At 37.8% G+C, this 72,089-nt stretch overlaps 1 protein-coding gene and 1 long non-coding RNA gene across 3 annotated transcripts; one reads left to right on the top strand and one right to left on the bottom strand.

Moving 5' to 3' along the window:
• Window positions 1–42,642: 42,642 nt before the first annotated feature.
• Window positions 42,643–51,831, bottom strand: LOC105535571. The gene is made up of 2 exons (XR_001005455.1): window positions 51,716–51,831; window positions 42,643–42,859 (listed from the first exon to the last, which is right to left on the bottom strand). It is a non-coding gene; the product is annotated as an uncharacterized LOC105535571 (long non-coding RNA).
• On the top strand, window positions 51,606–65,071 carry PDK4 (pyruvate dehydrogenase kinase, isozyme 4). 2 transcript variants are annotated; one of them, XM_011974690.1, is made up of 12 exons: window positions 51,986–52,070; window positions 52,176–52,338; window positions 53,342–53,483; window positions 54,734–54,805; window positions 55,606–55,790; window positions 55,950–56,036; window positions 56,489–56,566; window positions 58,844–58,920; window positions 60,738–60,836; window positions 61,037–61,147; window positions 61,442–61,555; window positions 62,788–65,071. In XM_011974690.1, the coding sequence occupies exons 2-12, from the start codon at window positions 52,209–52,211 to the stop codon at window positions 62,926–62,928; spliced, it is 1,236 nt and encodes a 411-aa protein (XP_011830080.1). In that variant the 5' UTR covers window positions 51,986–52,070; window positions 52,176–52,208; the 3' UTR covers window positions 62,929–65,071. The 2 variants fall into 2 exon arrangements, with proteins under 2 accessions (XP_011830079.1, XP_011830080.1); XM_011974689.1 differs by having other exon boundaries at window positions 51,606–52,338.
• The last annotated feature ends 7,018 nt before the right edge of the window (window positions 65,072–72,089 follow it).

Raw genomic sequence — 72,089 nt, 5'->3', positions numbered from 1 at the left:
AGGAATTTGTGTATGAGTGTTCATAGAAGCTTTGCTTGCATCAGCCAAAACTAGACACTATACAAATGTCCTTCAAAGGGTAGTTAAACAAACTGTGGTATAACTATACCATGGAATACTACCCAGCAGCTACTTGGATGAGCCTTAAAGAAACTTTGCTGAGTGGGGAAAAAAAAGCCAATCTTAAAGGGATACATAGTTCATAATTCCATTAATGTAACATCTGTGAAATAATATAAAGAGGAAGAACACATTAGTGGTTGCCAGGGTTAGGGATGAAGGATGGAGGAGTGGATGTGACTATAAAAGAATAACATGGGGAAATCTTGTAGTACAGTTATGTATCTTGATTGTGGTAGGGGTTACTCAAGGCTATATGTGATAAAATTGCATATAACTGTATATAACACACATAGATGAATGCATGTATAGCTGATTAATGAATTGAAACAATATCCATTTCTTGGCTTTGATATTATACTTTAGATGTATACGGTGTTCACATTGTGGTTGGGAGAGGGGGAGAATACTCAGGGAAGGATCCAAGGGATTTTCCTGAGCATTTCTTTGCAACTCTTTGTGCATTTATAAATATATCAGCATAAAAACTTTATACATTTTTTTAAAGGGATGTGAAAACAAGATAATAGGCAGAAAAAGTAGTCAAGACGTTTGTGTGTGCTCTCACTCCCATGTCCTGCCCTGGGAGTGTTTCATTAATAACCACGTGGACGCTCACTGCTGCTATATAATGTCATTACTCTGGGGCTGGTCCATGAAGTACTTTGGGGCAAAAAGGGACACAGGAAGATTCTGTCTCACCCCCTGGGTTAAATGATGTTCCAGGGTCTCCAAAGCACTGTTGGTTTCTCACTATTTTCCATGGTGTGATGAAACTATTCTTTATCCTATTTCTATGTTCTTAACTAAGCTAAAATATTTTAAATTAAAACATAATACAAGGTGAACTAAAGCCCACCAAAGACTAATAAAAAAATAGAATTTCATGGAGCCATTAGAATAAATGAATGAATCTCAAAATACAATATTGAATAAGAAAAAAATCCATTGTAGATGTTGCGTATTGTAAGGTATGATTCATACAAATTTTAAAACATACAAAACATAAATAGACTCATACAAATGAGATAAAAGTTTAAAAACGTGTAAGTTCAGATTAGTGGTTCCTTCTGGGGCGGAAAATAGCAGCAATGAGGGGCTTTAACTGTATCTATAATGTTTCAGTTCTTAAAAAATGTCTAAATCATGCTAAGCTTTGATACAGTTGGGTGGTGGGTAATGTGTTGGCCACATTTTTATCTTCGCTTCATTGTGTGTTGGAACTATTTTTTTTTTTTAATATTAGGCTTATTTCCCACTAAATGCAACAGCTTGAACACATGCTGTTTTATCTTCTGCCTCCCCAAAGCTGTCTAATAATGACAATAATGAACAAGAAGAGGTATAAACTACTAGGACAAAGAAGCAAGAGACAAGATATTACCAGACAAAACACTCACAAAAAATTTTTTTAAGTGAATGGACAAACGGTGACTGGATTATTAGGCCAAGGAAAGGAGAAAATATAAACCTTAAAGAGAAAGGAAGTGTATTGCTATGGTCTGATTAGTGTCCCCTCAAAATGTATATGTTGAAGCTCTAACACCCAGTACCTCAGAATGTGACAGTATTTGATGACAGGAACTTTAAGGAAGTGATTAAGTAAAAACATCCCACTAGGGTGGGCCGTAATCCAATCTTGCGGGCATCCTTACAAGAGGAAGAATTCTAGACACACACAGACACACCAACATGCGCACACACAGACGACCATGTGGGAACACAGTGAGAAGAGGGGCATCTGCAAACTTAGGAGAGAGGCTTCGGGAGAAATCAAGCCTATCAACACCTCAATCTTGGACTTCTAGTTTCCAGAGCAGTGAGAAATAAATGTCTTGGATAAGCTACGCAATCTGTGGTGTTTTGTTACGGCAGCCCTAGCAAGCGAATCCACCCATCAATAAGAAGCAAGCCATTTTGCATTACAGAATGAATCTCTCCAAAGCTTAGGAACAGGGATACCACAACCTTCATACATCCTGGGCGCGGTGGGCTGAACACCGAAGAACTGGTTGAAGGATTATATAACACAGAGGTGCACACTGGAAGAATAAATAAAGGAAGCATTAAAGAAATATCACTAAGAGAAAAGACAAACCTACCGGGCAGCTGATGTGTTTACCATACTTCAAAAGAGTTTTACAGTTTAGTCAGAGAAAATGTGTGACTGAACAATAGGTGCATAGAAAACTAAGACCCCCAAAGACAATTAGCCTCACAGAAAAAAAAATCGAGAAAATGTAGTGGCTGTTACAATATTTACACATAAAGTATCCTCCCCAGTCATGTTTTTACTTAATCATCGTGTGAAGTCCTACTAGTGACTTCATACAGAACCTCAAATTATCAATCAGCTTTTTAGGACGTTTTTCCTAAATATGTATAAGATCATCTAACATTTGAGATATATCTCTACTTTGAACAATTATACACAAAAACTCTACACTGTACTTCACATCTATACACAAGGACCCAACTATAATTAATACTGTGTTCTGAGTTGATGAGTTCTTTGTCTTGCTGACTTCAAGAATGAAGCTGTGGACCCCCGCAGTGTCACAGTTTTTAAAGGTGGTGTCCAGAGTTTGTTCCTTCAGATGCTCAGATGTGTCTGGAGCTTCTTTCTCCTGGTGGGTTTGTGGTCTCCCTGACAGGAGTGAAGCTGCAGACCTTCCCAGTGAGTGTCACAGCTCATAAACGTGGCATGAACCCAAAGACGCAGCAGCAGCTAAATCAATTGTAAAGAGCAAAGGAATAAAGCCTCCACGCTGCCGAAAGGTACCGAACCATGTTGCCCCTGCTGTCGCTGGCAGCCTGCTTTTATTCCCTTATCTGACCCCACCCACATCCTGCTCATTGGTCCATTTTACAGAGAGCTGATTGGTCCATTTTACAGAGAGCTGATTGGACTGTTTTGACAGGGTGCTAATTGGTGCATTTACAATCCTCTAGCTAGACATAAAAGTTCTCCAAGTCCCCAGTAGACCCAGGAGCCCAGCTGGCTTCACCTAGTGAATTCCACGGGCAGAGCTGCCTGCCGGTCCTGTGCCCTGCATCCACGTTCGTCAGCCCACAAGCAGTTGATGAGACTTAGCGCTGGGGAGCAGGGGACGGTGCTTGTTGGGGAGGCCCAGGCTGCGTGGCAGCCCATGGCGGAGAGGGGGCTCGGATACCGCGGGCTGCAGGTCCCGAGCCCTGCCCCGCGGGGAGGCAGCCGAGGCCCGGCGAGAACTCGAGCACAAAGCCAGAGCACAATGTCATCAGGTGGACACTGCTGGGGGACCCGGTGCACCCACTGCAGCTGCTGGCCCAGGTGCTAAGCCCCTCACTGCCTGGGCCGCAGCATCGGCCGGCCACTCCGAGTGCCGGGCCAGCCGAGCCCCTGCCGCCCCGCGGGAACTCGAGCTGGACTGTGAGCACGCTGGCCCTCTCTCTCCACACCTCCCCGCAAGCAGAGGGAGCCGGCTCTGGCTTTGGCCAGCCCAGAGAGGGGCTGCCACAGTGCAATGGTGAGCTGAAGGGCTCCTCAAGTGCGGACGGAGTGGACGCCGAGGCCGAGGAGGTGCTGAGAGTGAGGGCTGCTAGCACATTGTCACCTCTCAATATGACTAAAGATTTAAGAGAAACTATTAATCCATCAAATAAGAAAAAGATCCTATGAAAAGAAGCACCCAACACATAAAAAAGAAGCCATAGAAAATCCAAAAGAATGAAGAGAAAAAGAAGTTTTAAAAATCTCAATAGGAAACTTGCAGTATAAAGATAAAGATTATCTTTTTTGTTTGTTTTTTGAGAGAGAGTTTCACTCTGTCGCCCAGGCTGGAGTGCAGTGGCACGATCCTGGCACACTGCAACCTCCACCTCCCAGGTTCAAGCCATTCTCCTGCCTCAGTCTCCTGAGTAGCTGGAATTAGAGGTGCCTGCCACCACGCCTGGCTAATTTTTTGTATTTTCAGTAGAGATAGGGTTTGACCATGTTGGGAAGGCTAGTCTCAAACTCCTGACCTCAGGTGATCCGCCCGCCTCGGCCTCCCAAAGCGCTGGGATTACAGGCGTGAGCTACCGCACCTGGTGCAAGATGATTATCTTCTAAGAAGGCAAATTAAAAAGATGAAGAGGTAGTAAATAGAAAAGAGAACTAGGGGATCAATCCATAAGATCCAAACTTCAATTACTACAAATGTCATAATGAGAAAATAGAGAAAAGGGAGAGAGGAAAGACACTATCAAAGAAATAAGAAAATTTCCAAAAGTCAAACTGAAAAGACCTTAAACAATGGATGAAAAATAGATCTATATTCAGGTATACACCTTGAAATGTTAGAACAGGTGGTTAAAGAGAATATTCTCCAAACCGTGAGAGAGAAAAGCAAGAATGAAGAAGAGATAAGATCCAGGGAACAGAAGAATTGCATAGGAGAGAGACGAATGAAAGTTCAGGATGGTATAAAAGAAAGTTTCTGAAGACTTGTGTGGACGGCAAGAGATGCACATTGGAAGAGGAATAAAAGGAGGCTTTAAAGAAGCATCACCAGACCTGGCACAGTGGCTCATGCCTATAATCCCAGCATTTTGGGAGGCTGAGGTGGGTGGATCACCTGAGGTCAGGAGTTCGAGACCAGCCTGACCAACATGGTGAGACCTCATCTCTACTAAATACAAAAAAAATTAGCTGAGCCTGGTGGTGCATGCCTGTAATCCCAGCTACTTGGGAGGATGAGGCAGGAGAATCTCTCATGAACCCAGGAGGCAGAGGTTGCAGTGAGCCAAGATTGCGCCACTGCACTCCGGCCTGGGCAACAGAGCAAGACCCTGTCAAAAAAAAAAAAAAAAAAAAAAAAAAAAAAAGGAAAGAAAAGGAAAGGAAAAAAAAGACAAAGAAACATCACCAAGAAAAAAGATGAACCTAAGGAGCAGTTGATGTGTTTGCTATATTTAAAAGAGTTTTAAAGTTAGAGAAAATGAGATTGAATTAATAATAGGTGCATAGAAAACTAAGCCCCCCAAAAGACAATTATTTACCTCATAGAAAGAAAATAAAGAAAAAGTAATTACATGCTAGCATGTGATTCAGCTGTTACAATATTTACATATACATTAAAATGTAAATATTGAGTAATGTGATCTAACCAAAATTAATATACAACCAAAGTAGGAGGTGGAGAAAGTGAAGAGGGAAGGACAATAACACAGGTAAATTCTCATCTTCCTTTGCAGGAAGGCAGTGTGTAATGTCTAAATTTGAAAAAAATAAAAAGCAACCATATATAAGCATATTTATATAAATACCATCGATTGTAAGTGAATGGCAGAATAAAGTCAGTAACTATGGAAAGGTTTTCTTTCAACAGGAAGAGTAAAGAATGGCTTCATGGAGGAACGGTCTTAGTCAAATTTCTTCTTGTTGCAAGAAACAATTTTACCTTACTTTTTTAAGGAAAAGGGGTTTTTCAATTGCAACAAAACCATAAATTGTCAAATGTGACCTAATTAAAGAGCTTCTGCACAGCAAAACTATCAACAGAATAAACAGACAACCTACAGAAAGGGAGAAGATATTTGCAAGCTATGCATCCAACAAAGATCTAATATCCAGATTCTATAAGGAATTTAAATAAATTGACCAGCAAGAAACAAACTCCATTTAAAAATGAGCAAAGGACATGAATAGGCACTGTTCAAGAAGACATACACATGCCTAGCAAGCATGTGACAAAATGCTTCACATCACTAATCATTAGAGAAATCCAAATTAAAACCACAATGAGCTACCATCTCACACCAGTCAGAATGGCTACTATTAAAAAAGCAAAAAATAACATGCTGTCAAGGTTGTACAGAAAAGGGAACACTTAACACTGCTGGTGAGAATGGAAATTAGTTCAGCCACTGTGGAAAACAATGTAGTGATTTCTCAAAGAACTTAAAACAGAAATAACCATCCAACCCAGGAATCCCATCATTGGTTATATATCCAAAGAAATAGAAATAATTTTATCATAAAGACACATGCATGTGTATGCTCACTGCAGCACTATTAACAATAGCAAAGACATGGGACCAACCTAAATGCCCATCAAATGGATAAAGAAAATGTGGTACATATACAGCCATGAAAAAGAACAAGGTCATGTCCTTTGCAACAACATGGATGGAGCTGGAGGCTATTATCCTAAGTGAACTAACGGGAACAGAAAACCAAATACCCCATGTTCTCACTTATAAATGGGGGGTAAACACTGAGTATACATGGACACAAAGAAAGAAACAACAGACACTGGGGCCTACTTGAAGGTGGAGAAAGGGAGGAGGAAGAGGATTGAAAAACTACCTATTGGGTACTACGCTTACTACCTGGGTGATGAAATAATCTGCACATGAAATCCTTGTGACATGCAATTTACCTGTGTAAAAAACCTACACATGTACCCCTGAACCTAAAATAAAACTTTAAAAAGTGTGTGTGGGGGAGGGAGCTTTTAATTTAAGGTTATCAGGGTAGTTCTGGAAACTGAAATGTGGAAAGTACACCTGAGTCTAATGAGGGACTGGGACCAGGAATCTGGTGCCAAATGGAACAAAGGTTACTATATATAGCCCTTCAGAGTCACAAGATATATGGCCTTTGCTTTTTTATGTGCATCTCCTTTGACTTCTATTTACGCAATGGCTTTCTCAGCTTCTGAGTCCACATGGGCCAAACGTAATTGCTGCAGAATGACATCCTCAACTTCAAAGCCAACATCATCTAGGTCAGAGGGGAACCATCAGAGACTCAACAAATTTCTGAGTCCCAGTTCCAGTTACCAGAAGAGAGGATCTGAGAGTACCAACTTAGGTCAGGTGTCAATTTTGATTAGATTTGCCCTGGTAAGGATAGAGGGTTTGTGTACAACAAGCAAAGCAGCAGAAGTGTTTACTATGAGCAGAGAGCGAAAGGTGGTTCCCACAGAAGGAGGGGCATAGGCTAAGCAAAAATCCTAATAGGTGTCCATTATATATTTTTTAAACAGATATGTTTTGATCAAGGGAGGTATGAGAAAATAATTCCAGGCAGAGGAAATAATTAAAGCAAGCAAGCTCAGGTCTTGCCTGAATACCAATATATGATTCCATTTAGCTAGCAGAGGGGAAGTGGGGGAGTGCAATATACACTAAGGTTAGAGACATAGATTCTATGACCTTCAGACATAATCCCCATCCTTCATTTTTGCCCCTTGGTTTGAAGCAGCCAGGTTTCTTTTGTGCTTTTCTGATGGTTGCTGTGTTTTGTACTGGTAGGTTGCTTAGGATTTGGAAGCCAACCTGTTAAGACCTGTCTGCAAAAGCTTATGGAGGTAATGTACGAACAGGTTTGTATGAGCATCCAATCTCCTAAAACTGTACAAGGGAACATTTAATATCCTAAATCCTCAATTAAACTGGTTTCATAATCATTTTTCCTACTGGAGTTTAACCCAAATTTTTACTTAAGAAATGTTGAAAGTACTTATAAGAGAAAAATTAATATTTCAGTGTCCAGTATGATATCAAATCTTGAATTCCATTGGTTGACAGATGAAATGGTTTTATAAGAAAGTAGAAAAATTTCCTGAAAAATGTCAGAGTAAAAAATATATCAAGACTCTTTGACAGAACTAATAAAATTGACAAACATCTCTGAAGATAAATTTTGAAAACATGTGAAGTCACTAGTAAACAATATTAGGAATTAAAAAATCAATGGTGCTTCAAAGATTAAAATGATAATAAGGTATTATGAACAATTTTATGTGATATATATGAAGACTCATATGAAATAAATAAATCTCTAAAAAAATTTTACTTACCAAAATTTACTTAGGAGGATACAGAAAATGTACAGTCTTATAATCATAAAAGAAATTGAATCTGAAGTTAAAAGTCTTCTCACAGAAAAGCCAGATCTAGTCAGCGTTGCCAGCAATTTACAGCAAATAAGGAAGAAATAAGTCTGCAAATAATCAAGAAAAAATAATTCAAATCTCAAACAAATTCTTTCGGAATGTAGAAAAGTGGGAATATCCCTAGTTTACCTTATTAGGCTGCTTTAACTTTGATACAAAACCCAACAAAATGTGAGAATGGAATCATAAATTGCAGATCAATCTTGCTCATGTACATAGATATGACCATCCTAAGCAGAAATAATAACATAATATAGAAGTGTGTGTGTGTGTGTGTGTGTGTGTGTGTGTGTGTTCAGATAGTGCTTCATTTGCTGATCCCAGGAGAGCAAGTTTGATTTTACATAAGAAATCAATTATTGTATGTCACCCTATTAATAGAAGAAAAGAGAAAATTATATAATCATCTCAATAGATACAGAAAAGGCAATTGATAAAATTCCCCATCTTTTTCTAAATGAAAAGAAAATAAGCTAGAAATAAAACAAAACTTCCCTAAACTGACAAAGAGTACCTACGGAAAACCTATAGCTAACATCGTATTTAATGGTGAAATATTGAAAGTATTCTCTTTGAGGCCGGGGGCAGTGGCTCAGGCCTGTAATCTCAGCACTTTGGGAGGTCGAGGCAGGCGGATCACAAGGTCAGGAGACCGAGACCATCCTGGCTAACATGGTGAAACCCCGTCTCCACTAAAAATACAAAAAAAAAAAAAAAATTAGCTGAGCGTGGTGGCAGGCGCCTGTAGTCCCAGCTACTTAGGAGGCTGAGGCAGGAGAATGGCGTGAACCCAGGCGGTGGAGCTTGCAGCGAGCCAAAATCGCACCACTGCGCTCCAGCCTGGACGACAGAGCAAGAGTCCGTCTCAAAAAAAAAAAAAATAAATAAATACATAAATAAAATGAAAAAATAAAAAAAGAGAAAGTATTCTCTTTGAGATTAGGAACAAAACAAGGCGTCTGCTAGCACCACTTGTATAATATTGTGCTAGAGGTCTTAGCCAATAATGAGAACTGGAAAGAAAGAGAAAAAAACTGACTTTTTTTTGGAGGTAATCTGTGTATTAGAATTCAAAAGACCCTACAAATACATTTCTGAAATTAATCAGATATTTTAGCACAATTCCACGGTATAAAAATCAATATACAAAAATAAGTTTCAACAGAAAAATGCAATTTTTAAAAGATATTTTAAAAACATCAAAATTCTAAAATGTCTATAAATAAATATAAGAAATTTTTTCAAGAACATCATGAAGGAAAGTATACAGCTTTTCTTTATAGGAAAAATAAAACCTTGAAAACAGTTATAATCATCATATATATAGACAAGAAAACTTGACCTCATAGAAGTACTGGTTCTTCTACCATTGATAGGTAATTTCAAAGATATTCCTATTAAAATCTCAGATGGAACTTTGTGGTGCTTGATAAGCTGATTTAAAACATTTATATGGAAAAGCAAACAGCCACGATTAAGAGGAAAAAGGAATACTTTCTTTATCACATACTTAGCAGCATGATAAAGCCATAATAATTAAGAAAGGGGGTGTTTTCAAGTTTCTACTGAAACAGACTGGAAAGCTCAGAAACAGATATACTTATGGGCCTTTGATATATGACAGAAGGTGTGTAGCAAGTCATTAAAGAAAGACTAGACTCTGCAATAAATTATCCTGGCACACTTGAGTATCCACAGGTGAAAAAACAAAAATGTCTCCCTATTATACATCATATATAAAAACCAGTTCCATTAAATTAAAGTCTTAGATGAGAAATGCAGTGATAAAAATATAGCAGAATATGTTTATGATCACCATGTAGGGAGGGATGTCTTGGAATCCACACAGGAAAAGTGAAATTCTATCATTTCATTCAAAAGATATGAAGATAATTAAAAGAAATACACAAATTGGGAAAAGAGAATTTTAACATATAAAACTGATAAACTATGAATATCCAAAATACATACAAAAAAGACTACAAACAAAAACCCTCTCATGCAAATCAATTAGAAAGAAAGAAAACAATCCAATAAAAAGGGCAAAATCTTGAAAAAGAACTTCACAGATGAATAATCATAGGTGGAAACAAACATATGAAAAGATGCTCAGCTTTGTTAGAAATTATGAAGTGTAAATTCAAACTACAGTGAGATAATATCACACTCACAAAACTGATGAAAATTAAAGTCTGGCAACATTGTATGCTGGTGAGGATGTGGGAAAAGAGTGGATTTTTCACTGCTGAAAGGAGTGTCAATAATTGCTGCAACCACTTTAGAACACGGCTTGTCATCTTCTAATAAAATTGAAAATGTGTATCACCATGACCCATATTCCATCCTGGATAGATGTGCACTTATGCACCAAGAGAAATACCCAGGAATGTACATAGTAGCACTGTTTCTTACCTCCACAAATTCTAAACAAACCTAATGCTCATCAACAATAGAATAGATAAATAATTTGTGTTTTACTACAATGGGTTAGTATGCTTAGTAAAATTTAATTAATTTCAGATATACAAAACAAAAAAAAATTGAAAAAATACACACAGTATGATTTCTACAAAGTCAATATGTTCTTTAGAGATTCAAGGAAAAAGTAATGTTACTACAAAATGAAATAAAATTATAAACACAAAATGCTGGCTGGTAGTTATCTGAGAAAGAAAGCGGGAGAGGATAAGACAGCCACACACAGAAACTTCAAAGTTCTTGGTAGTGTTCTGTTTCTTGCCTAGAGTAAGTAAAGGGATATTAGCTGTATTTAGTCTTTACATGTTATATCTATTCCATACATGTTTTCATAATAACTATTTCAGCGTTTTTGAAATTGTTTAAGCATATCAAACACAGTAACCACTTTTCAAGCTTTGACAGTAGCACTGTATGAGGGAGTCTATGCCCAGGTCCAACAATTTAACCAGTAACCAGCCAAGGCCGCTGGCTGCAAAATCCCAAACACAGAGATAGATGTAATGGACCATGTAGCCTGTCAAGCCCAGTCACCTCATCTAATTTCTCTTGTTCCAATTCTTCTTTTGCTAGCCCATCCGCAATTATAAATTTAACATCCCACGTAGACTTTCCCACAGGGAGAGAAGGTACCGATCAGCACACATGAGTCACCAGAGAGCTTGATAGCTCTGTTCCTCATTGTAATTTAAAGCTGGCATTCTGGCTGATATTTCAAGTTCTGTAAGCATCCTCAGGGACAATCTATGCCTGATGAAGAGAAGATGGAAAAATGAATCATTCCAAGGACAAGTGGAGGGGGAAGCCGAGAAGGAGGCAGAACCTCAAAAGGGAAGAAAGTGTCATCCAAAGCCACAGCATTCAGATGCAGTAACAGGAGACCATATTATAGGGGCACTTCAACTGGTTGCAGGCTGAAATGTGAGTGTTTACAAAAGCAAAAATTCAACTTATAATGTAGGAAGTGCTGTAGTGGAAGATAGTGTCGTGTGGTGGAAAGAACAAGGTTTTTGATCTTGACTAAAATATTGGCTTCCTCACTCATCAGATCCCTGAGTCTCAATATATTTACCTGTAAATAAAGATAATAACACTGGGGTGATTAAAGATAATACACTGCAGCTATTCTCAAAGGAAGGCAGTTTGGTGAAGTAGAGGAACCTGGGTTTTGACCCCAGACCAAGCCTAATTCTGGCTCCTCCACCTTCTGGTTATATAGTTGACCCTAGACTCATTTTTATCATTTGTAAAATGGGGTAATTCAATCTACCTTGGAAATGCCATGAGGTTTAGTGATAATTAGCCCGATATTAACACATAGGAAATGCTCCACAAAGGTGAGATAATATTACTATCACTGGATGTTGATTAGCTATTTAAAGATTAAGATCAGAAATGACAAGTACATGGAGTCAGAGAGATGCTGGCTTCGCAGACAGATGCTGGGACAAGGAGAAGGTGTAGTCACAGTGATAAGCCACAGAGACAGCAGTCAATAGCCAGGCAGGGCTAACTGTGGTTAAAGTAAGGGGGAGGCACCAAGTGGGAAAGAAACTGGCCTCAGATTAATCTGGTCATGGGCATCAGCAACTCAGACATGGGGACTTCTGACCAAGGACAGATTTCTATTCACTGAAAAGGAGAGTAGAAAGAAGCTGTACTGCTAGCTTCAGTCCTAGAGAAACTTGGGTGGCAGGTGGATAATCAAGATAAGGACTCACCCAGATGTAGTTGAAAGGCAGATGTCACGGAGACTTAGATGCTGGAGTTTGGCATAAGTCAAAGTATTCATCACATATTCAAAGCAAAAGGCCACAAGATTACAGCTAATTTGATCAGACACAGAGCTGGGTTTGGCTCCTTAAATATTCTTACCAGGCTGAGGTAACCATTTTCTCCTGTGAGAAAGAAACGTTCAGGAGCTCTGAGCTGACCTGGGGTACAATGCCTTAGGAACCCCTGCTGGTAAGGGGATGGAGCGTTGCTTAACCTTGGGCTATAGTACACAGAGCGCACAAAAATGTGACGTGAGATGGCGTGCTGGAGAGAAGCTACACCCTAGCTACTCATACCATGCAGACCAAGGCCAGGCAGAGTCCTAAGCATGAGGATATGAAGCAGATTTAAAACCTGGGGTAATAGCTGTACAAACAAAGGTATCTACAAATGGCATTTTGCAGGGTGTGTGGGAGCTTGATAAATAACATGTGGATGGGAACAAAGTCACAGAATTTGCTTGGCATCACTATACATGCGTCTACAAGTCTCAGTTGCAACAGTGAAGAGGCTTTATCTGCAATAATCCAAGTGGATCTCATCTTCAGAACCGCAGAGTGGCAATAAGGGCCCACAGTAGAGCTGATGCCCGTACATGCTCCAATCCCAAACCCACACCCCTTAGCCGGTGCCAGTTCTCTAGTTCTCAGGAATGGCAAAGCAAAATGCTATTTTCAAAGATGTCTGCCTCTGAGTTTCTGGCTATAGTGAATGCAAGTTTGGTGCATGAAGAATAAAAATCAATTTCCTAAAAAAACTATGCATACAAAGAGTGTGTCATCATTTCTCTGAATAGTTTCATAAGTATGGTCAGCTTGGAAAATAACTTTGAAGGAAATACAATTGCATTTCGTGAATGGAAAACTAATGCAGTTTTAGAATAACTCTTTCAAGATAGTTTTTATTCCAGCTCACCTCACACTGAGGACCTTAGAAGTGTTCAAATACATCGTGGCCAATATGGTGAGACACCGTCTCTACTAAAAATACAAAAATTAGCCTAGCATGGTGGCAGGTGCCTGTAGTCCCAGCTACTGGGGAGGCTGAGGCAGGAGAATAGCTTGAGCCCGGGAGGCGGAGGTTGCAGTGAGCCGACATCACACCACTGAACTCCAGCCTGGGTGACAGAGCAAGACTCCATCTCAAAAAAAAAAAAAAAAAAAAAAAAAAAAAAAAAAAAAAAAAAGTGTTCAAATACGTAAATATTTGCTTGCATTATTTAGTTTACTCTATTGTCCTAATTAATTTCAGTATGTGCATTATGTTTTGGGATACAGTTTGTCACTTGGCTTAAACAAAGAGCACTTAGATTTTACATTTGGTAGGATGGGAGTTTCTTCCTCTATCATGCATAATCTCTCTTATCAATCATCAGCACTGCCTAAATATCACCTGGATGCTCTTGAGCATTAACAACAAAGGACTGTTTTTGTCCAAATATCTTCCACCAATTTAAGAAGAAATAAGTCCCCTCAAATTCTACCTCCTACATCAAGGGTTCCATTCCATTTTAAGTTAGAGTAAGGAGCAAACTCTTAGGGGAAATAACTGGACTCTCTAATCCCAATATAAAAGTTTTAATGTCTTAGTTCATAACTCAAGACTTTCAATTAACAATCTGATTCTGTGGTTATTTTATTCATCCTTTCTTTTACCTGGTTAAATATTCAGTTCTATTTATTCCACTGCATATGGCATCTCTAAGTCATATGCTTCATCATTAAAGTCATCATAATTAGAATTTCTGGTGCTTGATTATCTCCATTACTCTAGGGAAAAAACTTCCTTATGTCCTTCTCCTGTTCTAGCTGAGAGATGAATTTAAATATTTTTCCACAAGCATAGGCTTCTGTAGCCACTTGAAATCCTACTAACATTTCTCTAGAATCTTCCTTAGGCTTCAAACTTAAGCTAGCTCGAAGCCTATTTTGGAGAACTGGACTTTAGTTTATTTATAAGGAAAAAAATTTCCCTTTTTTAAAAAGTAAACACACTGGAGCTATATTCTGAATGAGTGGCAGAATTTATTTGGGAAGGTTTGTTTCTGGGTCTTATTGTTATTCTGTTAAAGAAACAGCCTCTGGGCTAGTCTGGAAGAAAGAGATAGAGAAAAAGCAGATGTTAAATTGTGTTACATAATAAAGGAACAGGGATTCTTGATTTGTCCCCGGGCAACTAGAGGGAAAGGAAGTATTAGAGATCCCAGGAAATATGAAGGAAGTGAAAAGATGTGAAGTTTAAGTCCCCAGAAACCTGAGACATTTGGGGTTGAAAGAAAGATGGCCCCTAACGGATTCCTCTGCATAGGACCTGGCCAAATCCTTCAGGAATAGAAGTAGAAAATGTGGACCTGCCCAAAGCTATATAGCATGAAGAACGTGGCTAAAATTAGATATGTAACTAGAATATTGGAGACTCAGAGATCTATAGATTGTGTATAATATACAGTTCTCTTTTCTTCTTCTTTAAAAAGTATCATTTCACCTTCTAATAATATTTATGTAGAAAATTCTCATTGTCATACTCTTGATGGGTCATTCTTTTCAATTTGAAGAAAACCAAAGCAAAGAATTGGTTATTCTCTGCCAGTCCAAATCATGGCAGAAATTTTTAGATACTGAGAAAAGAATCTTATTCTATTTTATATATCTGAGTGTTATCTAAACACTCCTATGAAAGAGAACATATAGAGTAAGTCATGTTGGTTTCTGGCTACCCCATTAGCCACAGTCCTCCTGTACCTCTCTTCCATCAAAGAGGACACAGGCATGACCCTCTATTATCCAGATCACATAAAATGAGAATGAATTTAAGGAATACCATAACTCGCACCCTCATAAACATTGGGCTCTTTGTTGCTGAGTTCAGCATCACTGGACTGAATTATTCTCAATACTAGACTCCTGGCAGTCACAGCAAGTAATTAGAACTGGGTCGTCAGATGCAGTGGACTCCTCTTGTTTCTGTTTCTCTTCCTCTGAACTCACCTGTCACTACAGACATTGCTGCAGCCAGCTCCTCTGGTCACCTCATGTAAGTTTCACCAATTTTCTCTCACTTTCTGACCTTGGTAGTTTTTCTGCTACCACCTTGAAGGACCCCTTGAGACCCTGCCACACTTCCACACTTGTGTAGCCTGAAAGTGCAAGAGAGTTAATGCCAGAGGGAAAGTCTTCATCAGTGGAGAATGGGAGCCGGTGGATAAATGCCCCCACGCATCCCCTGGATGGTCCACTCAGGCATAGGCAACGCCGATTATCAACGTCTCAGTTGCCCACAGCAGTGACTAACTCAAGAATGCATCCTTGTGCCAGCTTTCTCGCTGTCCCTGCTTCACTTGCCACTGTCCTCCACTTCAATTCCTGGGATCCCTTCCTCAGATGAAGTCTGTAAAAAAGTTTTTGCTTCTTGAGAATACCAGACTATGCAAACCATATTCTAACTGGTGAAACGTGAGTCAATTTTATTTAAACAAGAAATAAACTGACTGTCATTTTGTTATGCTTATTTTACAGTCTCTCCCTCAAGAAATTCATAAAAGACAAACATATGGCATGATAAATTGTCCTTTACATTTCTTCATTGCCTGAAAGAAAATATTGTCATGTAGATTAATTTCATCTCGAATTAATTGGCTTCATGTTTGCATTTTTAAAAATAATCTATAGATGTTCGAATATTTCCACTTGATTTTATTGTTGAAAATTTAAAGTAAACATAACATTCTAACTTATCTTTTAATTAATTTAACTTTATATCTGGCTTTACATTTATTCCTCTTTAATATATTAGCTTGTTTTTATACTTGGGACTTGTTTTTTAAGAATTCTATGAGATGATTTTGATAGAACCTGATGTCAAGCTTCCCAGAATTGTCCTGCCCTCTTGGAAATTCTGGTCATTTATGCATGTCCTGTCCTCGTTATACTTTAAAACAAAAAGGAGGCATCTGAGATGCCTCAGTAAAATCAAGACAGGTTTCCTGTCTGCTGTTGCTTTCTGGTCTCTGGGAGTCCATGGAAATGGGAGTTAGAGTCCATGGAAATAGGTTAGCAATTATGCTATTATTCCTTCAGTGGCCATTTGTGATGAGAGCCTTGCAAATAGGTAACAAATATATATATATATATATATATAATCCCAAAGGTTAGTATTAGAATATTGCTCCTGCCCATCTGACCTGTGAAAACAAGTGTTTCTGTACCTGTTTCATCACTTCACCCTTGTGCACTCCCGCCTTCATCATTCAGCAGCTGTCTCCATTCTCGTCCCATTACTGCACGTAGGATATGTTTTCAATGTGGTGCTAGATATCACCTGCCCAGAGACCTGGCTACCACAATCTTTTACTTAGCCAGGGGTGTCTAGGCAGAAAGACAAAGGGTGTAAAGGGATGGTTTGTTTCGCAGGGCCATGGAAAAGTCACCTTTTGTCACCTACAACCACTTGCTTTTTTCTTTGAAAGAATGTCTTAGTGCCTGGAGAGGACTCTTTAGTGACATGAAGAAAGGCTAGGTCCTCTTGGTTTTTTGTTGTTGTTGTTGTTGTTGTTGTTCTAATAACCCACTCACCTTTTAGAACAGTCTTAAAGTTTCAAGCCTAGTGCTTTATAACTTGCTATCTAATGCTTTTGTAATGGAAAGTAACTTTTACATGATTCCAAAGGAAAAGGAAGAGGCCTCTTTAAGAAGTAAGCTTGTGATAACTTGTGATCCGTTAACCCATTACTTCCTCTAAGTGAGTTAGGAGCATACTTCTAACTGTGATCAAGTGGATGTTACTTGGTTCTGCTTTGATAAAAGCTGTTCACAGTCAAGGAGCAGTGATCATTTAAGATTGAATCAGTGGTAGGCCACAGTGACCTCTAAAATGAAGTAATGAGTCGTTAATGGTCTTAGGAAAATTTTGATAAGGTTACTTATATTCTTTACTTGTGGTAAAGAGTAGAGGACAATCCTTGAACACACTGTGTATATATATATATATGCAAACATACACACACACACACACACACACATTGCAACATTTATTTTCTCCATTCATTTACTTATGGGTGTAAGTTAATGTTTGTGATCTAGTATTGTGAAATGACTACTTCCCACATGACAGAAAATCCTTCTAGGCCTTACGGGAAACACCCTCTGTATAGCCAGGGGCAGATTTCTCCATGCTAATCCAGTAGTGATTTGCCCATGTTTATGTCGTAGCTTTGTCTCTACTCTCACAAGTAACTTCAACCTGTCTTCTAGACAATTAAGGATATTGCAGCAGTTTCTGTTTTTAAAGTTCCTGCAGCAGAGTCCTTTGATGAAGACTTTTCTATTATTTAATCTTAGAGCTGTGTCATCTCTTGGTATGATCCCAAGGGGAATTTGGGGACCAGAGCAAAAAGAGTGGGCATCAAAAAATAGATTGATTGTAAGGCGGCATTTTTCATGATATGCAGTATGGGTTTGAATATCCTTTCTGCCTTTTATTACCTGTGTGACCTGAGATATTTTACTTGTCATTTTTCTCATCTTTAAAATGGAGATAAGAACAGTGTCTTTCTCACTGGGTTAGTGTGACGCAGCAGGGAGAGAAGACATGTAAATATGTTAGCACAATACCTGGCCCATAACCAGAGTTGAATAAACACTAGTTATTATAATAGAAATTCCTCCCTCTGTCATGTCTTGGGAATATACAATTTTGGCCAAGTCTCTTAACTGCTCCAATCTCTCTGATTCTTCTCTAATCTGTAAAATGAAAGAAATAGATTAGTCTAGATGTCCTATAAAATCTTTTTCAGCTCCAATTTTCTACAAATCAAAATCATTCTGTAATTTAACAGCAGAAATAGTCCTCACCAAATACTCTACATACTCTTCTACAGTTTTCAGCATTGTAATTAGGTTGGAACTGCATAACTAGTTCTGGCCAATGGAAATGTAAGTGTGTATGAGGTGCTGCTATGAGTCCAAGGCAGTTGTGAGCCAGTGTGAATTCACTACAATTCTCCTCTCTCTCTCTCTCATTGGTGATATTGGAAGCAAAGAATTTTGAGATACTACTGTTGCAATGTAGAAGCAGCCTGAATCTCTGAGATACCATTGGAGTAAATCTGTCTGGCCTTCATCGGACTGTAATAAGAGCAGGAAATAATTCTTTGTTGTGTTAAGCAAGTGAGATTTTGAAGTTGACTGTCAAAGCAGCCAGCAGTTACTTCTCCTGACTTGTATAGTATTTGAGCTCCTCCCTAATCCATATCTCCATTTTTTATAAAGATCACTTAAAAAAAAAAAAAAAAAACAAAGAACCTGTTTGTTCTTTGTTTTTTAGTGATTCCTAGGGGAATCACTAAAAATCAGGAGGGAGGGTGAACAAAAGAAAATGTAACGGAAGATTAACATGTGGCTTGCAAGGCATGCATGAAAAACACAGAAGAGGCCAAGAAGCCAACCAGGGCATTGTTTTAGTGTAGCTCCAGGCTTTTCTGATACTTTCTTTTTTTATTTTTGTTTCTATTTTTTAATTATACTTTATGTTCTAGGCTTTTCTGATATTTTCTAGTTGCTACCCTCTTTCCCACTACCTTGGTTCCAGGTTTATTTCACGGTACTCTCAAGAAATGTTATATCACTGGGCATTGTAAAATTCTTGAAGCCGAATTAATTTTATTATAGTTACACTAATTATCAGAAGAAAAACATTTCACACCAGGGATAAAATAGAAGGCATGCAATATCTGACTCCCTTACATCATAGGATTGTTGTAAAAACCAAAATAGATACCAGAGATTGAAAACTGTGAAATGCTATGTATTAAGATGAGGTAGATGCTGTGATGATAGAATAAGAAGTATATTGCAAAGGCACTAGAACTCATGAAAGAGTCTGAATATCTGACATAGGCAACCTTTTTTTTTAAAGGGAAGAGACATGAAAATCAAAATACAAAGCATGGTTAGAGATTCACATAGAAACATAGAAACTACAGAGTACTTATTTCCCTAACTATTCTCTTTCTTTAAAAAAAGTTACTAAACTTAATCTATCAAGAAAAGAAACACCTTCTTCAAAATAACTGAAATTATGAGAGCAGTGAGACTGGCCTTTCTAAGCAGCTACATGTTTGTACATCTCTTTATAGCATAGAGAAAGTGGAATTCTCTGAGTTTCCATCTATATTTTCTTACTTAAGAAACTAAGCTTAGTAGGCGTATATTGACAGCATTTTAAAAAAATAATTATTGACTTAAATGTGAATTTCAAAAATAAATGCTAGTGATTCAGCTCTCTGTGTCATTTATAAGATGGATTTGTCTAAATCATTAATGAGTAGGATGAAATGTCAGAAGAGAGACCACTGCAGCATCACAAACAAGATAGATAAAAACCTCAGAGGATGACTATTGACCTAATCCAAACAAATTATCTCCTGGTTCCATTGGTTGTTGCCAAGTCTCAGCAAAGTACTTAGAGTAAACATAGCACAAGAGTGGAAGGGGGTCTGCTTGTCTTTCTGTTTGTGATTGTTCAAGCGAATGAATGATAGAAATGTGAGCTGATCTCTGCTGACTGCACGGAAGTCATCAGATTACTGACGTCAATGCTATAAATGCTCTAGGCCCTTACAAGATAAAAAGAAAAGTAACATTGTGACTCGGAAAGAGAATGAGGCTTTGAGGTAATAGATCAGGTCACTGAGGCAGAACTAAGACTTTACTGCACCAACAGTCACCATTTAATGATGCCTCCTTGGACCTCCAGAGAGTGGGTTTTCTCAATCATATGAGAACTTGATGTATAAGATGAAAAGGCACTTAGCAGTACTGCATCATATCCAAAGAACAATGATCCTCATGTTCTCTGAGCCTTCGAGCTCGGTACATTGTGTAATTTACAGGAGACTTGCTATTCCAAAGTCTGGCCAACAGTTGGCCATTTCATCTCATATTGATATACTGACTAGATGATGCTAGAAATAAAAAAGACAAAACCCATTTTAATAGTTTCCAGTGACTATAGTTTTTGTTTTTGTTTTTTGTTTTTTTTTTTTTTTGAGACAGGGTCTTCCTCTGCTGCCCAGGCTAGAGTGCAGTGGCACTATCATTGCTCATTGCAGGACTCAGGTTAAATGTAACTAACCACCAAGTGGATTCCTCACTATCGATACACTAAATAGCTTTTTGGCTTTTCACCCAGTGTCTAGCAATCAGTGGAGGAATTACTACCAACAGGGATAGAGGACGGGGAAAGGGAGAAGGGAGTGAGACGAGTGAAGTGTAAGAGCTGGAGAATAGAGGGAGAAGGTAAAGAACCAAGGAGCACCAGTACTTGCATTTCAATAATTTGGTTTGCTGACTACAAACTTCCTGAGTGGAGGAGGGAAGGCCTATAGCAAGTCAGATATACCTCTCTCCCCAAACAAACACCAAACACACACACAAACACATGCACACACACACACCACATACACACTCAAAGAACATTTAAAAAGTATCTCAGCTTGGCCAGGCATAGTTGCTCACACCTGTAATCCCAGCACTTTGGGAGGCCGAGGTGGGTTGATTACCTGAGGTCAGGAGTTCAGGACCAGCCTGGCCAACATGGTGAAAGCCCATCTCTACTAAAAATATAAAAATTAGCTGGACATGGTGGTGAGCGCATGTAATCCTAGCTACTCAGGAGGCTGAGACAGGAGAATTGCTTGAACCCGGGAGGCGGAGGTTGCAGTGAGCCTAGATGGCACCATTGCACTTTAGCCTGGGCAACAAGAGTGAAACTCCGTATCCAAAAAAAAAAAAAAAAAAAGAAAAAAGAAAAGAAAAGAAAAAAGAAAAAGAAAAAGAAAAGAAAAGAAAAGAAGAGAAAAAAAGTATCTCAGCTCTATCTGAGTAGGAAACTCAATCTTTTCAAGCCAGAAAAAGATTCTCGTAGATTAAGACCCCAAATCTGTTCAGTATCAAATGTGATCATATTGCTTGGTACTTTGATGTGAAATATAGGATGATTGGATAGGACTCAGTTGTATTTCCACTATACCCAACATACTTACAATTTCTTTGCTTACCATTTTTTGTTAAGTCCATAGTTTTCTTCTGGATTTAATTTCCTTCCTGCTGAATTACATCAATTAGTAGTTCGTAAAGCAATGATCCATGAGTAGTGAAACTTTTTAGATTTCTTTCTTATTTTATTTTTCTTTTTCGAGATAAGCTCTTGCTTTGTCGCCCAGGCTGGAGTGCAGTGGTGCAACCTCTGCCTCCCGGGTTCAAGAGATTCTCCTGCCTCAGCCTTCCGACTATCTGGGATCACAGGCATGTGCCACCATGCCTGGCTAATTTTTGTATTTCTAGTAAACACAGGTTTTCATCATGTTGGCCAGGCTGGTATGGAATTTCTAACCTCAGGTGATCCACCCATCTTGATCTCCCAAAGCACTGGGATTACAGACCTGAGTCACCACACCAGGCCAACTTTTTAGATTTCTGAGTTGTCTTTATTTTAATTCTTCAATGGTAGATTAGATGGATACAGAGTTTGTAGGTAATAGTTTATTTCCCTCAGCACTTTAAAGATGTTTCACTATTTTTGGCATCCATTGTCACTGAACAAAAATTTTTTTGTAGTCCAAATATTCCTTTAAAAGCAACATGATTTTTCTCTCAGCATTTGCAGTGTTTTTTGTTTGTTTGTTTATTTGTTTGTTTTTTGTCTAGTATGTGAGTTCAGTATGAATTCCTTCGGTCTGGGACTTTTGATCTCTCCTAAATTATGGAAAATAATTAGCCATGATCTTTGTAAATACCTTCTTTTTCCCATATGTTATATTCTTCATTTTTGGAACTCCACTAGACACAAGCTAGGGCTTCTCAAACTATATTTCTCTTTCATATTCTCTATCTCTTGGTGTTTCTGTGCTGAATTCAGAGTGATTTTTCTCAGATTAATCTTCCAATTCATTAATTTATTCTTTGATGTATATAGTCTACTGCTGATACACTATTGATCTTTTTGGTAGAAGTTTTATTAAGATGTAATTCATATACCATACATATCTTTCATTTAAATACTATAAGTCAATGGTTTTTAGCATATTCCGAGTTCTGCAAGCATCACCAAAATTTTAGAGCATTTTCATCATGCCATAAAAATCCATATTCTTTTTAGCTATCCTTTCAAATCCTCCCAGCCCTAAGTAACTACCAATCTACTTCTGTTTCTTTGGATTTGACTATTCTGGACATTTCATATGACTGGAATTATACCATATATGGTCATTTGTGACTAGCTTCCTTCATTTAATAAAATGCTTTCAACATTTATCCACATAGTGTGCATGATGTATCAGTACTTCATTCCTTTATATTGCCCAGTAATATTCCACTGTATGGCTATACCTCACAGTTTTTATCCACTCATCAGTTGATGAACATTTGGGTTGTTTTTACTTTTGGCTGTTATAAATAATGCTGCTACAATTATTCATGTACAACCTTTTTGTTTGGATATATGTTCTCATTTCTTATGAATAGGATTGCTGGGTCATAAGATAACTGTATGTTCAAATTTTTGAGGAACTTCAGGATGTTTTCCAAAGTGGTTGTACCATTTTACATTCTACCAGCAGTAATATAATGGTCTTAATTCCTTCACATCCTCACCAACACTTATAATTATCTTTTTATTATAGTCATCCTAATGAATGTAAAGTGGTGTCTTATTGTGTTTTTGACTTACCATTTGTATATCTTCTTTGCAGAAAGGTCTTTTCAGATCCTTTACCATTTTTTAAATTGTACTGTTTTTCTCTTTATTATTGAGTTGTGAGAGTTCTTTACATATTCTGAATACAGTCCCTTATTAGATGTGACTTGCAAATATTTTCTCCCACTAAGTAAGTTATCTTTTCACTTTCTTGATGGTGCCCTCTGCAGCACAAAAGTTTGTTTTGATTAAGTCAATTGTTTTATTTTTTCTTTTGTTATTTGTGCTTTTGGTGACATATTTAAAGTATCATTGCCAAATCCAAGGTAATGAAGATTTATGCCTATATTTTCTTCTAACAGGGTTAGAGGTTTTGCTCTTGATTTTAAGTCTATAATCCACTTTTACTTAATTTTTATATATGATGTGAAGTAGGGGTCCAACTTCAATTTTTGCTGGTGGATAACTAGTTGTACCAGTATTATTTATTGAAAAGACGATTCCTTCCCCTACTTGTTTTAGCAGTTGTCAAGAGTGAATTGACTGCCAGTGTAAGAATTTATTCTTAGACTCTAAATTCCAGTCCATTGATCCACATGTCCACCCTTCTTGCAGTATCACACTGTTTTGATTATTGTAGCTTTGTATGAAGTTTTGAAATTGGAAAGCATTAGTACTCCGAATTTGTTCATTTTCAAGATTATTTTAGTTATTCTGGCTTTCTTCAATTTTTTAAATGAATTTTAAAGTCAGCTTGTCAGTTTTTGCAAAGAAACCAGGTGGAGTATTGAAAGGGACTGTGTTAAATCTATAAGCCAATTTGGGGACTATTGCCATTTTACCAACGTTAAGTCTTCTGATTCATGTACATAGGATATCTTTTCACTTATTTTAGTCTTCATTGTTTTCAACAACATCTTTTCAGGCTTCAGAGTAGCTTAAGTTTTGCTAATTTTGCTCATTTTTTCAGAACCAACTCTTAATTTCATTGATTTTTCTGTATTTTTAAATTCTCTATTTCATTCATTTCTGTCCTAATCTTTACTGTATCCTTTCTTATCCTTGCTTTAGGATTAGTTTGCCCTTTTTTTGCAGTGTCTTAAAGTGGAAGGTGAGGCGATTGATTTGTAATATTTCTTCTTTTTTAGTATATCCTTTAGCTGTAATCTGTAAGTTTTGGTAGGTGGTATCTTCATTTTCATTTATATGTAAGTATTTTCTAATTTTCTCTTTTGTTTCCTATTTAACCCATTGATTTTTTTAGGAGTATGTTGTTTAATTTCCACACATTCATAGATTTCCTCAATTTCTTTCTCTTGCTGGTCTCTAGCTCATTATGGTTGGAGAACATATTCTGTATGATTGCAATTCTTTCTAATTTAATGAGACCTGTCTTATAACTAGCTTATGATCTATCTTTGATAATGTTCTATATGAACTTGAGAAAAGTGTATATTCTGTTGTTGCATAGAATGTTCTACAGATATCTGTTAGGTCTGGTTAGTTTATAGTGTTCAAATCTTATATTGCCTTGTTGATCTTCTACCTATAATTGTGACTGCCAATTCATGAAACTTCTTAAACTTCAAATTATAGCTTTTCCTAAAAGATAGCTTGTGAAGATAGTTGTGAAAAAGATTTTTTTTTCACAACTCAATCTAATGAATGAAAATAAGCCAAACCCCAAACTCATACAATTAGATGGTTGAATATTGATTCAAACCATCCTAGACCTTCAAGGTCAGGCACCTACTGCATATGCTGGATTATGTATATACAAATTCAGAATCCAAAGTCTGAGAGGAGGATTAAAAAATGTCACCCTCTGACAGTGCTCCTCATCAAAATCGTCACATAATGAAATCAGGTAGTCTCCTGCAGAGCTAGCCTTCACTATTTCTCCTTCAAGTGAGTTTGTGAGCCACATCACTAATCAGACTAAGGTGCATCCACATCTAACTAAAGGACTGGATAACTTATTCAAAATATTTTCACCACAAATGTAACTTTTAAAAAAAGTTTACTTCATCTGTGCCTGTCATGTCAGTGGACTCTTCAAATGATTTTGTTTACCAAGCAAAATGCATATGTATTAAGCAATAAACAATTTGTTCTGCCTATATTATCACTATTTTTTGGTCAGTGTTAATCCAGATCACAAATGATTTATTAGCAGCAAAGTTTATGATAGTAGTATTATGAAATCATATAAATGGTTATCAAGATTATAAGGTTACTAATAAACAAGATTAAGTAATAATTTCATCCCTTAGAACATGGAACTCTTGGTTGCTCAGTATTGGCCACCATGGAGGCAGGATTCCACCTGTTAAAGTCAAACACCATAACTCCTTGACTTGTGCTCCAAGAGTTACTTATGGCTCAGTGCTCTTGTCTCAGGAATTCCTATGATATCATCAATGGCCAAATTAAATTATAGCAACCTGGTCTTAGTAAAAGGGGAAAGACACACTGTTTAGAAGCTCTTCTCATCTCCATGGTTCCCAAACTGTGTGCCGAGGCACTCTAGATTACTGCAACAAGTTCATAAGGACAGTACAAGATATTTTAAATTTTCTAGGAAAACATAACAACATCTCTCAGATACCATATAAGCTATTACTATTAAGTCATTTGGATGTAAATATTTAATCAACAGAACTGTTAGGAATGTCTTTGGGCCTAGGAACACCATGAAAAAAATTACTGAATTATTGTGACCTGGGAAAGTTTTACAGTCTCTGAATTATTTATTAGTTTTCCCCTACAGCCTTATGAAGGAGAGTGGGATGGATTTCATTAGGCTTTCTGAAGTATTAAAAGGAGCTCCAATAATTTTTCTGGCCTTGTGAGCCCCAAGTTGGTAACTGGTGGACTAAGGTGTCACCAAAATCTCATCAATACAACAAAAATGTGTGTTACTGATAAGTACATTCTTCATGGTGATATCAAGACAATACAACACCTCCTGCTCTTGGCCACATTTCCCAGAAAAAAGCTTTTCTAGAGGTGGAGAATGAGCAAAGTGAGCAATTAACTTGTTGTGTCACATTTGGAGAGACAGGTCCTTCTTTCCACAAAAACTGACTAAGTATCTACTGTGGACCAAACCCAGGTTTACAAAACAAACAAGCCCCGCCTAACATTCTAAAATCTAAATGCTTAGTATAATGCCAGGTAGTAGTAAATGCCAAGAGGAAAAATAAAACAGATTGATAGGCTCCATGGAGTGACGTATGTTGCTTTAAACAGAATTGTCAGGGAAAACTTTCAATGAGGTGATATTTAAGCAGAGACCCAAATGAAAAGGGAAAGAGCCAATTAAATATAGTTGTTTTGCCCCCAGGGGTAGTGGGGTGAAAGATCCAAAACTGTCTCGATTTCTCTTTATAATATCAACACAAATTTATTTTAAAATAATGACTTTTCTTCTAGCACATTCACATAGATGCACATCTTAGTTTCACAAAACCCAATGAAGCTGGTATTCTTGTCATTATTACCTTCATTTTTGAGCTGAGGAAACTAAAGTACAGAAGACTAGGCAGGTGCCCCAGAGTCTCTCAGCCAGCTGTAAATGAAGGTAGAATAGAACTCCAGGCCCCCATCTCCAAGTCTGGGCCCCTTACCAGCAGCTACAGAAGAAAATGCACAACTACTGTCCTCTCAATATGCAGAATACAGCCTGAGCCTCTATGGCATAGTGTGACATACAATGAATTTTTTGGTTTAGAAAGCATGACTTGCCTACTTTGTTAAGGGGGAAAAACCTCTTGAAGAATCTCTCTTTGACCATATTGAACAAAGAAAAGAAAGGTTTGAGCAACCTTGGCCTCTGGTATGTGTGCTCCTAGCATCCTCCTGCCTGATGTTCCGTGGCTCTGCAGAGCACAGGAGAACTCATTAGCTGTCTTTAAGCTCTTGCTAACTTTAAGCTCTTGCTAACTCTTCCCTTCTTCCCTCCTCTCCTCTCCCTCTCTCCCTCCCTCCCTCCCTCCTTCCCTCCTTCTACCAAATGCTTATTGAAAGTTCACAATTCATCATCCACTATTCTGGGTTCTTACTATCCAGCACTAAATAAAAAACACACGGCACCTGCCAACTTGGAGCTTACAGAATAGCAAACTACAGTCATTTGTAAACAAAAAAAATCCCAAGTGTGATAAATATTAAATGCTTGTGCAGCAAACCTGGACCAAATTGAGAGATAAATGTTTAATCAATGAATCAATGTTTGAATGAATAAAGAAATAAAGAGATGAATTGACTGGCCTTTCAGATTTTACATAGCAGGATGATTATATTTTTCATCCAATTCCCATTCTCTCTTCCTATATTGGTGGGAGTAAAAAATGTTGAGGAAGAATCAGGCACAGTCTGTCAGTCAAAAAACTTCATAGGAAAATCAATTAAGTAGCTCAAAATCATTTCTGTACTTTCAAGGAGGAAAAAAAGCAGCTGCCTGATGATATTTTTTAATTGAATGCAGAAGCTATTACCTACAAGAACCTTTAATTTATTCTTAACCAGTCAATCGAAAACAATTTAAGCAAAGCGAAATCTGTTTTCTTCTAAGTTGCAACTGAGCTGAGAGCTGTCATGCCAAGTTTCATGCAGTGTGAATTTCAGCAGCTGAATGATAAACCCCAGTAAAAGAAACCTTTTTCTAGAATGCCAGCAGGACTGCTTTAACCAAACTTATGCTACTAGGCAACAATCTAAGAAAACCAATATTCTATTGTTAATTACCCATCTAAAAGGCTAGAGAGGAAATTACAGAAAGAAACAATCTCTGAATAATTCCCCCATTATCCTTATTCTGAATCTTCCCTTATCCACAATGAACATAGAAGTTTCAGAAATCCAAAATTTCATAAATGTGGAGAAATTGAGGGATTGCCTCCATAAAGGAATGAGCTTACCAGTTCCATGAAAGGTTTTACCCCCATATAGTAATTCACAAACATAGTGAGAGAAAGTGACAGAGATGGAAGGCTGAAGTGGTGGGAGCCACAAGCCCCAAATTGATGTCAATACCATCAGCCACATGGCAATCTGGTCCCTCTACTGGTTCATTCATGCACCAATTACAGGTGAACAAGACAGAAAAGCATACAGTCTTATGTTGGGGTCATATGAGAAATAGGTAATAATAATTAATGATAATTGCACCTGAAGAAAATTCCCACAGTTACACGGTAAAGAGTAACTTGGGAGCCTTATCAATTAGGTAGTCAAGAAAGGTCTCTCAGAGTGTTCTACTGGTGTAAAGTTTAACATGTTATAAATGTTCTGTGTTCTTTTTAAATTAGGACTGACCATTGCCCTGTCATATTAGCTGATGTAGATTTCCCAACAACTAGAAGCTTACTCTCTTTTCCAGCCAACTCATGTTGAGTCTGTGGAAAGGTAAAGGGAGAAGGGAATGGAAGGAAGTTTTAACACGATGGCTGAAATGAGCCAACACAAGGATACAAGGAGAAAATTCACTGCTTCTCTTTGACCATGGAGCAGGCAGAGATGCCCTAGGAAGGCGTTTTAAAAGGCAAGCAAGAACATTAAAGAAAAAATTAGACTTCATCAAAATTAAAAGCTACTGCTCATCAAAAGACACCATTAAGAAGTAAAAAGTCAAACCACAGACTGGGAGAAAATATCGAATATATATCCAAAATACTATATATGCATATATGTGTGTGGGGTGTATGTGTGTGTGTGTATATATATGCATATATGCATATATACAAGACTGCGTATATACATACATGTATGTGTATCATATATAATTAGATACATGTAGGTAAATAAAGAACTCTCACATATTAATAATAAAAAGACACAGGAGGCTGAAGTGGGAGGAGTTTAAAGCTACAGTGAGCCATGATCGCACCACTCTGCTACAGCCTGGGTGACAGAGTGAGACTCTGTCTCTATAAATAAACAAATAAATAAAAGAAGACAAACAGCACAATTTAAAAATAGACAAAAAGTTGAACAGGAACTTCACAAGAAGGCATATATAAATGGTCAATAAGCACATGAAAAATGTGCATCATGAGTCATCTAAGTTACCAATTAAAACCACGGTGAGGTATTTCCTCACACCCACTAGAATGGCTAACATTTAAAAGACTGACCAAACCAAGTGTTGACATGGATGTGGAAAAACTATCATACACTGCTGGTGTACACACAAAAACTTATACATAAATGTTCATAAAAGCTTTATTTATAACAGCTAAAAATGAGAAACAGTCTCATGGCCCATCACAAGTGAATGGATAAACAAGTTGTGTTATATCCATACAGTGGAATACTACTCAGCAATAAAATGATGAACCACCAATACACAGAACATGAATGAATTACAAAAACATGCAAAGAGGCTACTCAGGAGGTTGAGTGGGGAGGATCACTTGAGCCCAGGACTTTCAGGATGCAGTGAGCCATAATCACACTACTGCACTACAGTGAGACTCTGTCTCTAAACAAAAAATAAACAAACAAAAGCTTCAGACACAAAAGTACATTGTATATGGCACCATTTATATAACATTCTAGAGATAAGGAAATATAATCTACCGTGACAAAAAGACCATTCATTGCCCAGACCAGAGATTCGGAGAGGATTAACTGCAAAGGGGCATGAGAGAATTTTGCAGAGTGATGGAAATATTCTAAATAATAACTATGGTGATAGTCACAGAGATGTATACATTTGCCAAAACTCATAAAAATGTACATTTTAAAGGAGCACATTTTATTGTATGTAAATAATAAAACTGATTTTAAGTCAATAAGTTGATTTTTTAAAAACTGGCTTATTTCAAGAAATAGTCTTAATATTTGCTCATAGCACTGTTACATGTGTGTCATTTGTTAGACCAAGATTTGAGATTAGAAAGCTAGGCAGATAACCATAGTACCAAAATATTTACTGACACAGTTTTACTAAATTTACCATACCAGTGTTGAAAAATGCTCTGTGAAAAAATAAGTCTCCATGGTCTAGTTGATTGTAGAAAGACTGAATATTCTATCTATAGAGTTCATATATTCTTAGATGTTTAGATACATAAATTATTTTCAATTTTTAAAAATCATCTTTAAAAATTTTTAGCACATTTCTAAAAATGTATAAGCTATCACCAATTCTTACAAGGAAGAAGATAGGTGTGGGAAATTTAAAAGATGGCTATGAATTCTTATTTTTAAGCCTTATTTTAAGTTCAGGGGCACATGTGCAGGTTTGTTACACAGGTAAACTTGTGTCACAGGGGTTTATCGTACAGATTATTTTGTTGCCGATGTATTAAGCCTCATACCCATTAGTTATTTTTCCTGATTCTCTCTCTTCTCCCACCCTCCACCCTCTGACAGGCCCCAGTGTGTGTTGTCCCCCTCTATATGTCCATGTGTTTGCATCATTTAGCTCCCACTTATAAGTGAGAATGTGCAATATCTAGTTTTCTGTTCTGGCATTAATTTGCTAAAGATAATGGCCTCCAGTTCCATCCATGTCCCTGCAAAGGACATGATCTCGTTCTTTTTTATAGCTACATAGTATTCCATGGTTTACATGTACCACATTTTCTTTATCCAGCCTATCACTGATGGGCATTTAGGTTGATTCCATGTCTTTGCTATTGTGAATAGTCCTGCAATGAACATATGTATGTATGTGTCTTCACAGTAGAATGATTTATATTCCCTTGGGTATATACTCAGTAATGGGATTGCTGAGTTGAATAGTATTTCCATAGTATTTCTGTTGTGGGAAGTCGGGGACCCCAAACAGATGGACCTGCTGAAGCTGCAGCAGAACATAAATTGTGAAGATTTCATGAACATTTATTAGTTCCCAAAATTAATACTTTTATAATTTCTTATGCCTGTCTTTACTGCAATCTTTGAACATAAATTGTGAAGATTTCATGGACATTTATCACTTCCCCAATCAATACTCTTACTTCTATGCCTGTCTTTACTTTAATCTCTTAATCCTGTCATCTTCATAAGCTGAGGCTGTATGTCGACTCAGGACCCTGTGATGATTGCATTAATTGCACAAATTGTAAAACATGTGTGTTTGAACAATATGAAATCTGAGCACCCTAAAAAAAACCCAGGATAAGAGCAATTTTCAGGGAACAAGGGAGATAACCCTAAGGTCTGACTGCCTGCGGAGCCAGGCAGAACAGAGTCATATTTCTCTTCTTGTAAAAAGTGAACAGGAGAAATATTGCTGAATTCTTTTCCCAGCAAGAAATAATCCTAGGAAAGGAATGCATTCCCAAGGGGAGGTCTCTAACATGGCCACTCTGGGAGTGTCTGTCTTATGCAGTTGAAGATAAGGGATGAAATACACCCTGGTCTCCTGCAGCGCCCTCAGGCTTGCTAGGATTAGGAAATTCCAGCCTGGCGAATTCTAGTCAAACTAGTTGTCTGCTCTCAAACCCTGTTTCCTGTTAAGATGTTTATCAAGACAATACATGCCCAGTGGGACGTGAAACCTCATCAGTAATTTTAATTTCACCCTCACCTTGTGATCTTGTTCTGCCCCTTGCCTTCTAATCTTTTATTGCCCTATGAAGCATGTGATCTCTGTGACCCACTCCCTATGCGTACACTCTTCGCTTTTGAAATTCCTAATAAAAACTTGCTGGTTTTGTGGCTCAGGTGGGCATCAAGGAACTTGCTGACATGTGATGTCACCCCTGGAGGCCAAGCTGTAAAATTTCTCTCTTTGTACTCTTTCTCTTTATTTGTCAGACTGGCTGACACTTAGGGAAAATAGAAAAGAACCTATGTTGAAATATTGGGAGTTGGTTCCCCCAATATATTTCTGTTTTAAGTCTTTGAGGAATTGCCACACTGTCTTCCGCAATGGTTGAACTAATTTACATTCCCACCAAAAATGTATAAGCATTCGTTTTTCCCCCTGCAAACTCCCCAACATCTGTTACTTTTTGACTTTTTAATAATAGCCATGCTGACTGGTGTGAGATGGTATCTCATTGTGGTTTTGATTTGCATTTCTCTAATGGTCAATGACATTTAGCATTTTCTCATATGATTGTTGGCTGCAACTATGTCTTCTTTTGAAAAGTGTCTGTTCCTGTCCTTTACTCACTTTTTAATGGGGCTATTTTTCTTGTAAGTTTGTTCATGTTCCTCGTAAATGCTGGATATTAGACCTTTGTCATATGCATAGTTTTCAAAACTCTTCTCCCATTCCATAGGTTGCCTGATCACTCTGTTGATAGTTTCTTTTGCCGTGCAGCAGCTCTTTAGATTTACCAAGTTTTGCCCTTGTTGCAATTGCTATTGGCATCTTTGTCATGAAATCTTCGCGTATACCTATGTTCTGAATGGTATTACCTGAGTTGTCTTCCAGGGTTTTTATAGTTTGGGGTTTTACATTTAAGTCCTCAATCCATCTTGACTTAATTTTGGTATATGTTATAAGAAAGGGGTCTAGTTTCACTCTTCTGTATATGGCTAGCCAGTTATCCCAGCACAATTTATTGAAAAGGGCGTTCTTTCCCCATTGCTTATTTTTGTCAGGCTTTTTGAAGATCAGATAGTTGTAAGTGTGGCCTTATTTCTGGGTTCTTTATTTTGTTCCATTGTTCTATGTGTTTGTTTTTGTACCAGTACCATGCCATTTTGGTTACTGTAGCCCTGTAGTATAGTTTGAAGTCATGTAGTGTGATGCCTCCAGCTTTGTTCTTTTTACTTCGGATTGCTTTGACTATTCGGGCTCTTTTTGGTTACATATTAATTTTAAAATAGTTTTTTCTGGATCTGTGAAGAGTCTCAATTGTAGTTTAATTGGAATAGTATTTAATCTGTAAATCACTTTGGTCACTATGATCATTTTTACAATATTGATTCTTCCTATCCACAATCATGGAATGTTTTTTCATTTGTTTGTGTCATCTCTGATTTCCTGGAGCAGTGGTTTGTAGTTCTCCTAGCAGAAATCATTATCCTCCCTAGTTAGCTGTATTCCTAGGCTTACTCTTTTTGTGGCCATTGTGAATGGGTTTCTGTTCCTGATTTGGCTCTTGCCTTGACTGCTGTTGGTGTATAGGAATGCTAGTGATTTTTGCACATTGATTTTTGTATTCTGAGGCTTTGCTAAAGTTGTTTATCAGCTTAAGAAGCTTTTAGGCTGAGACTATGGGGTTTTTCTAAATATAGGATCATGTCATCTGCAAACAGGGATAGTTTGACTTCCTCTCTTTCTATTTGGATGCCCTTTATTTATTTTTCTTGCCTGATTGCCCAGGCCAGGACTTCCAATGCTATATTGCTATGTTGAATATGAGTGGTTAGAAAGGGTATCCTTTTCTTGTGCTCATTTTCGAGGGAATGTTTCCAGTTTTTGCCCATTCAGTATGATGTTGGTTTGTCATAGATGGCTCTTTTTATTTTGAGCTGTGTTCCTTCAATATCTACTTTATTGAGAGCTTTTAACCTGAATGGATATTGAATTTTGTAGAAAGTGTTTTCTGCACCTATTAAGATAACTGTGTGGTATTTTTTTTGTTTTTTTGATGGAGTTTCGCTCTGGTTGTCCAGGCTGGAGTGTAGTGGGGCAATCTCAGCTCACCGCAACCTCTGCCTCCTGGGTTCAAGCGATTCTCCTGTCTCAGCCTCCTGAGTAGCTGGGACTACAGGTGTGTGCCACCACACCCAGCTAATTTTTGTATTTTTAGTAGAGACGGGGTTTCACCATGTTGGCTAAGCTGGTCACAAACTCCTGACCTCAGGTGATCAACCCACCTTGATCCCCAAAGTGCTGGGATTGCAGGTGTGAGGCACCATGCCCGGCCCCATGTGGTTTTTGTATTTGGTTCTGCTTATGTGATGAATCACATTTATTGATTTGCATATGCTGAACCAACCTTGCATCTTAGGGATAAAGCCTCCTTGATCATGGTGGATAGACTTTTAGATGTGCTGCTGGATTTGGTTTGTCAGTGTTTTCTTGAGAATTTTTGCATTGATGTTCATCAAAAATATTGGCCTGAAGTTTTCTTTTTTTGTTGTTGTTGTTGTATCTTTGTCAGGTTTTGGTATCAGGATGATGATGGCCTCGTAGAACAAGTTAGGGAAGAATTCCTTGTCCTCAATTTTTTTGGAATAGTTTCAGTAGGAATGATATCAGCTCTTTTTTTGTACATCTGGTAGAATTCAGCTGTGAATCTGTCTGGTCCCAGCTTTTTTTTTTTTCTTTTTTCTTTTTTCTCTTTTCTTTTTTTTTTTTTGTGGGTAGACTATTCATTACTGACTCAATTTCAGAGCTCACTATTTGTGTGTTTGGGGATCAATTTCTTCCTGGGTCAGTCTTGGGAAGGTGTATGTGTTCAGGAATTTATCTACTTCTAGATTTTCTAGTTTATGTGCATAGAGGTGTTCGTAAGATTCTCTGATGGTTGTTTGTATTTCTGTGGGGTCAGTGGTAATATCCCCTCATCATTTCTGATTGTGTTCATTTAAATCTTCTCTCTTTTCTTCTTTATTAGTCTAGCTAGCAGTCTATTCTACTGTGGTTGTTTTTTTTTTTTTTTTTTTCAAAAACTAGATCCTGGATCTGTTAATTATTGAAGGACTTTTCGTGTTTCTATCTCTTTCAGTTAAGCTGTAATTTTGGTTATTTCTTGGCTTCTGCTAGCTTTGGGATTTGTTTGCTCTTGGTTCTCTAGTTCTTTTAGTTGTAATGTTAGATTGTTAACTTGAGATCATTCTAACTTTTTGATGTGAGCATTTAGTGCTACAAATGTTCCTCTTAACTCTGCCTTATCTGTGTCCCAGAAATTCTAGTATGTTGTATATTTGTTCTCATTAGTTTCAAAGAACTTCTTAATTTCTTCCTTAATTTCATTATTTACCTAGAAGTCACTCAGGAGCAGGTTATTCAATTTCCATGTAATTATATGGTTTTGAGTGAATTTCTTAGTCTTGATTTCTAATTTGATTGCACTGTGGTCTGAGAGATTGTTATGATTTCAGTTCTTTTGCATTTGCTGAGGAGTGTTTTGCTTCTGATTATGTGTTCAACTTTATATGCCATGTGGCAATGAGAAGAATGTATATTATGTTGTTTTGGTATGGAGAGTTCTGTAGATATCTATTAGATCCATTTGATCCAGTGCTGAATTCAGGTACTGAATATCTTTGTTAATATTCTGTTTTGATAATCTCCTTAATATTGTCAGGTATTATATTAGTATTTAATATTGTGAGGTGTTAAATTCTCCCACTATTATTGTGTGGGGGTCTAATTCTCTTTGAAGGTCTCTAGACACTTGTTTTATTAATCTGGGTACTCCTATTGGGTGCACATATATTTAGGATAGTTAGATCTTCTTGTTGAATTGAACCATTTACCATTATGTAATGTTCTTCTTTGTCTTTTAGGATGTTTGTTAGTTTAAAGTCTGTTTTGTCAGAAACTAGGATTGCAACCCCTGCTTTCTTCTGTTTTCCATTTGCTTGGTAGATTTTTCTTCATCTCTTTATTTTGAGACAACATGTGTCACTGCATGTGAGATGAGTCTCTTGAAAACAGCATACCAATGGGTCTGGGTTCTTTATCCAGCTTGCCACTCTCTGTTTTTTACTTGGGGGCATTTAGCCCATTTACATTCAAGGTTAGTATTGACATACATGACATATCCGGTCATCATAGTGTTAGCTGGTTATTTTGCAGACTTGTATGTGTGAATGCTTTATAGTGTCACTGGTCTGTGTACTTCAGTGTGTTTTTGTAGTGGCTGTTGACAGTCTTTCCTTTCCATATTTAGTGTTTCCTTCAGGAGCTTTTGCAGGGCAGGTCTGGTGGTACCAAATTTGCTCAGCATTTGCTTGTCTGAAAATGATCTTATTTCTCCTTTGCTTATGAAGCTTAGTTTGGCTGGATATGAAATTCTGGGTTGGAATTTGTTTTCCTTACGAATGTTGAACATTGGCCTCTGATTTCTTCAGACTTGTGGGGTTTCAGCTGAGAGGTCCACTGTTAGTCTGATGGGCTTCCCTTTGTAGGTGACTAACCTTTCTCTCTTGCTGCCTTTAAAATTTTTCTTGGGCCAGGCATGGTGGTTCATGCCTGTAATCCCAGCACTTTGGGAGGCCGAGACAGGTGGATCATGAGGTCAGGAGATTGAGACCATCCAGGCCGACATGGTGAAACCCCATCTCTACTAAAAATACAAAAAACATTAGCCAGGCATAGTGGTGGGCCTCTGTAGTCCCAGCTACTCGGGAGGCTGAGGCAGAAGAATGGCAAGAACCCAGGAGGCAGAGCTTGCAGTGAGACGAGATCATGCCACTGCACTCCAGCCTGGGCAACTGAGCGAGACTCTGTCTCACAAAAAAATAAAATAAAATAAAATAAAATAAAATAAAATAAAATTTTTCTTTAACTTTGATCTTGAAGAATCTGATGATTATGTGTCTTGTGGATCATTTTGTTGTGAAATATCTTACTGGAGTTCTCTGAATTTCCTGAATTTGAATGTTTACCTCTCAAGGTAGGTGGGGAAGTTTTCATGGATAATAGCCTGAAATATGTCTCCCAAATTGGTTCTATTCTCCCCATCTCCTTCAGGGACACAAGTGAGTTTCAGATTCTGTCTCTTTACTCAGTCTCTTTACTGAGTCTATTTCTCAGAGCTTTTGTTCTTTCCTTTTTTTCTTTTTTCTCTATTCTTATCTGATTGTCTTATTTCAGAAAACCATTCTTTAGGCTCTTAGATTCATTCATCCACTTGTTATATTCAGTTTGGGAAATGCTAAATTAATTTATGAATGTCAATCTGGAGAGGGAAATTTCCAAGTCAATTCTACTTGGTTTTTAATTATCAATATATATTTTAAATCTCAAACAGGTTGATTTAATATGTGCATTTTTCACATGTATTTGAGCATGGTATTATTTTTTTCAGCAGCATTTTACGGAATTGATATCTATTATATTTTCTTCCAGAAATAGTTTTCTATGGTTTGCTGTATGCTTAAGAACAACTTGGTCAAATGTCAAAAACAGAATTGTCAAATTTTCAAGTAACACAAACTAATTTTGAAAACAAAGTTCGTCAATATGAATTTGAATTCATTAATATCTGGACAGGCAAGGTTAATTAAATACAAAAAACTTTTATTCACTTTGAAAAATCAATTAGTTAAGTGTATATGTTTTTTGAGGGACAGGGAAAACCAGGCATTGGAGTTTGCATTGACAATAAACTCAGCCAAAAGTATAATGTTACTGCATCAAAAGCCAGTTCAACTCTGATCTACACTATTAAGAGAATCATGTCAAAAATAGTAAGAAGAAAGAGAACGTAGCTAAGCACCATTATAAATCTACAAGATGCTGGAAAGTCTGGGGATGATATCAAAGGAAACGGGTAAAAGTTTGGGGAAAAGAATACACAGGCATAATGGTACTGGCCTCCAAATATGTGGGAGAAATTTCATGGAATGTAATTCAAGCATCTTAATTGCCAGCTTCTAAGCCTATTTTTTAAAGCTGTGGTTGTACCTAACTAGAGCTGTCTTATTCAAATGGGAAATTTATTCACAAAATCCACAAGTGGTGGGTGGATAAGGCTTAGCAAAGATGAAGGGAACTCTGAGACAGGGCAGCCAGAAGTCCAGCAGAGCCACACATAGGAGCCATATGGTCCCCACCGCTACCTTCCTCCAATGTCACTAATGATGAATGACCAGACCTGCCCTCAGGTTCTTGCAGCTGCAGTACTCACTTAAAATTCAAATCTGATCAAGGAGTTGGATCAGGTCAGATGTCTGACCCTGGTTATAGGAGGGAATGAAGAAAAGAGAGATCCCTGTATCTTTTATGGGAGGCAAACACTTCCTCTTCCAAGACAAAACACAACAGGGGTGTTCCCAAAAGGAAATCGGGGCACAATTTGCAAGCTAGAAGTTTGGCTATGAGATAGCCAAAATTACTAAATGTTAGATGAAGAAACTAGAAGGGGCTAAATTTATTTCAAGTTCTTCCAGAGAGCAGAACTAGAAAAACAAGAGAGAGGTAGAGTGAAGTCAATGTTTTAGCCTAAAGAAATAATAACAATTCTTTCTGTGCCAAGAGGAAATAAAGTTCCTTACTATACAGGGAGCACTATGTCTCCTGAAGTATCCCAGCGGCAATGAGAGGGTTGTTGGTTTGGGATGCTGTAAGGATGTCCTACTTGGAGAAGGAGTTTATGCTAAATGAACTCTAATCAAAGATACTTCCTCAATAAGGGAAATGCAACAATTATTCAGATTCATTCTGTGAGAATTTTAAAATCCATAATGAGCAACCAAGGAGATTTGAAAAGTGGAATGTACCCTAGAGGTCATCTAGAACAATAAAATTTTTGTCAATATGGAAGCTGAGATGTAGGGAGATGAAATAATTTTCCCCCAAAGGCCTTCAGTGAGTAAATATCAAAAGAAATGTAAAACAGGATTCCTATGTCCTCAACTCATACTTCTCTGCTACAAAATACTGCTTCTTTTTTTAAACTGAATAGTTGCACTTACTGACAGATGTATAAAACTTAGAAAAACTTATAAAACTAGAAAGAAATCTCCAAATCTATCCATTGTTAACAGAATGATCATGAACACAGGAAAGCATGGTCATATGGGGGAGGGGGATGTGGCCAAAGTGGGAGAAGGAGATGAGACTAAAAATTCATTCAAACCAAAAGGAATTTATTTTTCTGATGTGGCCTCTAAATTACCAACATGTCCTTTGTTTTGATGCTAACCTTTTCTGGTAATTAAAGTTTGGGTGTTAAAGAAAAAACAATGCCTTAAAGTACTAGCAAGACCTCAGGAAAATGTCACTGTGGAGGCAAATTATTTTCATCTGCTTAGTAAACTTTTTGATTGATGAAAAATCAATACTTCACCAATTCTTCTTGCAGGTGTTGTTTGTCTGATACGTCTCCTGTGTCATCTGGATACAACCGTTTAAACAGCATTTTAATGAGAAAAATCGCCTATGGCTGACCTGGAACTGCCTCAAATGAATTCGTAGCTGATAAGATGCTTGCTTGAAATGTTCTTTGAAGGACAAATCCATTATTCGTTGCCACTTATTTCAAGGTTCTTGGAGAAATTAGCTTAATTATTCCTTGCCAAAATAAAGCAAATGTTCCTTTTTTGAGAAAGAAGGGGAAGTGCTATTATTCACTGGGTTTGAGCAATTCTTTCATAAATCAGCATACTGAAGTTGGTGGATTAGACCATTAGACACCTTCTCTGAAAGATAGATTACAATATATTAATTCTTCTTCCTCAATGTAGAGGCAGAAGAAAAATATGAGTTTCCTTAAAGGCTGTATCAAAATATTGAGATAAAATGTAGAAATCTCAGTCATTCAGAGATGTCCTAAACATGTCTAATATCTCTGTGGCCTCCTATCTCCTTTCAAATTGATGCAGGGTATAGATTTTTCCAACTGTATCCTGAAATACCATATCCGTTAGCAGCCAAGGAAGGATTAGCATAACTCAGAAGCACTCATTTAAAAGAAAATCAAAAGAAAAATAAGAAAGAAGAAGAAAGGACAGGGAAAAATCGGCCATCCAAAAATTAAAGCCCTGCACCACTATTACTATCTTCTCCATACAAACCCCATTTCTGGGTTCTTTCTCTTATAGTAACTTAATGGTCCTCTATGCTGTTGCTCAGCTCCTGCAGTGGGAATGCTCCATCCTCTCAGAGCACAAATCCTACCATCTAGCCGATTCTAGACGTTTTCATGACAGCCTGTTTACCACCCCATAATCGCAAAGGTAAGAGAGGCTATCATGGCTCCTTCTTAGCTAGTTCAGTTTTCTTTGAATGAAGTTTACACCAAACAAGTTTTCATCCAGCCTTGTGAGCAACCAAAGTCTTTCTCGCTTGAATCAATTTACCTTTGGGGGTTGGTAAATGGAATTTATTTACCTTTATCTAGATTCCCGATGTTTCAAGAGGGAATGCTTGTAAAGAACTAACTCTGGAAACCATCTGAGAGGAACACTCTGTGCACAGCACTTTTCAAAATAATAGCATGGCAGGTTTCCCAATTCACAGCCACAACATCCTGTGGAATCAGCTGAGCTTTTTAAAAAGCTAACCACCAGTTTGAATTTGAGCAATTATTTGGGGGTTCAAGGCAGCAAAGCTTTTGTTCTTAAAATCCAGAACAGTGGTCTTCTTACATCATCATTCAGATAGACCCGAAACAAAAGTTTGACCCCCCAAAAAACTGCACTTATCACAAAAGTCCTTTTTTCCGTCCATTCTATTTCATTTTAATGCTCTTTGTGACTCATCAAACTGATTTCATGATCCACTAATTAGTTACAACCCACAATCTAAAAAGCACTTGTCTAGAACATGGAGAAGTTCTCTGCTGACCTGGAGTCGTTTCAAACACCATGTTTTAAAGATTTCACAGCAATGTTGCACATTAAACTACCTGAAGATTAGGAATCATTGCTCTATATAGAGCAACTGATAAGAAAACCTACAGGTTTCTTTATTGAAATACACTTTTGAAAGCAATCTCTCCTGGCAAAGTTATTTTACATAATATAAATGTAGCAGTAAGTAGGCTGTTTATCAGTTTGCCATACTCAGTACAGGGCGATCTATGAAGTACTTTGCAATCTGTTTTTTCCACTTGAGCAACAGAATTCCTAACAGCCAGGAGACCCGAGCAGCTGAGCCTCAGGCAAGAACACAGTGTCAGATCAGGGCTATGATAGAGCCACTTTGGTCTCACCGACCTTTCCCCTAGTGAGCTCTATTTCCATGAACATAAACTAGATGCCTGGGAGCTGAGGCATGGAAAGTTAGTTCTGCTCCAGCAGCAGTGACCCTTCACCTACTAAACTTCCCCTTGTTGACTGAAGCCAGCAGTCCCGCCCAGGCTGTGGGTGTGGGACTGACCTTTCACCCACTTAGACTACTCCAGAGAGCCCCAGCATCTGCTTAGCTTCCGCAGGCCAGCTGCTTCTTCCTTCCAACACAATGCTGGTAAAAATTGTGCATAGCAGAAAGTAACTTTGTTTTTTCCCTAGGGCACTAATTTATAGGTTTCGTTTCTTATTTTAAAATAAAAATAAACAATCCCTCTTTGCTCCAATACACAGTGCATTTTGAGAAGCCTATTTGAAAGAAGAGGTGAGAGAACCCTATTGTGCAAGAGGTGGAATAAAGAACAAAAAAGAGGACCCTTAACCCTTCCTGTTTGTACTTCCTCTTGAAATTCTGCACTGACTGTTGAAACAGGTCAGGCAGGCCTGCTTTCCTCAATTAAGAACACAACCATGTTGCCCAAACTCAGCATTTGTCAGGCCTTCGAGTTATTTTCAAAATGGGAAACTAAAGGGGGAAAGAAGTGTGTGTCTGTGTGATTATTATTAAATTTGCAGACAGTCTAGTTTTCTCTCTGGCAAAGTCTAACTGATGCTCAAGAGGACATCAGGTAAAATCAATTTTGTTCAAGAAACAAACGGTTGAGTTTCCAGCATCTGTTTAGTTTGTTTTAGCACTCAACTGTTTCACACAGTTGCCTGGTTTTGGCCAACAAGGCAAATAGGTATTCTTCTAAAGTTTCAGAAAGGCAATTAAAAAAAAAAATCTTACGCTTTCAATGGCCAGAAGAGTGTGACAAGGATTTCTGTTTAAACTGAGATTTAGAGAACCCATGTTTCCTACCAGCTATATGACTCTGGTGACTTAACTCTTCTGCCTGTTTTTCCTCTGCAAGTGAAAATGTTGTATTAAATGAATGGTTTTCATGTTTTCCATTGACAGTCTCACTAAAGGATAGTTCTTCCAAATGGAAAGGGGAGGGTGGAGGTAGAGTGCTGCTGTAGGGCAGAATACCCCACCAGCAGCTGCTGGGGCCCCCAGCCCAGTAATAACAGGGGTTGCATCTCCCAAACGTAATTCACTGATCCACTGATCTCTGGAGTCCTGTGTTGGGACGAATCCCAAGGCCACATCAGATCACACAGGAGAAGATGTTATGATCTATTATTACTGGTGGCAGCCAAGTTGGAGAGGGAAGGACTAACCACTTGCATAACATGTAATTGCTTAAACTAGTATTTTCAAACAAATGCAGAAAAATTAGTATGACATCTGGGTATCTGTCCTTTTACTGCCAAAAATGTAGATGTACAATGCATTGCTCATAACAATAGGCCAGTGCACATAAATTGCAAGTAGTAAGGAATATTAATATAACTGACTGAATTTTCCCATTTTTACCTAGACAGTGAATGCAATGGTGATACAGCTTTGATGCCCCTGCACTGGGCTAAGCAACAAAATCAGAAAAGAAAGTGACCTCTAAAATTTGTCTTTCAGATGACCTGGTGCTTGACTGTGCTCCTTTTTATTATCTGAAACCCCAGAAAAAGTGGTCTAAGGAAGCCAGCCAGTGCTACACAAACCAAGGCTGGAACTTGGCAAAATCTGGCGTTTTCCAACCAAAAGAATTCTATTTGAACTCTGTGTGTGTAGTAGAGGATACAGGAAAAAGAAAGGTCCTATTCAGTGATAATCTCAGGAAATTCATGCAATGATCAGCAATCAGAGGAAAGGAACAGGCCACAAAACTGTAAGCAAAGTTTCATGGTTCAATATTAGTCCACAGAAGACAATGAGCAGGAATAGTAAGAGAAAAAGTTGATTGCAGGCTCTTCAGGTTTTAAGTCTCCAAGTCTCTTGGTGTGCCCGAACTTGTTAGAAATAGAAGGCAGGAAGTTCTCGTGCCATGGTTTTCAGCTCCATCAGGTCATTTAACGTCTTCTCTACCATCAGAGGAACAGGCAACCTACAGAATGGAAGAAAATTTTGCAATCTACCCATCTGACAAAGGGCTAATATCCAGAATCTCTACAAAGAACTTAAACAAATTTACAAGAAAAAAATCAAAAGACCCCATCAAAAAGTGGGCGAAGGATACGAACAGACACTTCTCAAAAGAAGATATTTATGCAGCCAACAGACACATGAAAAAATGCTCATCATCACTGGTCATCAGAGAAATGCAAATCAAAACCACAATGAGATACCATCTCACATCAGTTAGAATGGCGATCATTAAAAAGTCAGGAAACGACAGGTGCTGGAGAGGATGTGGAGAAACAGGAACACTTTTACACTGTTGGTGGGAGTGTAAACTAGTTCAACCATTGTGGAAGACAGTGTGGCGATTCTTCAAGGATATAGAACTAGAAATACCACTTGACCCAGCAATTCCATTACTGGGTATATACCCAAAGGATTATAAATCATGCTACTATAAGGACACATGGACACGTATGTTTATGGCGGCACTATTCACAATAGCAAAGACTTGGAAGCAACCCAAATGTCCATCAATGGTAAACTGGATTAAGACAACGTGGCACATATACACCATGGAATACTATGCAGCCATAAAAAATGATGAGGTCATGTCCTTTGTAGGGACATGGATGAAACTGGAAACCATCACTCTGAGCAAACGATCACAAGGACAGAAAACCAAACACCGCATGTTCACACTCATAGGTGGGAATTGAACAATGAGAACAATTGGACACAGGGTGGGGAACATCACACATCAGGGTCTGTCATGGGTTGTGGGGAGGGAGGAGGGATAGCATTAGGAGAAATACCTAATGTTAATGACGAGTTAATGGGTGCAGCAAACCAACATGGCACATGTATACATATGTAACAAACCTGCACGTGTGCACGTGTACCCTAGAACTTAAAGCATAATACAAAATAAAAATAAAAAAAGAAATAGAAGGCAGGAGGGCTGCTGGCCCATTTCTTGGTCCCAATTTTGCCTTCCAAGTCAGTGTAAAGCCTATTTTGGACAGATATTTGCCAACTTCCTCTGCCCATTCTCTTGCTACATCTATTTTCATTTCAACTTTTGGAATAACATTTATTTTCTTTACAATTAAGAAGTAACACATATTTCATGGCTTAACATTTGAAAACTCATTTAAAATGCAAATATAAATACTGGTAATTCCATTGCCCAAAAATAACCACTATAGATAATCTGATATATTTTTCTTCTGCATAGATCTGTGTATATGTTTGTGCATATAATATTTAAAATATTAACCAAGTGCGTTTTCCACCAATATTTCTTATGATCTCAACATCCTCTCCCCAATTTGGGCAGCTGGACCATGACTCACAGAAGGAGCCAAAAATACTTACACAAGTTTTGAGAAATCTGCTTTACTGAGGAATTGAGATACAGGTTTTCCTTTTTCTCAGATCCACAAAACCTATATGTGGTTTCTGTGATGCACCCCTAACCCCCTTTTTTGGCTCATCTGGGCTATCGTCAAGTCTCCTCTAGTTTTTATTCTCTTTTGCACCCCTATAATCAGAGAGTCTCTTCTAGTTCAAGGGGCAATAGTGGGAAACCTGATGTGATTTATTGTGATTTCACTATGCTACAAATCCCCTCAAGAACTACACTTTTGAGACTCATTCCCTATGCCAAGGCCTTAGAAAACAGCAGGAATAAAAATGGCTTCATGAGGGATTTAGGCAGACAGACCTGTGACAGCCTTGTAGTGTTTCTGTAGCCCAATGTGTTAAGGTCACAACAGAGGGGGCACTAAGGTAGATGGGGTATGAGAGTATGGTTCAGTATATTTCAGGAACAACAGAATGGAATGCTGTCCTTGGATCCAAAAACAACCAGAGCGACAAAGAGAGCCAGGCACAAATGGGTCTTTTGGATGGGAATGAGACATGATGGAGTGGCAATCTGCACAAACCAATAATCTAGGACTAGATTTCATAGGAATCATCTCAGTGGAAACTAGCATGGCTACTTGTCTACTTTCCCTGGTAACTTGGGCCTATATACACTCCTGGGAAAATAGATGCTGCTCCAGGGGAAAATAACAATAAAATCCCACATTAACCAAAAGACCTTTAATAGACATTATACTGACTTACAGGAAATCAAAAGTAAAGAAAATATCAACACGTGTACACTTGACATTTATGAATTGAAATTTGTAACCACTTTCTACACTTAGAATTTTTTTTTTTTTTTTTTTAGACAGAGTCTTGCTCTGTCACCCAGGCTGGAGTGCAGTGGCGCGATCTTGGCTCACTGCAACCTCTGCCCCCTGGGTTTAAGCAGTTCTCTGCCTCAGCCTCCCGAGTAGCTGGGATTATAAGCGCATGCCACCACGCCCAGGTAATTTGTGTATTTTTAGTAGAGATGGAGTTTCACCATCTTGGCCATGCTGGTCTTGAACTCCTGACCTCATGATCCACCTTTCTCGGCCTCCCAAAGTGCTGGGATTACAAGCATGAGCCACCGCATCAGGCCATATATTTAGAATGGTTTTAACAAAGGCTTAGTGGGTTTAACTAGAGTAGTTTTAATTAGACTTGCCAAGTGAGTGTAACAGAGAGAGACAGTTAAGGGTTTTCTCAAGAGCCTAATTATAATGTTGGTTCATGGCGTCCATGCTGGATAAGAGGGGAAGAAAAGACATAAGAAGAATGAAGGAAAGTAAAATGGTAGCCTCAATGAGATCCAGAAAGGCTAAGGGGTATAGGAAGAAGTATTGGGTATGGAAAGCTTTCAGACTATGATATCTGTGATAGAAAAGGGCGCATGGAGAGCAGAATTGAGCAGGGACAGGGATGCCAATATGACAAAGTCTCAGCTCGGGTCTCCAGACAAAGAATTCCCATCAGAGGGATCCTACATTGAGGAAAAATGGCCAGGTCCTTCTAGATGCTCCTCCATCACTGTGGGGCTGCCTGAGAAGGGCATGGTCCCAGCTCAAATGCTGTCTGGATCCCAAAGATTCTGCAGCTGAAGGCTGTCAGCTAATTTCATTCCTTGCAACTAACGGCAAGCACTTCCTTAAAAGAAATCTCAGGGTAGACCTCAAAGCTGCTGCAAAAATCTATGTCGTTCATTATATCAGCTGCATTGTGTTTTAGTGCATGGGTGTATCATTTATTTACACTATGAGTTATTGTCGAAACAAGTTCTTTTTCAATTTTTGTTTTTACAGGTAATGCTACAATGAGGAATATTGTACATATATCTTTATTCTCTCTGTCAGTAAAACCGTAAGATAAGTTGCTAGAAGTGAAATGGCTGAGACATGGGGTAGCTATCTTTAAAATTTCTATAGGTTCTGCCAACTGCCTTCCAACAAAAATTTGCCAATTTCATCCCCACAAATAATATAGGAGAGTGTTCATTTCCCCAGGCCTTGCCAACAAGGAGATCTTACCAACCTTTTCTTTATTTGCCAGTCTAATATTAGAACAATGGTGTCTTATTATCTTTTTACTTTTTATTTTCCTATTCACTCATTAGTTTGAGCATGCTTTTATATGCTTAGTACACATTTGTTTTCCTTCTTCAGTCGTTTTTTCATTTCCTTTATTCACCTTTCCTTACTAACATCAAAGGCAAACATCAAACACAATTGAGAAATTTCTTGTAGGGGTAAAAACAATGCTTAACCTATATTTGAAACTGATGCAAAATTCTTCTTATCTTTCCATGAAAAGTCAAGATGTGCTAGCTTCAGGATTTGCTTCCTTTTCTTTCCAGATAACACTGGAGCCACAAGTGCAAAAAGAAGAATGAACCCATTTGCTATGATGTAGGGAAAAGATTTTGGCCTTGATATGAAACAAAGGAGGCCAAGAATGAAACAAAGGAGGCCAAGAATGAAACAAAGAGCTGCTCTAGCAGGAACTATTGTGCACAGAAAAAAGTAAGATATAGCTGTAGGCTGATAGGAGAAGGGCATCTTGTATAAAGAAACCAGGGACAGAATCTCACCCATCTATCTTCACTTCTCAGCAAAGGCTTAATAGCCTTTGGGTTCTCATCTTGTCTTCACGGTAATTTAGTCATGACTCTCGTATGGTTTTTCATTAACTCAAAGTGTTCCCAAACAAACCCATCACTTGCACTACTGGTCCGTCCTCAGTCAACTTATCCTTTTCTCCTGACACTTTTGACTTCCCTGCTTCTATCAATAAAATCACCTCCTCCCAGCGGTACAGGTTTAGAATATTAGAGAACTTTAAAAAAATTCTTCATTATCAGATTTGACAAAGCCTAGAGATACTACCAACAAATGGCTCTTTTCAGTCCCTCTCCTCGCTGCTCCAACACCTTTCTTCTTTGTCTTCTATGAATATCTGCTCCACCTTTATAAGTCAGATGACCTATCACTTCCTCCAAGGAAGCCTCCCCTGGCTGCTACTTGTCCCCCCAGTACACATACCGTATATGCAACATGCTATTTTTTAGATTATTTTCATGTCTTTCTCCCATCTTTGAAGACAAACTATGCCTTCTTCATCTTTATGTCCTCAGCATCAATCACAGTGTCTAGTACATAGTGGGCGTTCAATAAAGTTTAGTAGAATTATTTAACTGTTAACAAATTTGAACAGAAAACACATTGCTCCCTGATTTAAAGGCTTTAACAGTTCCCTGCTGCCTACTCTAGTAATCTCATAGTCCTCATACTAGCATTTCAGGCTTTCATGGGATAACTGAATCTTCCTTTCCCTCTGCCCTTAGGATACTCTAGACAGCAGCTAGATGAAACTAGTCATTATTTCTCCAGTGTATCTCTAGCTCCTACATCTGTGCTTTTACTCAGTCTTGGACAATTTTCCCCACTGTCTACCAATTACTTGCCAAAATCTTGCTCATCTTTCTACAGCCATCTAGAATGCCAATTCTAGTAGTATTTCCTGATCCCCAACATAGCTCTTCCTTCAGACACCCCAGATCACGCTTAACATATCCACTGTCTGGCACCATCACTATTACCACCAATACCACCACAATCAACATTGCCCATGGCATGAACCTTTCTTATGGGCTCTTTTTAAAATGCGTTTAATTATAGCATTTTACCCTGAGGATTAAATGAAAATCTAATAAATTAAAAAATAATTAGTTATTGTTTTCTATCATCTGCTAATAATCTGAGGTGCATGAGAGCAGACATTTTTGCACCCATCAGGGCACCTACTCCAGCTCCTGGCACCTAGTATCCTCTAGGTTAACAGTAACTATAAGAAACATCAGAGACCAAATTTTGAGTTAGGTCCTGCTTTTCCCAATAGCTTCACCAATATGCTTTCACCAGTGTTCCCTCTCAACCCCAGTAGAAGCTCATTCCCTTTCTTTTAATTGTCATTTACTCAAGGAGACTTTCCCTGACCACCAAATCTAAGGTAGTTCCAGCCTATTACACTCTTCACAATCATTTTCTTCTTAGCCCTTGTCCTATCTTAACGTATAGGTTTATTGTCCGTATGCTTTTGTAATGCCAATTTCCCCCACAAGTCTATCATCTCATGAGGGAATAGATCATGACCACATGGTTCCCTACTGAAACAGCCATCTCTTAAATAATGATTTGTCTATTACATATTCTGTAAATATATTCTCCAAGTCTGCTGTTCATATTTTAACTTTAATATTCTATGGTCAAGTCTGTTAATCTTTCCATCATGTCTTTGGAGTTTCTGTTATGTGTATTTTAAATTGCTTTCTTGGAATATGATCCTAGAGGTGGAAAAATTGAATAGATGTCTCTTTAAGTGATCTGACCGATTTTGTCAAATTGGCCATCCTCCACCCTCTGGAAAAAGTGTGATTTGCATTCTGAAAGTTCTACTAGTGGCCTTATGTTATTAGATTTTTCCAGGCAAACTGAACAGAATTCATTTAATGCTAGGTAAGGTGCCCATGGAAATTTTAGGAATCGGGTATTGCAAGCAGGGATGTTATGTTCAGCATTGTATGCAAGGCAACAGCTTTGATTACTTCTTCTACTCCTTAGCATTAATCATTTAATAGTCTTCTCATGGTTTACTTTTACTCAAATGAATGCATGGATCTGTCATACCCATTGCCCCCAAATAATATTTTTGTTTCACCTCTGTCCCAACCGGATAACCTCCAAGATTTGTGTTCAACCTGAAAAGAGAAGTGCCACTCTTTTCCCAGGTCACTCTCTAATCATGGTAATACATAGCATCTTAGCCAACTGGGTAAACAACTTGACCTGACCTTTCTAGGCCAGCTATCATGAATGCTGCCAATTATAATAACAGTTCCCATCATACAGAAATGACACAGAAGAATGCAATGCACTGTGACAGTAACTCGGTAAATATTATTAGAAGGGATGACATAGAAACAAAATTTTGGCGACCTCAGTTCACATTTAGTCCTAAGTCATCTCTGTGAACGTCATATGATTTCACCTGATCTTTAATCAACCCACAGCACATAGAGTAGTAATGCTAGGTAAAATGTACTTGGGGACATGGGACTTTCCTAAATTAGACTGCCTGTAATGCATAATTCCATTGCCTTTCCTCTGAAAATCAAAGTATAATTCCTTGTAATATATATTTTTGCTTATTCCAGGTTCCACATACAGTGAGAAAAGCAAATGCATACTTTACTTTTTACTTATGTTGTTAGGACCCAATCTAAGAAAAAGAAGGGATTTTTACCTTAAATTTACTTGCTTCAGCAAAGAGATTCTTATTTAGTTTTTTGGCTACTTGAACACATTGCTTTGCTGCATCAAGCTATGCAAATATTTAATAAAGGATTCCAAGTACAAAAATATAAGTAATAGTGGCATCAAAACCTGTCTACAAGTGGAGATGAAATTCCCCATATTCCCACATATTCCCACAACTATTTCAGCTTCAGATAAGTGCTTGAGCTGTTGTGTTTTTGGTTGTTTTTCTGTCTCACTCAAGTGCAACTGCTAGAGTCTATACTTGGATCATCCCTCAATATTCTCTTAGAACCCAGGCCCCATCCTCTTCATTGGAAGATCATGAATATTGCATGTCTTCACACAACTGTTTCTCAAAGGTCTGAACAAAATATTTGGTCATAACAGAAAGTCCCAAATTCTAGACCATCTATAGGTAATGTATAGACAATGGGGGAAATAATAGGAGAGCTAATACGATGCCTCCACACAGGCCACATAACTGACAAAGGGTTTGCCAGGACTGTTTCAGATCCCTCGTAATGGTGGTTGATTTTAGAGAAGCAAAATTGATGCCTATTAGACATCCAAATGGAGAAACCAAATAGGCAATTGAATAGAAGAATCTGGATCTTGGAAGAAAGTTCGTGCTAGAGATAGAATTGGAAATCTGTCCTGTGATTTAATGCAGTCTCCTAGATGAAAAGGGCAAAGGATGACAGCAGAGCCTAGGATCACTCATGACTTTCACAGTGGCCCATTCTGCTTGTAAATGCAGGGGCAGGCTGGGCGCGATGGCTCACTCCTGCAATCCCAGCACTTTGGGAGACCAAGGTGGGTGGATCACTTGAGGTCAGGAGTTGGAGACCAGCCTGGCCAACATGGCGAAACCCTGTCTCCACTAAAAATACAAAAATTAGCTGGGTGTGGTGACGTGTGCCTGTAATCCCAGTTACTTAGGAGACTGAGGCAGCAGAATTGCTTGAACCCGGGAGGCCGAGGTTGCAGTGAGCCGAGATGGCGCCACTGCACTCCAACCTGGGAGACAAAGTGTGACTCTATCTCAATAAATTAATTACTTAAAGTAAAATAAAATAAACGCAGAGGGATGAGGTCAAAAGGGGTCCTTTATAACAAATTATCATTTTTAACACCCCATTAGTTCCCATTCTATTACATTTGTAACCAAATCTCTTACTCCCAACTTTCCCAAACACGGTGGTTTCATTCCCTAGGCCTTTTAAGAGTGTCAGGAGAGGAAACGGAGGTTAGTATGAGACTTTTATGACAGGATAATGTGTCTCAACCACTGTCATTAATTTAATAAATACTGAGTAGTGAAAAAGTAGAAATCACAAAGATGCATCAGACAGGGTCCCTACCCTGATCTCTTTCAGGAAAGGAGGTAGTCAGAGAGGGATAATATAAAAACATAAATAGCTATGAAATAATACTATGAAAGACCAAGGCCTTATTTGGAAGAAGTGGGGAGAAGTAATCAAGGAAGACTTTTTGCAGCAGACAGCTTGTGCCAGACATTTGAGGGTAGAATGCAATGTCTCAGATAAAGATTTGGAGTAAGGACATTTCGTACAGGTCAGAGTGAACAAATTATCTGATCACAGCAAAAGGTAAGGCAAACTGACAAATTGATCCCTTTTTAATTTTGTTTTTAATTAATAGAACTAAACCTAACGGAAAGAATGTGTTGCCGGAGAAGAACGAATTGATGTGGCCTTTTATTACCACAGGAAAAAGTAAATGTATTTGGGCAGCCCCTCAAGTCTCAGCAAAAGGAACGTACAGTTCCTGCCATGTGCCGGTCTCTTCTGAAGAAAAGGGGGCGGTGGGGGTGGGGGCGCACGTCTTTAGGTTGTTTATTCCTTTCTCTCTGTCCAGTGGCAGAGAAGCCCATACTTTTGAACGCAGCTTGTTGGCTACTGTAAAAGCCCTGCTCTGAGAAAGGACCAATGAGCGCTCGGAGCCCAAACTCTTCCACACAGTTTGTGGCCAGGAGTGCTTGACAGTGAGACAGCCTCCGAGTTGTAAACAAGGACGAGCCTGGGCGGGACCCTAGCCCACGCGACTTGGAGCCCTGTCCCAAGAGGCTAATCTTAAGCCCACGTTGCCCCAGATACCTGCTTCTGCTTCCTCTTCCCTGTTCTTCCCACCCTATTCCCCTCACAGCCGCGGGCACCGGTGCCAGGGCACTCCGTGGTCACCGGATCAGGCCATTTCTGCGGGGACCGCGGCCAGGGGGGCGGGGCCCCTACCTCTTTCTCTGATCTGATTGGCGCGGCCTGGAGTTCAGGGCGCGTCTCCAAGTTCCAGTGACTCCTCCTGTTTGGGACTCGGGGGGAGAGTGCGGGGAAACAAATAAAACCTCGGGCGGCGGCGGCTGGTGGGAAGACGCGAACTTGAGTTTCAACCCACTGCATCTCCGACTCGCTGCCCAGCCTCTTCACTCCGCGGCACCCTCAAACCCTAGCCCAGGCCCGGGCGCACGAGACAGCCGGCGCACCTGCAGTCCTCGCCCGGACGCGCCGCGCCCCCTCGGAACCAGGCTCTGCTCCGAGCAGCCTTAGCCCCTCAAGCGAGCCACAGTCCCTGCAAGGCCGGGTGGGCGTCAAGATGAAGGCGGCCCGTTTCGTGCTGCGCAGCGCTGGCTCACTCAACGGCGCCGGCCTGGTGCCCCGAGAGGTCGAGCATTTCTCGCGCTACAGCCCCTCCCCGCTGTCCATGAAGCAGCTACTGGACTTTGGTGAGAGGGGACACAGGGCCCAAGCTGGGTCCTGGGGATGGGGAACTGCCTTAACTTTCAGCCTCGGGAGAGGGAGGCTAGGATCAAGCTAAAATAACTAGGGTTCACATTGCTGCTGAGCCCTGGAGCCTCGACGACAGCACACCTTTCCTTTTCCTAGATTTGGTTACTTTCTGACAGGGTGCCGCCAGGTCAAGGCCACCTGCAAGCCTGCCTTCACTGGATAAGGTTTGACTTCATCTGCACACTCTTCTTTCTGACCCGTTCTTCCAGTCAAATTACTTTTTGCTTTCGGTCACCGTTTAACAGTGGACTGGAAACTTTTTCCCCTCCTTCACAGCATAGTACTGTTTGGAGAAGATTCTAAATGGTATTAAATAGCCTCAAATTAATAGATTTTATTCCTTGGCCACCGGCATCCTTCCACAGGGTACATCTCTCTGTATCCCTACAGATTTGTCTATCATTATAGCTTTCCATATATTTGCATGATTGCTGAAAATATTTACACATTTGTTGCAATAATCTTATAAGGAAAGTTTCAAGGGTTTAAATGTGATATCACTGTTCTGGAACTATTACAGCTCCCACTCCAGCCTCTTATCCCCCATCTTTCATGTCCACACTCATTAAAGGATGTTGTGTTGTTGACATTGTGGTGTGACCGAATCCTGCAGTCTTTAAAAAATGCTAAGAACTGTGGGATATTCTTACTTCTTGGAAGTGAATCCTCTTCAAAAAGAGAAGACAATAATTATCCTGTATTTGTCACTTTTTAAAAGAAAGAAGGAAAGACGAAAGGAAAGGAAGGAAAATAGGAAGACAAGAGATAGTCAATTAAGAAGACAATCGCCCCTGAATTATCGATTAACAGTAACCCAACTGAGAGTGAAATATAATTTTATAATATATGTGTGTTCAATATTTGATAGTTAATGCTATTTAGATGTATCATTTAGACACACCTTTTTCCCAAAAACTAAATTAATTTCGTTTATTATAGGTTCAGAAAACGCATGTGAAAGAACTTCTTTTGCATTTTTGCGACAAGAATTGCCTGTGAGGCTCGCCAACATTCTGAGGGAAATTGATATCCTCCCGACCCAATTAATAAATACCTCTTCAGTGCAATTAGTTAAAAGCTGGTAAGTGGTGAACCATATTGAAGTCTAGTTTTGAAACAGTTACCCGGGTATGAATTCTTATACTATGTTAACATCATAATTGGAAAACAGGTGATCTGTCTGAACGGTAATTACTTTTGAAAGATGTAGGGATTTTAAAATTAATTTAGGATAAGTTATCATTAGGGAAGCTGTAAAACTATAAACAGACATTTTTACCCTGAAAAAGTCGACTAATTTATAATAAAATTTTGAGTTCTAGGATAAATTGGAAAAATAATTGGCATGCAATTTTAATTTTTCAATTATAGAAGAGTACTTTCAATAATAAGAGTTTGATATTGCAAAAGAAATCCTATGCCTAGAAACCAATTCAAATGACTACTATTGAGGGGAGGCCTAATCTTTGTCACTTACAAAGTGATTGGCAGAGTGGGCTCTGGGTTCAAATCCTGCCTCTGTCACTTCTAGTTGTGGAATCCTTGGCAAGTGTCTTAAACTCTTTATTGCCATTGAATTATTATTCCCATCTCTCATTAAGGAGAGTAAAGTATATGCCTCAGAGGGATGTTTGAGTGTAATGAAATGAGATAATCCTTAAAAAAAAGAAAAAAAAAACCCACTTAGGACAGCAGCTGGCACACAGCCAGCAGTCAGTGTCAGTTGTTATAATCTCATTTTATAAATGAAGATACTGATGCTTAGAGATGGTAGGTAACCCCAAACAGCAAATTTTTGGATCACAGAAGCGAGATATGCACAGGTGGCAGACATGCATGAGAGCCTTATCTTAATCCACTGACTGCACAGCCTTTTGTTCATTGATTCAAGAAATACATGTATTATATACCTATAAGACAATTACAATCTAAAACATATTCAATGTGTAGTATTTACTTTTGTAGTCAAGACTTATACTCTTCTATGAATGAATGTAGTAGAAAAAAATAAAAAGCTTTAAAAAAGTTATTTCTAAGTATTATTGCTAGAAGAAATGAAAATATTTGCCAAATAAAATAGTCAGGAAACTGAATACTGACCTGAAATAGTTAAAGAAACATTTTGTGTTAAATTTTAAGTTTGAAAGTCAAGGATTAAAAATTATAGCATTTTAAATTTTTATTATTTTCCAAATGTTCTGGAGGAAAGTTTTAATTTTGAACATAATGCTTACTTTCTCTTTTAAAATTATTTGAAAAAGTTATTCTATTTTCAGCCATTTGTATCTGACTGTTAATTTTAAAACTTAAAGCACGCCTCTTTCTTTACAGGTATATACAGAGCCTGATGGATTTGGTGGAATTCCATGAGAAAAGCCCAGATGACCAGAAAGCATTATCAGAGTAAGCTCTATGCATTAGAATAAATGTTTAAAACTTTGGTTCTTTCCAGACAAATTCCTAAGATATTTTTAGACCTAAATTAAAGGAATTCAGCTCTGAATAATAAATCACTACCCCCTTACACATGACAAGTTTTGGCTTGTTGATTTTTTAGAAGTGAAGAATATGGCATTGAAAATGATGCTAAGTGTGAAGAAATGATGCTAAGTGTGAAGAAATGATGCTAAGTGTGAAGAAATGATGCTAAGTGTGAAGGGGACTCATTTTTGTTCCCCGTAGGGAGACCTATTTTTACTATAAATTTACTCCAATAATTAGATGTACAGGAGGATTTACCATTACATAATTTTAATACATTTCAGTGTCATTGGAGATTAAACATTTTCTTTCAGAGTAACTGATAGTTTCTAGCTACCTAAATAAGAATCTTTTCTAAATCTGACAAGAAATTTTGAAAGTTTTTTACAATGGCATTCTAGAGTCATCTCTAGAATGATGATATTAGATATTAATAGTTAGTTTATAAAGAGAAGACTTAATGAATACATCTGATGAATGCATTGGTTATAAGGCTAATAGTTTTACATATAAGCTAGAAACAAAATGAGTCTGTTTATGAAATTATCTCCTCTAGTGGAAGAATCTGTGGTGAGATTACTAATAAAGGACTAACGTTTTATCATTTGATTTGTTCACATGAGTAATGCAAAAAGATCTTTAGCCTTCTGTGAAGTAACCTAAGGAGTATAAGTGAATGAAATGTATTTGAACTTTTACTAACCATAAATATTGTGGCTTAGCTTTGTAGATACACTCATCAAAGTTCGAAATCGACACCATAATGTAGTCCCTACAATGGCACAAGGAATCATAGAGTATAAAGATGCCTGTACAGTTGACCCAGTCACCAGTCAAAATCTTCAGTATTTCTTGGATCGATTTTACATGAACCGTATTTCTACTCGGATGCTGATGAACCAGCACAGTAAGTTAGCTCATCATGATCATGGTATATAGACATGGGTGTAGAATATGAGGCATACTATGACTAGATGTTTCACTAATCAGCAGGTCACATTCTCAGTGGTAGTACTAATCACTATCCTGAATTTTACAACAATATTTTGTTTTTATTTTTCAACAGTTCTTATATTTAGTGACTCACAGACAGGAAACCCAACCCACATTGGAAGCATTGATCCTAACTGTGATGTGGTAGCAGTGGTCCAAGGTATGTTCTATATTTCTGCATTTCCCTTATTGAAAATGTACACTGTATGATTGACATATCTATAATTGAGGTGACTCTGCGAATGAATTTATGTTCACAGAGTGTTCCATTTTATTTTATAAATGTTATCTTCAAGGTCCTTTCCTTTTGAGAGTCAACAGTATAAACATTCCTTTAAAATATTATTTAAAAATCCAAATATAAGTGACTAACTTGCCATATTTTATATATTGTATTTACTCTCTGAAGTGCACATATTTGTATTGCTAAAACTGCAGTGCAAACACTGTCTTAATTTTTCTTCAATAAAATATTAAAATATATTTTTATATACATAAACCTGTGCTTTAGTGCATATTTTATAGTAGGGCGATACAGACACTGAAGATTAATTGAGAACTATACTTGGCATGAATTCATTTCATTGTTATAAAAAACAACTTCTATTCCAGATGCCTTTGAGTGTTCAAGGATGCTCTGTGATCAGTATTATTTAACATCTCCAGAATTAAAGCTCACACAAGTGAATGGTAAGTTTTAAGTAAAATATATTTTAACCTATGGAAAATTCTGTATTCTCCTAATACGATTTTTTTTGTAATTATAAAGCAACTTCTGTGTTCCTTTTTTCTCTTGCCTAGAGTTTGTACACATTTTTTTTTGAAGACAAGGTTCTCTTTAACTGTCTCAACTGGAAGGCTCCAATTCTGCCTATTCAGTTGCTAATGAGGATTCATGAAGAAGAATGTTTTGAACAAATAATATGGGATTAAAGTAGCAACTATTTTCCAATATCTTAGATCAAAGAAAGATTACTTGCGGTAGAATATGAGGGATAAGGAGACCAGAAGTAGGGAGGATATAGCTGTGGAAATATCCTCTTAAAGAGGTTACCCATAAGACCTGGAAACAAAAATACTTTAAATTTCACTGTAAGAAATAAGCCAGTGACAGATGCATTATTCCACTTATATGAGATGCCTAAAATAGTCACACTCACAGAAGCAGAGTGGAATGGTAGTTGTCAGGGGCTGTGAGGAAGGGGAAAATGGGGAGTTGCTATCCAACAGATATAAAGTTTCAGTTACACAAGATGGATAAATCCTAGAGTTCTGCTGTTCAACATAGTGCTTATAGTTAACGATATTGTATTGTACACTTAGCATTTTGTTAAAAGGGTAGATCTCATGTTAAATGCCTTCACCCTAATACAAAAAAAAAAAAAAAAAATTTGCACTATTGGTTTAGACTACTGTTCTGGAAGGAGAACATACTTCAAAAAGCTTCAACTCAGCTGGGTTCAGTGGCATACACCTGTAATCCCAGCATTTTGAGAGGCCGAGGTGCAAAGACTGCCTGAGCCCAGGAGTTCAAGACCAGCCCAGGCAATAAAGGGAGACACTGTCTCTACAAAAAATAAAAATTAGCCAGGCATGGTGGCACACACGTGTAGTCCCAGCTCCTCAGAAAGCTAAGGTGGAATGGTCACTTGAGACCAGGAAGGCAAGGCTGCAGTGAGCCGTGATTGTCCCACTGCACTCCAGTCCAGGTGACAGAGTGAGACCCTGTCTCAGAAAAACAAACAAACAAAACTTCATTTCTGACAAGGTCTTCCCATACTGTCTGAATGACTGAAGTGATTACATGATGAATGAAAGGCACTATTTTCACCCCTTCCCATTCTGTTCTGGTAAATAGTTGCATCTTAAAACAGTATATTTAAATTGGAATTACTTCTTTTTTCTATTTAAAGTAAACATCTTTTTCAAGTAATATTTATACAGCAACAGTTTGTTTATGGTGAGAGTTTAAATCAAGTTGCTCAAAGAGTAGCCTAACAGATTAGAGACATGCAAATGTAAGTAAACACTAAACTAAAAGTAGAAGAGCAAATAAAGAATGGAACATATCTCTGAGCATAAACAGGGTTGTTGCATAATACTAGTAGATAAACTGCTCCAACTGTTTGACAAAATAAACAGGGGCTTGTGCCAGACCTTGTGTTTTCTGATTCAAACTTTGCCAAGGCCTGGAATACTGAAGAATAATACTTTTATTTTTCTTTTTTTTTTTTTTCTAATTTTATTTTACTTTTTATTTTTCTTTTCAAAAAGCATTAAGAGGTTTTTGTTTCTCTGTTGTCTTTATCCTCTTGGTAAAATTTGAGCATATTTAGCATATAAGATTTAATGTTTGGGTGATACAAAAAAACAAGAAAAATCAGGTGTATTATTTTACCATGCACTAAAAATATGAAAATTATAGTTAGCATTAATTTCAATATTATGCTACAAGCACAGTTTTTCCCTTCTATCTTAAAATACATATAATTTTGACTCTGAAATTGTCCAGTACAAAAATGGTGAAAATAGAAATAATCCACAAAATCTAATTTGTAGCACTATTCTTCCACACTTACCCAACTTCATACATTTGTGGAGAAATACAAAAATTAATCATATGGAGCAAGGTGGTTCATGCCTGTCATCCCAGCAGTTTGGGAGGCTAAAGCTGGAGCATCGCTTGAGGCCAGCAGTTTCAGACTCACCTGGACAACATAGTGAGACCCCATCTCTACAAAAAAACAATTAACCAAACAATACTATGTAGCAACTACAATAACATTTTGTACATAAGCCAGTAGTATTTACTGTTTAAGCGGGAAGGTTCTAAGGCAGGATTTGGGGAGGGAGAAGATAGAGAATATGCCAACCCTCTTGAAGTCTAAAATGTCAATCACATGAATGTGGTGGTTTATTTTAGTGAAGTATTTGTTTACAAAATCTTCATGAATTTTATTTTTCTAGGAAAATTTCCCGACCAACCAATTCACATCGTGTATGTTCCTTCTCACCTCCATCATATGCTCTTTGAACTATTTAAGGTACGATACTTCACAATAATTGAAATTTTACCTTTTAAAAAGGTTTAACAGTTATATTTTTATCTTCTTTATTATTTGCCACAAAACAGGAGCCTCAATATCTTTTCCCAAGAATGCTTCCAGTACTCCTAGGAGAAAGTAACTACACAGTCAATGTTTGACGAAGTACATGTAGCTCATTGTAGCATCAACACGTATTTGAGAATGCATCATACAATTCATGATGTGTCAATGCTTTAGAGCCAAGAGGAGGTTCCTATTATTTTTTCAGGTGTCCATCAAAGCACCAGTCATTTATTCATTCATTAAGAGAGGTCATGGGGGTGAATGTTTCAGTGAATAAGGCCTTGTTACCTCCACCCCCACAGGCTGATCCAACTCCAAACTCAGAGGTTCAGGTCCAGAATTCCTGTAGGTGGCATGGCCCCATTCAGAGTCCAGAATGTGCTCAGAGCAAAGTCAGTACTTCCTTCAATCATCCACTTTAAAGTGCATATGAATCACATGGGGACTTTGTTAAAGTGAAAATTTTGATTCAGGAAGTCTAGAGTTGGGCCTGAGATTCTGAATTTTGAATAAGCTAAGGGGTGATGCTGCTGGTCCAAATGCACACTTTTCTTAGCAGGCCTGTTGAGCTGTCTTCTCAAGCTGTAGTGTGCATTAGAATCGCCTGCAGGACTTGCTAAAACACAGATTCTTGGGCTCCACCCCAGAGATTTTGATTCCTTAGGTCTGAGAATGTGCATTTCTAACAAACTCTCAAAGGGTACAGATGTTACTGGTCTGAGGCAGCCCGGTGCTAAGAATCAAATCCTTTCATGCGTCCTAAGATCAAATTAAATTAAGATCAAATTGAACTTAAACCAAAAAATAGAAAAACACCTTAAGCTTTTAGATGCTTCCCAAGAGTCCCCTGAATTGGAGAGAAGGCAGGCTAAAAAAAGTGAAATCTGGCTCTAATTCTGACATAACTCTTTCCGAAACTTCCCGTTTCCTAACTTATTCTAATATTACTGCTGTGAGGTATTGATTGTACTACAAACATCTGATCTACTTTATTTCACTCCAGCTAATGACTAGAACCTAATATTATATAACACCAGAAAGCAGAAAGCGGATAGGTGGTGAGAAAGGAAAATGGGTTAAGAAAACCAAGACTGTATCTGTATGATATTCAGCCAATAGACTGAAAACTTCTTTTAGTTTGCTCTGTGTTAAAGGACAAAGGATACTTTTTCATTGATTTGATTCATTTTTAAGTTGAATGATGCAACTCATAGAGTTATTTTGCCATCATTGGTGAAAGTTAGATGATAATCAAATGCAAACTGAAATTTAATTTAGAATTATCAACTGTCCTCTTAAATAGTAACAACCTTTTCACAGCAAGTTTTATAAAAGCCAATAAATTGGTTCAGTGATTCACTGTTCATTTGTTATGTAATAGTCTTTGGTGCTTGGGTGTAAAATGTAATGGAAAGACAGAAAAGGGAGAGCTAGGAAATGGACTATAAAAACCAATTTCCACATTTAAATTAAGCTTACAAATAAGAACTTGACAGCTAGGCAGAATTGTTTTTCCATTAGACATTACTCCCAGGAGCTATATTATACAGTAAATGAATATTTTTGATTATACATCCTACATGACACATTCATAAATGGCTATTTACAAAGCTGTTTTACTACTAACTTAAAAAAATAGGAACTTTGAATTACCCTCCCTGTGCTACTTTTATTTTAAACATTAAAAAAACAGATATTTATTGTCCCTCATTCCTCTGCCATTGAATTCCTTACGGTTTGGTTTCCTTTAGAATGCAATGCGGGCAACAGTTGAACACCAGGAAAATCGGCCTTCCCTTACACCAATTGAGGTGATTGTTGTCTTGGGAAAAGAAGACCTCACAATTAAGGTAACCATTCTCTGTCTTTCTTCTGGGTGTCTCTTGAGAGAATTAAATAGGGTCAATAGTAATAAAGCTCTCTGCTTTTTGCAATAGATAACAGTCATATATATGCCAGGTGCTTTTTAAATGAAGGAAAGCCATTTTTATTTAGACAAATAGACATTGTTTTTAATGTGTGATTCTGATGACTTGTTTGTTTGTTTTAGATTTCAGACAGAGGAGGTGGTGTTCCCCTGAGAATTATTGACCGCCTCTTTAGTTATACATACTCCACTGCACCAACGCCTGTGATGGATAATTCCCGGAATGCTCCTTTGGTAAGAACAATTATTTGGCTAAATTAATCTCAGCCACCTAGTTCTAAATGTAGAGCAAGGATTGCAAGGGATTATTTAGACAAGTTCATCAATTTAGTAAAATTAGACATGAAGGATATGAGAATGCATGATAAAGCAAGCTAAAAATGGTGAAACAAGGGGTGTCTGATTGGAAGTAGAAGATATTTATTTAGGTTCTAGGACATTAGTATCAGTGAGGACAGTAATTTCCTATTTGTTTGTATTTCAGTGATCGCATACACTTCTTTACCTGATAACATCTCTCTTCTCTAGGCTGGTTTTGGTTACGGCTTGCCAATTTCTCGTCTCTATGCCAAGTACTTTCAAGGAGATCTGAATCTCTACTCTTTATCAGGATATGGAACAGATGCTATCATCTACTTAAAGGTATCCCTTGAATTCAATAGCAAAATCCTATTTCTAAAACCATTGCTGCTTTTACAGCCCTCAGTGCTATGGTCCAGAGTGAATTCCCCAAACTGAGTTAATACAAATGACCACAGGTCATTCTCTTCTGTTTCTGGGTGTGTGTACATTATTTAATATGATAACTTACCAAAGAGGAAGCTGGGCCATACTACCTGCCTCAAGTGAAGCAAAATTGCTTCCCGAGAAGTGTTAATATATTACCAAAGTTTCAGAATGAGGACATGCTAATGCAAATTTTTTAAGGCAACTCCTTTTGGCATCTATGAGAGTAGCTGTACTTTTATTTTACTTAGGATTTGTGGGAAGTATATGCTAATAATGTTCCAGCCTGAAAAAATAACAGGTATCAAGATACTCAGGACCTTAAGCTGACCTTGTTAGAAATCCTGGGAAAGAAAAGCTGACTGTTCGCAAACTGTCAGTGGGGTGCCAGACATTCACTGTTTGAACTTAAAAACTTGGTGCATGTTGGCCGGTCACAGTGGCTCACGCTTGTAATCCCAGCACTTTGAGAGGCTGAGGCAGGTGGATCACGAGTTCGGTAGTTCTAGACCAGCCTGGCCAACACAGTGAAACCCATCTCTACTAAAAATACAAAAATTAGCTGGGCATGTTGGCGGGCGCCTGTAACCCCAGCTACTCAGGAAGCTGAGGCAAGAGAATCTCTTGAACTCAGGAGGCAGAGGTTGCAGTGAGCCGAGATGGTGCCCCTGCACTCCAGCCTGGGGCAACAGAGCTAGACTCCGTTTAAAAAAAATAATAAATAAAACTTGGTGCATGTTTTTCTGTTTCTGGTAAAGCCTCAATTTCTTTGTTAAGAGCACTGTCTTGATTCTGTTCATCATTTGCCAACTATTTCAACTGAAAATATATTTACAGATATTAACAACTAAAACATTAAACTTTCAGGCTCCCATTTTTTTGCACTGGAATTACTTGCCAAATGGCCTTTGATCACCTGAAACAGTTAATGTATTCACTTCTTAAGTGAGCAAAAGCCTTCAAACTATTGAGAAAGAGCAATAGACTGAGTGCAGACACCAGTGTGCTCTTATTACTGTATCAATTAAATGAATGTATTTGAGTGTTTGGATACTTACCTCTGAATGTATTTTGAATAATAACTTCAAGTGCAAATTATGCCATGCATAATGTCTTTGGTCTCATGTTTTTCCCCCCTTTTCTTTTAGGCTTTGTCTTCTGAGTCTATAGAAAAACTTCCAGTCTTTAACATGTCAGCCTTCAAACATTATCAGATGAGCTCTGAGGCTGATGACTGGTGTATCCCAAGCAGGGAACCAAAGAACCTGGCAAAAGAAGCGGCCATGTGAAGAGGGACACTCAAGACACTTTATGGGATCAAAGTGGGTCTGCACCAGTGCTGCTTCCTGAATGTTTGTGTGTGAACCCTTGTTTCCTCCAAAACAAACAACAGCAACGAAAACTCCTTAATCAGAACACTGATCCAATGAGGATTGGAGCTTGTTTCTGTGACCCAGGAGAACTTAGTGCAAGACTACAGGAGTTAACAGATGGTCAGCTCCTTATTTTTTTATGTAGAATAACTCATGAGTTTATATAAAATCCCAAAGAAATAAGCCTCAGTTTTCCATCTGTTTTTGATAACAAGAATGAAAAAGGGAGTGAGCGTGAAGATGGCAGTTAGCAGTTTCAATAGACTAATATTTTAGGCCTCTTGTTCACATCAAAAGATATTGGTGTCAGAATACCAGCATTTTCCTGCCATGCAAAGGATTAAAACTTAGTTTACACTATGTGGTTAGAAATGTATGTAAATGTACATTTTGAACATATTTATGTGCTCTGGAAGGAAAGGCTGGTGACTAAAATAAGGTTTACGCTGAAAGAGGAGGAATTTTATTCAAAGCATTCAAACATTTTATTCAAATGTTTCAAAATTCAAAACATTTTATTCAAGGTTGCAGTGAAGGCATCAAGTTATGTAAAATCTCAGAAGGAAGGCTCCTCTGATAAAAACACAGCTCCTTTATTATGCTGCTTTTCCTGTTTACTTTACACACTAAGTGAACACTTATTGTCAGGTGCCTGGTCTTGAGTGAATTGTTAGATGTGCACTGAACTCAGGATGTTGGGGATTGGAGAGAGAATTGCCAAAGTAACAGCAAAAATATCTCTTACTTTGCTTTGCTTATAAATAAGTCAGCAGATTGGAAAAACTAGTGTTAGTGAAAGAAATCACATGTTCAGAGCCTAACTCAGTAAGAAGGGCTTTTCTCTATCCTGAAATGATGGTAATCCAAAGGCATCCATTTTCTAGGCTTAAAAGATATATTTTTGATATATTTAATTATATTCTGTACACTCCAGCATTAATATGTCTATTTAAAAATTTCTAACTCGCAAGTGACTCAAGAACATTAGAATTTAAGTACCTTTTAGAGTGATTTTTTAAAACAAATAGCCTGGACGTAAGAGATTCTCATGTGAGCATGCTTTCATTTGTGAATCATTGTGACTGAGAGCTAATGAATGACACCTGAAATGCATATGGTATTTTTTGCGAGAGTTAAGGTATAATTTGAAGGTTGGCAGGCAGTGGCACTGAATACTCTTAGAGAAGAAGGAAGGGAAAAATGAAAGAAGGCAGGAAGGAAAGAAAGGATATAGGTAGAGAGGGAAGCAGAAGGCAGGCACTTTTCTATTTTCCCCACAAATTATTTCAAAAAAAGTCTGTATTTTCATGCATGTGTCATTGGCAAGAGGAAGAGCTGGTGTTTTTGAAAGCAGTATGGATTCTTTAAATGGCTCTCACTCTTACAAGATGGTAGGCTTTTATGAGATAAACTTATCTGTGTCAATTAACATTTAAACTGGCATATAGAAAAAAAGGAGGATTTTCTGCATTGTAAAATAATCAGTATGGTTTATATGTTGAATTTGGCATTTGTGTGTAATTTTGTTGTGGCCTAGTGTTGTGGTGCTTCTGGTAATGGTAATAGAAGCTCAACTATTTTTTTGTGGATTTCAGGTTTTATCATCAGAAGTCCTAGACAGTAACATTTCTTAATGGTGGAAGTCCAGCTCACATTTCTGATTATACAAAACAGTTTGCAGCAGGTTATTTGTCATTTCAGTTTTTTACTGAAATTTGAGCTAAACATTTTTACATGTAAATACTTGTATTTACCAAAGATTTAAATCAGTTGATTAATTAATTAACCTAAACACTGTGAACTATCTTTAAAACACTAGAAAAAAGAAACGTTAGTATCTCAATTACATTAACGGTGCAAATGGATTTTGATAAAATAGAAATAATCTACATTGGTATTTGTGAAATCCGTGGAAGAGCTTTAGGGTTTCTAGTAGAAGGATACTGAATACTCAGGCCCACTTAAATTATTAATGTATACATTGTGTTTTTGTCTTTATGCTATGTACAGAGAAATGTGATAATTTTTTATAATAAATATTTTTTATGATAATAGAAGACATTGTCTTTTAAAGTTCTTTTCTCGCTTTACCTCAAGGTACTAAGAATTTGAGTTAAGATAACACAGTACAATGGTGTGTTTGCCTATAAATTTGTATACAATAATCATTTTTGCAATGCATATGTTCTCTGCATATTTCTGTAAATTTAAGGTTTCATTTTATGTCTGAGTTTGCATACAAACAATGGAGTACCAAAATAATTAGATAACTTAGGTTCCCAATGACTTCTGGATTAAATGTCAGAGTAATAATAAGGTGGAAATAGGATAGAAATTACTATGTTAAATTGTGGTATGTATTATCTTTGCTCTCTTTAGTGCGTTTCTTTACTATTTTAATCCTACTTTATCATTAGACAACATCCTTTGCCCACCTTCCTAATGCCCTTATTGGCAAGGTTCTACAAATGGGTGGCTGGGGTGGGAAGGAGGGAAGGGAAGGAGGGAAGAAAAGGAGGAAAATAGATTAGAATTAAATGATAACAGTGGAATGAGTTTGCCATAACTAAATTATAAATCTTGTCAAAATAATCATATTTGAATAAAAAATGCCATTAGCCTAAGGCATTAGACCCTAAAAATCCTATAGTAAGGTTGACATTTTACTAAAATACCTTTAGTGAAGTTGACAGTGAGACTCTCTATTTCCTTGACTGCCTTCATTTTTTCTGCTTCTGTTGAGGAAGCACTGCACCATGTGTAGCTAAGAGGAGCACGCACCTGCACACACGCACAAGATCTAGCTGTACAGTTTCTTAGACAAAGCTGCCAGGGAAGTAGGGAGTTAGTGCACTCCACAGTCTTAGAATCTTCACTCATGTTCTCTTAATAAGTGTAAAACTTTGAATCCTACAACTCTCCATGTCTGCACACATATATCTGACTCAAGTCAATGTGTATGCTCCAAAGGAAACTAATTTTCAAGTACCATCAAGTGGGCCAAATTTCCACCAAAACTATCTTTAGACCATTTCTCTCAAATTCCACATTTAGCTGGGAATACTGTTTGATCTCAACCACCAATGCATATGCAAAGAGAGAGAAAGAGATCATTGTGAGCTAGTAACCTGGGCATCAATCGTGATAATTCCTTTATTCTCCTACTATACTTTCAGGGATGCACTTACATTTAGATGTATACCAACACTGAAAATGTGTGTGAAATCTCCTGATCATCTTGGTCTGTCCTGGTGGAGGAATTAAGAGACTTTTATAATTTCATAAAAGCCTATATAAGAAGTCACATCAAAGCCTATATAAGAGTCCTACTATGAACACCTAGAGCAGCAGGGTTCTATCTTCATTAGCATTCCATCCACATATGTCTTTTTTAAAAAAAACATTTATCCTTTTTTTACCTTATATCGCAGTTACTAGGCACTCAATAAACATTCACTGCCTAAATACATAAATGAACACATGAATAAACTTCTGGCCATAGAACAGTATCCCTGCATTTAAGGATAGATTGGAACTCTGTGTTAAGTAATAGTACATCAAAGTTTATAAGATCTCATGCTGGAAGATGTATTAAAGAAGTTTTATAATATTGCAGACACTCTGAGATATGTTTCCAAACCAATTAAACTGCAACTCATTTTTGTTTAATGTCACTTTCCATCGGTGGCCTTTGGCTGTGAAATTATTACATATATCACAAGAAATTAAATAATGGCTAATGTTATCACTACTAAGGAAATTTCTTGAGCAAATGGGCCAGAGCTTCAGATTTTATGAGTGTTCTTTCTTTGCATTTACCTTGAACTCAGATGAAAACATATTACCATCCATACATCATGGCTCCTTAATGGAAATGAATAACTGTCTTTTGATGGGATTTTTCAGTTCCTGCCCAAGTGCAAATAAACATTAAAAGCCACTCAAAACCAGCAGAAATGTCAGTAACCTTGAAAACATGTTGAATCTATTAAATGATATGAAAATGATGTGAACTGTCTTAATAAATCCAGCAACAAAATAATAAAGCTCATCAACGAATCATGAGACATCATTTTCATGTTTACTGCTACCATTAATGTAATGGAAATTACACAGGACTGGTTGTCAAATAATGCAATATAGCTAGAAATTATTTATTGGCATACTGTTTTCCATACATGTAAAAGGATGCTTTAATATCTAAGACAAATAGTCTAGTGAATGGCAAAATCTAAGTTTTTATCCATTTCATATAGCTATGTTATTTACTATGTTTCTACCCAAATATAGACAGATAGATAGCGATATAGATAGATATTTGGTAGAATTGCCCTTGATTCAATCTTTTTCTTTTAAGTTCATTTTTAAAGATGATGATTTTTATTATAAATTGATTATTAAAAACAGAAATACTTTAAAACAAAAATATTTTATCATGTTCTTATGCAATTCTCTTTACCTATTTGAGTTTCAATCTTCTCCTCTACCTAAATGGGTTTTGTACAAGAAAGGCATGCCAAATTCTAAAGTCTCTGAATGTAAGTTTTCTAGTAATTCTTTACTAAATACCCTGCCTCCAATCTCTCTTCAGTCTACCTGCACTATAATGCCAGATTCATTCTCCTAAACCAGCCTTCTCATAATATTACTGCCAAGCTCAAAATCCCTTACTGGCTTCCCAGGGCCTAAGAATCTGAAATGTATATGATATTTACAGTTTTATGCACTTCAACCTTACAATTTATATCTTCCATTACTGAACCATTCAGAATACTATTTTCTAAACATGTAACAAACATGTTTCTTTTTGCTCATTGTAAATATGCCTACCTGAAATACCCTACCTCTGTTCTCTGTTTTTTACAATCTTCCGGGCCCAGGTTAAATCTGACCTTCATGGACTGGGCATGCCAACCTCTTGTAAACTCTCACATGGTCAGGACAATTTTAATACTTATAACTGCTAGGGGTGCTAGTTACATGTTACAGATAGGTATAAAGTCCAGAAGCCCAACTAGATTGTGTGTTCCCTGCAATTTAGGACCATGAGTTATACATACCTACGTAAAGACCATGACATTAAGCCTGTCTTGTGAATAGTAGATATGAAAAAACATTTCATAATTGATATGTTTTCGATGAGTTGGAAAGACAGAGAAAAGCAATGGAATAATCTCTAATTGAGCAGTTTATTCTACTGACTTAAGACCAATGCCATCCATCTTTGTACTTTTTAATGGCCCTCAGCATTTCTTTTTCAATTTGGGAAGGATTTATGCTTGTTTCCAGATGGATCATGGCTGTAATATATACACACACTAATTTAAACCTTTTATTTCAGGCTTAATACAAGGTTTTTGCCCTCAAGGAGTTTAGCATCCTATTGCAAATTTGAAGAGTCAAGATACAAACATGTAAGAACTTAAATTGTGGCCAAGGATTTTTATAACACTCCAAGGCAACAATAGAGAAGATACCATAATACCATATATATATTTATATATATACACACACACACCATATATGTATTTATATATTTATATATCTATACACACCATATATGTTTTATATATTTATATATAATACATATATAATACCTATATATGTATGTACCTATCATAAAATATATATACCTATATATATAGAGAGAACCAGGTTAATGCACTCATGTGAATTACTATAAAAAATTTAAAGAAAGAAAAGTGATTTCAGACTAAAGTGACTAGGTGAAAAGAAGACAATTTATGTACGGAAAATGGAAAGAAGAACTTTGAAGAAAGTATCTGGAGAGAAAGTTGGAAAGGTAAACGGGAGCTCAACTGAAGATAGTTTGAATGTCTGGATGTGGCACCTGGGGTATCAAAGAGATAATAGAATGGTAAAAAGATCCAAATCGCCCTGTTGAATAAAATCTCAAGACCATGTATATTGTCAGTTCATTTACAAAATACAGTGTAGCAATTAGTACAACTTTCTGAAATGAGAATGTAATATTCAGATAACCAAAGAGAGCATTGATATATATTGGTTGATGAGTTGAAACAATGGATTTGCACCCAAGGGTCGTAGTTGTCAGACATATAGACTCTGGAGCTGGACTGCCTAGCTTTCCATCCCAGCTCTGCCACTTCATAGCTATTGGGAGTTACATAATTTCTCTCTTCCTCAGTTTCCCGATCTGTAAAATGGGAGTAGTATTATAGCCTCTTCCTTATAGGGGTGTCATGAAAATTAAAATGAGCTAATATACATAAAGTATTTATAACAGTGCTTGGCACATAAGAAATATTATATACATGGCTGGGTGCGATAACTCATGCCTGTAATCCTAGCACTTTGGGAGGCCAAGGCGGGTGGATTACCTGAGGTCAGGAGTTCGAGACCAGACTGGCCAGCATGGTAAAACCCTGTCTCTACTAAAAATACAAAAAAATTGGCTGAGTGTGGTGGCTGGCACCTGTAATCCAGGCTATTTGGGAGGCTGAGACGGAGAATTGCTTGAACCTGGGAGGCAGAGGTTGCAGTGAGCTGAGGTCGTGCCATTGCACTCTAACCTGGGCAACAAGAGCAAAACTCTGTCTCAAAAAAACAAAACAAAAAAAAAACAAAAAAAGAGAAAGAAATACTATATATGCATTAGTTATTTTATCAATAATACTATTTAAGCATTAGAGACTGGATCCATATATTAAGTTCTTGAACAAATGAGTTGATTGCAATAAAAATAAAGTATGATCTTTAAGATAGGAAGTCACACAGTGTAAGCACGCAATGTATCAGTGATAGTAACAAATGTGTTCTAATACACCCTATTGCTTGTTTGTGACTCTTGGGTTCAGTTTTTAGATCAAAGTGTGGTCTGTGACCTGAAACTGCTGAGGAAGGCTGAAACCTGTTCAGACAGGGATCAAACCGAGACCTTGGCCTCTTCAGTAATGCTATCCAACCAAAAACTGGGTGGATGGTGGTGCCATGTGTTACCTAATGAGATCTATTAACTCTTTTAGGTCCCATTGAGAGCGCTGCAAAGCTGCACCTCCCTGAACACAGAGGAGAAGCTGGCTCACTACACATTATAAATATATATCTAGACAGCCTAACACAGCACTTTGCCCAGAGCACACTCTCAATAATTGTTTGTCTAGCGGATGAAAGGAGGCTTAAGCCATTAAAGTAACAATTAGGCTTCAGTTGTTCCCTAGGCAGCCTCTTTCCCCTTCTAAATATCATATTTCATCTTGTGAAAGTAGGACCTTAGAAAGATAACAAAAGCAAAAAAAGCAAGGTTCTTTAAAAGCTTTGAAAACAGTACCCTGGCTTGTTAGAAAAAGTAGAAAATATTTTCTTACTTTTTTCTTAGAATATCCGACAATAGTTCTTTGTAGCTAAAAATATACCTTGCATTTTATGTAGAATCTGATGTTATTCTTTTTATGTAATTCAGATAGTTACAGGCAGAATCTTCATTTATCATGCACTAATCTGGGGGAAATTATTTTAGGGATAAAACTTGTCATAATACTTAGAGAAAAGCTTTCTTAACCAGAGACAATGATGTTGATTTGATTTCTTTTGAACTATATTTTTCAGTAGCCATAAAATATGTTTTCAGGTATTAAAATAGAAATTGGCTTCACTAGACTTTCTTTTCTCTCTGAAACCTTTTTACATTTTCTCTCTGAAACCTTTTTAAATTGAATAGCAAATTAGAAAAAAACTATGGAACTTATGTGTCCTGTATTTTTCTAAGGATTTTGGGCTCGCGCCTGTAATCTCAGCACTTCGGGAGGCCGAGGCGGACGGATTGCCTGAGCTCAGGAGTTTGGGACCAGCCTGGGCAACACAGTGAAACTCCGTCTCTACTGAAATGTACAAAAATTAACCGGGCGTGGCTGCGTGCGCCTGTCGTCCCAGCTACTCGGGAGGCTGAGGCAGGAGAACCGCGTGAACCCGGGAGGCAGAGGTTGCAGTGAGCCGAGATCGCACCACTGCACTCCAGCCTGGGTGACAGAGTGAGACTCCGTCTCAAAACAAAAAACAACAACAACAAAAATAAAGAAAGAAAGAAAACAAGAAAAAGAAATTACTACTTTTTTTTTTCATCACAACAATCCATTATGTTAACTCCTATGAACAACTTGGCTTCTTTTATTCTTACAATAACTGTGTATTATTATCCCACCCATGTTACAGATCGGAGACTGAGTCACAACGAAGTTGAATAAACTGGCCCTATCAAGGAGCAGAGCTGAGACTGGGGAACTAAGGCACTATACACTCCAGAGCCTTTGCTCTGTAGAAACAGTCCTTCAAGGAATGCACCCAGGACAGCACCAAGGCAGCGGAATACCCAAGGCCATGCAAATGAGTAACCCATGACTAGTCTACAGGGGAGAGGAACACCCTTACTGGCCTCATCAGACTTGACCCAATTCCACCAACTTTAGGTCGCTGGAATTCTTCAGATAAATATTTCAAGAAAGCCCTACCTACCCGCCGAGCCATTAGCAGCTTTGGTTTGTTAGATCAGCTCCCACATTCTACTGAATGACACTTACCTATTCTTCAGGCACTAAGACAATTCACTTACCTGTTCAACCAGCCATTAACAAAGATTTAAGTACCACATGCTCCCAGGCACTAGGAACTCCATAATGAATCACAAGGATTCCTACACCCAAGGGCATTGTAGCCTATTTGTGAACATAAAAATTCAATTTACAAATACTATTGTTTTAATATCTATATTTATTCATGATTATGAGAATACAAACATGATTTCTGGGGCAGGGACAAATTATTTGTACTTACTTATACTAATAAAGGCATCAGCTCCCCTTACCTTAATTTTTCCCCCTTATAAGGTAATGCAATGAAAGCCAGATGTCACCTTATACTTGCCGAGATCTGTACTATAGGTAAAGAATCCCATAAGAATCTGAGAGTTTTTATAGAAGAGAGACACTTATCTCCCTGTTTCCCTTCTGAAGCAGAGAAAGAAGCCTTTGCTTCCTAACGTACACAAACGCACTTTTGGGAGAGAATAGGAAGGATCCTGGGTTCTAACCCTTTGGCAT

The sequence above is a fragment of the Mandrillus leucophaeus genome, unplaced genomic scaffold, assembly GCF_000951045.1.
Source record: "Mandrillus leucophaeus isolate KB7577 unplaced genomic scaffold, Mleu.le_1.0 Scaffold148, whole genome shotgun sequence".
In the NCBI taxonomy this organism is placed as follows: Eukaryota; Metazoa; Chordata; class Mammalia; order Primates; family Cercopithecidae; genus Mandrillus; species Mandrillus leucophaeus.
Note: the sequence above shows the minus strand (reverse complement) of the source record. Positions and strands in the feature narration are given on the sequence as shown.

Coding starts and splice junctions, on each gene's coding strand:
- PDK4 (XM_011974689.1), top strand. CDS start 52,209: ATGAAGGCGGCCCGTTTCGTGCTGCGCAGCGCTGGCTCACTCAACGGC. Junction 56,567..58,843: donor AAAGCTCACACAAGTGAATG/GTAAGTTTTAAG, acceptor TTATTTTTCTAG/GAAAATTTCCCGACCAACCA. Junction 60,837..61,036: donor AAGAAGACCTCACAATTAAG/GTAACCATTCTC, acceptor TGTTTGTTTTAG/ATTTCAGACAGAGGAGGTGG.